This window comes from Pseudopodoces humilis, chromosome 8, assembly GCF_049639895.1.
Source record: "Pseudopodoces humilis isolate 2021_Gansu_Grassland_sample_001 chromosome 8, ASM4963989v1, whole genome shotgun sequence".
NCBI lineage: Eukaryota > Metazoa > Chordata > Aves > Passeriformes > Paridae > Pseudopodoces > Pseudopodoces humilis.
The window spans coordinates 11,987,660-12,050,459 of record NC_142207.1 but is presented as its reverse complement, the minus strand read 5'-3'; the positions used below and the strand labels follow the sequence as shown (position 1 = coordinate 12,050,459).

At 39.3% G+C, this 62,800-nt stretch overlaps 1 protein-coding gene across 2 annotated transcripts; it reads left to right on the top strand.

Moving 5' to 3' along the window:
- The first annotated feature begins 14,291 nt into the window (after positions 1-14,291).
- Positions 14,292-59,962, top strand: RALB (RAS like proto-oncogene B). 2 transcript variants are annotated; one of them, XM_014249466.2, is made up of 6 exons: positions 14,292-14,380; positions 15,791-15,873; positions 49,311-49,467; positions 50,581-50,789; positions 53,375-53,552; positions 55,511-59,962. In XM_014249466.2, exons 3-6 carry the CDS (start codon positions 49,354-49,356, stop codon positions 55,628-55,630), a joined length of 621 nt encoding a protein of 206 aa, XP_014104941.1. In that variant the 5' UTR covers positions 14,292-14,380; positions 15,791-15,873; positions 49,311-49,353; the 3' UTR covers positions 55,631-59,962. The 2 variants fall into 2 exon arrangements, with proteins under 2 accessions (XP_014104941.1, XP_005519723.1); XM_005519666.3 differs by lacking the exons at positions 14,292-14,380; positions 15,791-15,873 and adding an exon at positions 35,220-35,368.
- The last annotated feature ends 2,838 nt before the right edge of the window (positions 59,963-62,800 follow it).

Sequence of the window (62,800 nt, the reverse complement as noted above, 5' to 3'; positions counted from 1 at the left end):
GAGGTGGAGGCTACTGCTTTCCCCTTAGTATTGTTCCTAAAAAAGAGAAAGAGCATAATTACTTTTTAGGTAGCTGCAAGTGAAGGCCAACAGATAGATCCAATCTGTAGTAATGCAAAGCATATGGTCTGGACTATATAAATTATACAAATACATTTGATTTTAATATATAATGTATAATATACCTGACTGTAGTAGTGATGTGTGCTTCTGAATTTTTTCATTCTAAAACTCAGGTGTTACTGAGAGGCCAGTCCAGAGCTACAGTGCAGCACTTTCTCCAGCCTTAATTGTGTTCTCCTAGGGATTAAAAAAAAACCAGCAACAACCCAACAACAAAACCCAAACCCCAAAACAAACCCACACACATTTCATAAAAAGAACTCTGAGATCATTAGCTAACATTTGGAAGTCCCTCAAATTAACATGCAGGAAGGACTGTGGCCAAACTCCCACTGGCTCCCATAAAAGCAGTAATCAGTCCTTCAAGTAAGATTCTCCACAAAATAACACCCAGAAGCCCCTGCAGAAAGGATTGCCAATCTCACCATCTGACTAGATTAAAAACAGCAGTAACAATGTGATAATTGACAGAAGAAACTTCCCTGACAAGGAATGAATCAGTGTTTATTTTTAGCCTTTCCCCCAAAACGCTTTATTTAAATCAAAGATTAGCTAATTATTTCCGTCATTGTATTGTCCGCACTAGAAACAGGAGGTGGCAGATCTGCACTTGTCTTTGGCTCTTCCTTTGAGGTCTGCACCCTGAAAGGATGAGATTTTGCCAGTTGTCTTTTCATCACTAGTCTGATCAAATACGAACAGTATGAAAGTTTCACTAAATTTAGACACCCCGCAATCAATTATTTTTTTTCCTGAGTAGAAAGCCCCAGCAAAGGTGTCAGAAAATGTAAATTGTGATTGTGCCTGTATCCCACCTTTGCTCCAAAGCTTCTCTTGCCAGCAAGTTATTAATCCTGTTGCTGAAACTGCCCACTGCAGCCTTTTGCTCTGACAGAGCACTTGTATTACAAGAAGATAATTTCTTTTCCCTGTGCACAGGAGCCATCAGTAAAATTTTATCTTGGAGAAAGCAGCTTGTCTAAGAAAAGACAGGCAAAATGTTTGTTCCATTTTATTGGACAAATGTGAGGAAATGGTATCAATCCTGCAGACACCAAGTAGTATCTGTGATTCTGATAATAAGCATTTGGGTTCTGCTTTTTTTTGAAGGGAGGACTTATGTTTTCTGAATTTTTTTTCTTCTTACATTTTTTTTCTGATTTTTTAAAAATTTTTGAATGAATTGTGGATTGCAGCATGGGTTTCATAAGTAGAACATGAATCAAACTGCTCTGAAAATGTCTGAGGATACTTTTTTCCTTGTTGTTGATTTACCTGCTATGGAACTAAGACACATAAATTACTCATTGTTTCATTCCACCACATATCTATAATATGACAATTGCTACAAAGCACACGAAGAGCTGATTTACCAGTCTCTCACTTTCCTCCTCTCAAAGCACCACACTAAATTCATAAGCCAAATCACATTAATTTTAGTCCTGGAAAAGGAGCCTCATTTTCAGCATTTGAGTCTATTCTTCAATGCAAAATGTGTATATTTTCTTTTCCACACTTGTTAATATTTAATTCAATATTGAATATGATTACTTCGGCTAGACCAATTCTAGGTAAAAACGGTTTATTTGTACTAATTTAGTGCATACTTTGTCATTCTTGAGCAGAGTGAAATGTGATGTAGAAGTAAATGATCATAAAAATAATGTGAAATTTTCAGTTTTATGTGCTGTTTTTATATGATCTCTTTCAGAAGTTAGAGGGAGAAACTCCACCGTTGCTTTGCTCTTAGGAGCAGCTTGAACCTTCAGCATCTCATTTCACATGCTACTATAAAAGATGTATCAAAATGGAATTTTATCTAGAAAGAAAAGTATTGTTTTTCCTGTTTCTGCATCTCCTAAAGAGACCTGGCAGAAATAGCTGCTCACTGAGATGAGCTCTGCTGTGCAAGTTTTAATGGCAATGGTGCCTCCACAACCCCAGATAACTTAATTCCTGTTTAGAAGTAAGATGCCTGTAATGCTAATGGGAACATTGTATGAAATTATTTAATCTGTGGGCAATCAGGCCAAACAAATTCATGAATCATTCATAATCATTCCTACACATCTGCATTGCAAAAGATACAGTTAAGTACAAAGAAAAACATTACAGATGGGGGTAAGGCGAAAGAGAGAATAAGGTAGATTGGTACAACTGGCATAAAATACATGGGGTTTTAACCAGAATTTATTTTATTGACTACAGGTCAAGTCCAAAAAATGGGTGTTTAGAGCAGAATTTGAGTTCCTAAGTCTAAACCAGATATGGTAGAAAAACCCCAGTGAGCTGTGTCTGACCTTGCATCATGCCTAGATTCCCAAACCACATTTCCTGTTTATACAGAAGCTATATTCTGCTGTGTAGAGCCTCTCTGTGTGCCTAGATCTGTACCAGTTCAACAGGGCTAAGCAGCTTGGCACTCTTTCATATCTCAGCTCAATCAGGAACTAAAAGCTTTGTGTTGCTTTATTCAGTTCCCCAGAGAGGCTCAGTTCAAGAGGTAATCCTCAAACTCCTCTAACGGATGCCAGTCAGGCCAAGTACTCACAACTGCAGCTGTACCTGTTCCCTCTAAAAGATATTTCTGTGGCCTACTAGAGGAGGTAAAGCATTTATCCAGGAAGTGGAAGGTCTGAGTTCAGGGCCTGTTCTTTGCAGATCAGAGATACCAGTAGCCATATTGATGTCTGGGTGTTTTAAGTATTCAGATGAAACCAGCCTCAAAGCTTGATCACTCACAGCTTCAACCGCATCCCCTGCACAGGGCGCTCCAGAGCAGGTGGTGAAGCTCTGTACAATGATACTCAAATGAGCACTGATGTGTTCCTCTCAGATCTGACCAATGCCATACCAGCAGAGAGGGCTGAAAAGTAGCTGAGATGCAGTGTTGGGATGGTGGCAGTACCTCTGAATATAGCTGTGCCAGGGTCCTCCCCCTTCAGCATGCTCCCGCTTTAAGGAAGCAAAAATCTACATTCATTGTCTAAACTATTTCAATATGGAAAGCTGATTTTTTTTTTTTTTAAGAGATAAGTTATCAATTTTTAACAGAAATGTTCCTCTCAGCCTAGCAATAGCTACTCAGGAGTTTGAATTTGTAGCTAACAGATTGGTAGGTATAAGCAGCACTGGCTGCTGGTCAAGTCTCCGAGAATGCCTTCAGCGAATTCAGGTTTGGAACTTACCACTGGATGGCAATCTTGTGCCACAGAGGCTGTAACCACGTGTGATTGTATTTGGCTGCAAACACAGACATTTTTTAAAGACTGAGAACCAAGCCCACTTCTTCCAAGTACCATCATAAATTTAGAGTTACTCCATGTAAGGCATTTAGTTTAATTTAGAGTTGTACCAGCATAGCTTGGGACACGAATATGAACCAGATGTTGAGAAATGATATTTTGACTATTAATTCAATTGATAAAATTTTGAGCAATTTATGAGATGTAAGTACAAGAAGCCAGAATAAAGGCTCTGGCCATGAAAGACCAACAGCACCCAGTGTCAGTTCTTCTGTGTTGTTAAAATTTACATTAATTTTTAATCACTCCCCTTTTAATGCCTTTTTACAAGACAGCAGTTTCAGCCTTAACACTGCTGTATTATACACAGTATTCTTTAAAGAATAACATAGTACTTAGTTTATAGAATAACATAGTCGAAAGTTCTATTATGGCTGGATTAAAACAAGAAGTTATCTTAGTTCTGAAAGTCAACATTTGAAGTCTTTGGTTTAAGGTTTCCAGTCTATGTATTTAAAACGTTTGGAGAGTGTTTCAATAATTTCTAATCACAAATATTATGCTTTTATTTTGAAATATTTGAATTATGGCTTTTTTTTTCACACAGAATAATCATTCTGTTAAAGTCAATATTTTTCTCAGAAAGTATTTAGGTTTTTTGAAAAGGAATCAATTTTGGACTAAATCTCCATTGTTAGAGTGGTGATTTTTTCAGCTTTCTAGAGGAATAGAATCCTATTCACAATAACTCTTCAGTAAAGATAACCCATTTGGTTTCATGTTCTCTATACTTACTGTGTATCAATGGGGTGTATGGGAGAACACCAAGAAATTTCTGCAAGTACATTTGAACCTCTGGGAAATACCTTCCTTAAATTTGTACTTCTGCTCCTTTTCTTTTGGCACAGATGGTGACACCTCTCTCCCATTAAGAGCTTCAGTTCCCCAACCCCAAGCTGCACAGTACTCTAAACATCAGGAATATCTGACAAGTTCAAGAACTCATTCAGTAAAGTCATCTTCTCTACCTTCACTTTCACCAAAACTATCACAAGAGCTGGTAACCAATTTAAGCTGAGGTGTTTTCTATTTTGGGGCTGGTAGCATATCTCTTGTTTCAGGCAGGGAAGGAAGTGCTCAGAGTGTTTTATCACAGCCAGCTCTTGTGATTTACTTGGCATAACTGGAAGAATGAAACTGTGTAAATATGGGCTAAAGCTTGTTCTTGGGAAATGCACAGTTCCATGGACTTGGGATCTTTAATGTATATTTTTGGTTATTCCTTGCTGTCACTTCAGTTCTCTATTTGTAGTATGAGAATAATAACCCGCAAATTCTGTGATGCTTGACAAAAGAGTTCCTTCCATAGGCTAAACATACTCTGAGGCAAACCTTACAGGCTCAGGATAAGAATGTTTCAGGACACCTTTCCTTTCCTCCCTGGTTTTTAATTCTAACTTAAGAATTTATTGTAATGGCTGAATAACGTAGCAACTTGAATCTATTCAGATAATGGGCTGGAAACTATTGTCTTCTCACATTTCTGCCCTTCCATCTTTACACTTGATGCAGGGACTTAGAGCATTCCTAGTTGACAGGATAGTCTGCAATTCCCTGATAAAGAACCTGTGTTCCCTCCCACTTTGGTTTATGACCCTTGCCGTTCACTGAATAGCTGATAGTTAATTTAGTTTTTAAAATCTATTCTATGGCAATGCCCCAGGGCTATGTTCTTGTTTGTGGTTTCTATCTACTAGTTATTGTAGATATTGGTAGTTGAGAGAGATGCTCTCAAGGAAGAGTTAAAACCTCTAGGTAGCACAAGTGGAGAACTGAGATCCAGGGAAATCAAGTGATTTGTCCAAGGTCACGTGCAAGTTTTGTGGCAATGTGAAATCTACCTGATCTGATTATCTAAGGCATGTAGGCACCAATGCATATTTAGCTGCATGTATCTGCCACAAGAATGCTAAACTGGAGAAGTTAGTTTGGGAAAATAAAGGAGGGGAAAAAAAAAGAATAAAAGGCATGCTTGGCACTACTTGAAGACTTAGCAAGAAATTTCTACTTTCCCATTCTTTGAATACTTTGGAAATACATAAACTCCTGAGATCTGCATTTTAAAATGTTGTTTCAAGCTGGAATAGCATCTGTTAAATGGAGTTAAGAAACATCTGTTTTTCCATTCCTGTAGTCCTGAGCTGAGACAGCCGTTTTCCTGTCAGCTCTGCTGTGGAGCAAAATTGGTTCAATAGGTCATTCTGTTCTCTCCATTTCTTAGTTCTCAGTTTCCTATTAAAAAGATGGCAAATAACATGAGTAAGCAGGAGGGGAAAGGAGATTCTGTGTAATGTGTGTATTGGCCTGTGAAAAAAAATCCATTTAGCTTCAGACTAGGTTAGATAACTGGTGAGACCAGAGCTATTAAGCATTGGAAACAGCACCAGGGATTATGTGGAACTGTAAGATTTATTAGCCCCCAAACAGTTTATCTTTCATCAGTGGAAATAACAATCTGATACAAATCCCACTGAAAATAAAGCAACATTACTCTTTGATGGCCACTGGGCTCTGGATTTGACCCTCTCTGATATTGCTGATAGATGGCCTGGTGGAAATTGGTCACCAGTACACAATATATTGGCTGCAAGTGTTGTTAGCTCTGATCTGAACAGCTCCAGACTGGGTGCAGCAATTGGAGGGCCAGCAATGGTTGTATATAACCATTTTTTCAACCATCCCTCACTCCAGTGGAGTCAATCTGAGAACTGCTGGGAGGGAGAATCAGAAGAAGAGTTCAAAGGCCTCCCGTAGAGAAGACCAAAAGCATATTGTGTAGGTTTAAGTTCTTACATTCCCAGCTCTTTGTGCTTTGACAATGCCTTGGACAAACAAATACATTGTTGAGAACTATGTATTTTTTCCCCTTCTTTTAAGAATAGGATCAAGACTCATAAAGCATTTAGCTACTCCTGAAATAACTATGCATTAAAAACATGAATAACATTGAGATTGTGCACCATGTTCTGATATTTAATTAGCAATGGAAATCTGTATCATTCAGTTAGTGGCATTATGATAAAATAGGTAACAAGTGCAGTGAGTTGGCAAAACCCTCTATATCTGACCTTACTGAAAAATGACAGCATCCCTGCTTTGAAAACAACTGGAAAAGGACATATTGTGACCTTCTGTCATGAACATTTTGGTGACATAAAAAATCCAACAGGCCATTGGAATCCTACTGCTTATATGGATATAATTTGGCATCACACACATGACTTGAAAAGCAAAACTAATCCAGAGGAAGGGTTTCTTCTTTTTTTCCTTAGATGCGACCTTTCCCTTCCACTTTGTGAATTTAAAATACCGAGGAAGTGAGTCCTAATCTGAGGAAGAGTTTCCAAAACAGAATTGGAGATGCAGCACTTTCTGTGGCAGGGTCTTGCAAAGTGCTGTTGGTATAAATTAACTGATGAGGGTCAGGAAACTTGCGAAAGGCAGATAGTGTGCAGGAAGGGAAAAGGGAGTTGTACAACTTGTGGGCAGTTGCAAGCAGCTTCCTGACACTATTTACTTGGTGAAACATTTTGTTTCCTCCAGAGCAGTGTTTGACTTTGCTTTCATCATTGCCAGTGTAAGTCAAATGCTGTTATTTGTGTCATGTTTGGCTTTCATTGCCCAGCATTCACAGTCTGATACTGACGTGACCATTCCCCGGCTAGACTGGAGTTATCTAAATCTACGTGGTGATATGGAACTTCCAAACCCCAACTAGACTACAGACAAATGTGTGCTTTCATTAAATAAGATCTAGTCTGACTGCCAAGAAAGACTATGCCATTTTACTTCCTGAATGGCAAAAAAATAGTAATGTGTGCATATGGAAAATGCTGTTGTCAGTGTGTATTTTGGAATGAAATTATGCAGTTTATTCTGTGATGCCTGGGTTTCTAGTCTATTTCCCTCAATTCTATCTTCATATGCTTTCTTCAGTCTCATCTGATTTTTGTATTTGCCATATATGCACTTCCTTATGCAAGGGGAGGCTCAGATGGAATATTAGGAATTTCTTTGCTGAATGAGTTGTTAAGTTGGAGCAGTGTGTCCAGGGAAGTGATGGAGTCACCATCCCTGGAAGTGTTCAAAAAATAGGTAGGTGCAGCACTTTTCAATGTGGTTGAGTGGGCATGGTCATACTTTTTTGAAGTCTGCATTTGATGATCTTGGAGGCCTTTTCCAACCTTGATGATTCTTGATTTTGTAATTTGTCTGAACACAGTTACTGTTGTTGTCTGTTTGGAACACCAATATCTGGAACTGCTGTGACTTACAGAATCACATTCAGTGGTGTGATTCAAAAGACCAGCACCTGTTACAGAAAACTCCTTCATGATGTGAAGGAACACAAACGTGCTTCTGGGCTGCTTGAGTTCTCCTTAGACCCGCTCTTCCTCATGGATTGTCTCCTACCTGGAGCTTTACGTAGGAACGAGGGACATCTAGTGGCTCAGTAGAATGTAGCAAAAGAAGATGTTCTACCCCAAAAGGTACATTGTTGTGTAAAGTAGACAGTTCGGTGAAAATTAAGCTAAAGACTGTCTCAGTGGCTGAAACATAATTTTCATATATGTAACTGCTTTAGCTAAGAGTCATCTGTGATGAATTTTATTTTTGTGTTTATATCTTCTTTGAAAAGGTGGGCTGGCTTTGAAACTTATATGGGTTAAATGTGTTCGGTACCTAATTTCAAGATGACAGAACATCCTCTTGCATTAGGAGAAGATAAGATACAGGATATGTGGATAAGAAACAGAAGGAAATCACACAACACAGCCTTATATATTTTTTGATCCCCCAAATGAACAAATTTATTTTATGCATAGCAATTCAGGATGTGATTAATTAGACTAGGTGATACCTGATAGCTTTCAATGACAAGAAATAAATGTGAAGAGCAGTTAAATGGAACCTTTTCGTTCTCTGCAATGTGTTTCCTATTTTAATATTTAAATAATGAGTTTCTTTAACAAGTAACCCACTCTGAGTCATGTTTTCCTCTCTCCCTTTTGTTCTTATCCTAACCAGTAACTGCTTGTCATTCCAATAGCTTTTATTACAAGAGATGAAGTGCACTTAAGAGAAGCAAAATTATCTGCATTGAATTATACACTGGTTTTGTATTGTGAGTTCATTAGTGATAGGTTTGCCATTCTGTCTTTTTCTAGTCTGTACTAAAAATCTGGATGAAGTCTATTATGATGCTTAGACCAGGGCAACATTTGATCTCTCAACCCGCAACTAAAACTGAGAGACCAATGTCAGGCAGTTAAGGGTGTAATCTCTGAATGTGTCTTGTTCCCATCCTAACCCCACCAAAAAACCAAATTCAATTGATGCAGACAGAGCTGGAGTATCTTGGCTGGGGCATATGGCTAAAAAAGGCAGCCTACATATAAAGAGAGAGGCTTCTCTGAAAATGAGAGCAAATCATTGCCAAATATTAAGACAGATAATCTGCAGAGAGCAACAGGAGGCATTCTGTCTCACCTGAAATGCTGATAAAACCTGGAAGCCATGGGAGTGAGAGTAGACTGAGAAAAGACAAATGACTTGTTATTTTGCAAATATGTCTAACTTGGGAACTTTTTCTAAAGAGTGAGGACCAATGATAAGGAAAATCCTTTGCTAACCAAGAGGATTTTGTCATCCCTTTTCCCTCTAAACAGACTAAACTAGAAGCTTGTAGGCCTTGGTAGTTCAGCTCAGGAAGTAATGAATAAGGAAGCAAAGGGCTCTCCCAGCCCAGCTCCATGTGGACCCCCTCTGAAGACCCTTTGTTAGGGGTCAAGGAGGGATTCTCAGTCTATGTGTGTGCCATTAAAACAATACAGGAACAGTTATTTTAAAGTTGCTTAGATTGCATTAGGAGCTTGGAACACAGAAACTGGGTCCAGTGGTTTGGGCTGGTGTTGCTGGGAGTTGTTTTTGGTTATTGTTTCATCAAGATACACTGGAAGCAGGAACTTTATTAATGTCCTACAATTAATGAGTAATGAAAATAATATGGCAGCAGAAAGTTATGTTGTTCAGGTCCCATTTATCTCCAGATTTATTTCAACAATAGTTCATTGTGGAGAGATGTTGCCATGAAGACAGCTTTGAAAGTTTCTGTTTGGATCTCTAGTGAAGGCTACATTTGAAGGATGTGAACATGGATGTACCATGTTGCTGGCGACATTCAAACCAGTATCAGGAAAATGTGAGCTGGATTTAGTTTAGCTGGCAAAAAATTCTTTCTGTTTCAGAAACTTCTGGGAAAGAATGGCAAAGCCAAGGTACACCTTACTATATATATGAACTATCCTGATGCAGGTGTGGTCAATGACCAGAATGAAGAAAAAGAAGCAGACTGGCTTTTTAGCGTATGTTTATTAAATGACAATGTCTTCAATCTCTACTTATCTTTACCACTGTGAAATTCTGGTTACCACATTAGCACTTTACTTTTAGGGCAGTACAAACTGAATCTAGGGTTACATGAGTTTTAGAGTGAATAATTTTCCATGTGAAAAGAGCTAGGAAAAATTAACATTCCTGCACTGACCCCAGATGAGGTGAAAAGAGCATGTTTTGGGGAAAGGTTGGAGTATGCCTTGGACATATTGTGAGCAGAAAGGGTAAGTGGGAGATCTGAGACTCAGCACCTGACATTTTTCACATGTTAGATCTGTTATAATGCTGGAAATCAGCCTAGGACTCCTCTGCTCTTACTTTTGTTGATGCTGGAGTGCCAACAGCAAAAAAGCTGTGACTCCTCCACTCAGGCTTCCACTCCCACTGCCCTGGTGGTTTGCCCCTGGCTATGTGCGGGGATGGGTACATATTTACTGACTAATACAGGCACACAGAAATTTCCATTGACTAATCTTCTTCTGGCAGGGTGAGTCATCATATGGGAAAGGTTAGTTCTGCTTGTTCTTTGTTTGGATTGAATCCAGTCAGAGCTCCAAAAAGGCCAGGCCAGAACCTTCAACACCTATGACCATCTCTGCTCTCCCACGGTAACGGAAGGAAGCTTTGAGAGATGTCTGTAGCTTCAAGATTTCTGAAGGGAAAGATCTTCCTTGGAAACTACTTTGAAAGGAGCTGGCAAAGCTCCTGGTAAGAACTTAGCCTTTTCTCCATCTGTCAAAACAAGGCATAATCCTTCCCTGCTTCACAACAGTCTTGGGAGGAATCATCAGTTAGCACGTTTACATCACTAAAAGTGATTTCCTATTATAAATCACTTAGGCTTCGGTTCTTAAGAACACAAACTCATCTCACCCTTCTTAAAGGTCTTCTCCCTCTTTTCACACATCTACATTCTTCTTTGCACTCTGCTATTGCAAAGTGCAATTGCTGCTAGCATTGCTTTTATACACCTGAGAGCAATTTTAACAATCACACTGTATTTTTCTGAACAATTAAATAATCAGAAAAAGAAAATAATTCTTCTTCAATTTCTGCTCTCCTTTTTATCAGTATTGGAAAGTGTTTTCTACCTCATACTGCTGATTACTAAAATTTCTCATCACTGCTCCAACTCCTTGGTGTTGTTATGAAGAAGAATATCTGCATATATTTATAAAGCATTTTTTAGTCCAGCGGTATTTAAGAGAATTAACTGTGATTCAAACTGGAGTTATCTATAAACAGTGGCCTGTATAAATATTTTGTGTTGCCAATGTTTGCATGATGCAAGACCTGTAGCTCCTTCTTCAAAAAGGCAACTTTCTCTGGAACAGAAGAGCAGCACACCAAAAGATCAGGAATGTTTTAAATGTGAAGTGTACTATCCAACTGGAATTGCACAGGGAGCCAAGAGAGCAAAATGCTCAGGAAGCTCCTGCAATCAACTTCATGCCAGAACTGGCAAGATATTTTTAGCTATGACACACTCTTGAAGATTTATTTAGGGTTGTAAGAGGTACCCAAATCTGGGGGTGGTGACCACTTCAGTTATGGTCCTGCCTTGTCATCATCCAAGTTCTCCTCCCACACACAACCTTGCCTGACCTGTGAAACAGCTCCCTCTCTGCCATGATTCCTTTTAGTCCTGCTCATCACTGTCTTTCCTACTATAAATGTAAAATATTGGCTTTCCCTCATTTCCCCATTATATAAATCCCTTCTACCTCTTTCCCAAGCTCTAAACTACTTCCCTGTCCAGGTTTTCTACCAGATGCTGTATGTTAGTGTAAGGAAAACTCCCAGCCTTATATATGGACAGAGGAACATGAGTTACACCTCATATGGACTTCACAGTGAGGGTATTCAAACCCTTAAACAGAATGCCCAGGGAGGGTGGAATGATCACCTTTGGATATACTCACACCTGACCAGTGCTAAGCAGCCTGACCTAACTTTGAAGCTCTGTTTTGAGTGGGTAAAGGATGAGGTTATCTCCAGTGATTCCTTTTAATAAAAATTATTTCAGAATTCTAATTAAGTCTTGAAAAAAAAGAGGAAGAGCGAGAACACACAAGAAATTAAGAAAAATATGCTTTTCTGGCAAGAAGCAAAAGGAGGACAACAAAACAAAACAGAGCTGTGCAGTTATCCTGCTTCTCATGCTCACACTGAAGTAACTCAGGATGCAATCAGAGAGATATTAAAATCTGCAGAGAACCAAGAAGAGAATGAACACCAACGTGTCTGTGGTTAACCAAGGCTTTCTTCATCTGTCAGACCTCAAAGCCTGGTTAGAAATGTGTGTATTGTCTTCAGAATATTCTCCTCTGGAATATTCCAAGGCACATCTGTTTTATTTGCTGCAGATTCAGAGTAGGAGCATGATACAGGCAGTACCCACCTCCTCAGAACTTGGGCTGAGCAATCACCCAAGTGCTGCAGCCAGATGTTCACTGGAGATTAACCCTCTTGGGCCCACAGAGGAGTAGGAGCACACCAGAGATGCCCCTGCCCCCTTCATGGCAAGCAGCAGTTCTAGCTCCCTCATCTTATGAACACATAAAAAGTATGGTTTTCAGTCCAGTGTGTGAATACATGAAATGTTCAAGTCAAATCCAGAGCTGTGACAAGTCTTTGCTCTTTTAGGAAATCTTCTCAAATCAAGGTGATAACCTATAAAGGTTTTATAGTACTATTAAAAATCAAGGTGAGAGCAGAGAAACAAAAATATACATATAAACTCTATCACAGTTGTTTTAAGAAGGACTTCCCAAATTCTACAAAACTTAATGTATTAATGATCTTAAATCACAGTCCTCCAACTCATAAACAATTTGAGAAGTCATTGCCCCCAGATCCTTCATTCCAGAGTACAAGTAGTGGAAAAGTCCCCAGAATCTTTATGAAGAAAATGGTTTAGTGCTCTGGTTTATTTTACTAGTGCTGCTGGTTTATTTGGGAGATGCATCACCACCGGATAAATGAGCATTGATACTACCAGCATCTGTTTAATAAATAATGTATTATAAAGTATTGTTCATCCCCTATCCTCTTAAATAGAACAAGTTCCTGAAATTGAAAATCCACTAACAAAAGGCACAAACAGAACAAGAAATCTGGCAGCAAAATATTATTTAACAATTCAGCTGCAAGAGCAACACCCTGTTGTGCAGCTCAGTAGAAGGGTACTGACAAATACTGAAACATAAAATGCCTGATCTTTAAACTGATTTAATATGATAAGGGTTCTCCAAATCCAGCCATTAAACTAAAAGCCAATACAGGAGCTCAAAAATTATGATAAATGATAATATATCACTCATGGGTGGCCTTGATGTTGAGTCTGGGATGAGTTGCATGAACAAAATCACTGGAAATTTTTAATACAAAAAGAAGAAACTTAAAAGGCTACTACAGTGACTTCCATAACAGAGAATGCAGCAATTCCTAACACAGCATTAATGTTGCTTGCTTGAAATCTGGGTTAAATTTTCCTATGAGTGTATTTTATGGGATTATAACAGAAATAAAATTATCCTGAAAACTTGAAAGAAAAATGAGTGGCTTAGTAGGTGAATTCTTAAAGCTGAAAAGGACAGAGAGGCTTCCAGGCATGCAAATGCTGCTTTGGATCTTAAATAAAAAAAGAAAACTTCAAACTAAATCCAGGTAAAGAACAATTGTGCTGAGTTAGAACATCTGCTTGGCTTTAAATGTTTATTAATTTCTTTTTTAAAAGCTGTAGACAATGACTAGTAAATAAATCTATAGTAATATATCTCTGCAAATGGATTATTATTTCTGAAGCAGACTTGCAATTAGGAAAGGGTCTAAAGAGCAAAACTTAACCCCGCAAATCTGCACAAAATCAAATTGACTTTCCATGCAATTTAAAAACCTGTTTGCTTACATTGCTTTAGAAAATATTAATTGGATTCCTGAATCACTTAGATGCTTTAGAAGATTTTACTTTTGCTGAGAAAAGCAATAAATAAGTCAGGATACTGCCAAGGAGCGGATACACGTGGGTCCCTTTTGCTGACACAGACCCAGCTGTGGCTGCAGACCCAGCTGTGTTGGGGCTGGCTACATTTGCCTGAGCAGAGCTGGTAACACACTTGAAGCTTGAGCTCTGACACAGGCAGCAGCAAGCATTGCTCTGAGGTGGCTCAGTTGTAATAGGTCTCTTAGGCTAGTCCTCCTAATGATGCAAATTCTAAGTTTGTGATTTTTATTTATGGAAACTTTTCACTGGAAAGTGTAGGAAAGATTAATTAGAAAAGTAATATTCTATTATTGGCTATTGAGGATTTTTAAGCTGTTACTTTTTAAATTATCTACAACAGTTTCCTTGTTTTTAGAATGAGTGCATGATATCATATCCTGAGCCCTTCCCTTTTCTTGTAACTTTCTGAGGCACTAGGAGGAGTCCAGCTACAGTCATCATGTGGATTGGCCTGTAAAACTGTAGTGGAGCTCTTTCTTCCATCTCCTGCCTGCCTAATTCATACTCCTTAAGAAGCTGCTGCTCTAGGACGAACTGCCCTTTAAGCACAGTGAGTATCAGCTAAAAGGCAACCAATTATCTAGCTTGTAAAGTTGCATCAGAGAATGATCACTGTTCTGTGTTGTATTTACATTTACGTGCGGTTTGGGACACCAAAGTAAAAGGAAAACTTGCTGTCAGTATTTTACACTGAAGTAGAGAAGGCAGTTCCCTGGCCCAGCTGGGGTGAGAAAAGGAACAGCAGCAACATGGGAGGCTCAGGGTGCAGAGATCAGATTAAAGGTGTGGGCTAGGTGTAAAAAAGATACATGTATCACGCCAGGCAACATACCTGTAGATGGACAGACAGGAAAAAACCAGCTTCTAAAATGCATATACAAGCAGCTGTGCCCAAGCACATGGTACTGTATTAATGCTGGATGACAAGCACCTCTTGTTTATTCTTAATGTGGTTTCATATAAGGAATATGTAGTAGTACTAGCTAGTAATAAGAAAAATAAAAGCAGAATAAAAGAAATAGTTGTATTCAATAATCTTCAGTCATCCCTAAAGCATGCAGGCCAAGTAAACATTCACAGTGAGTCATTGACTCTTTTTAGTATAACTATAACCTGTGGTGCTGTTACTGCTTCATTTTTCCATCTTGGTCCATAGCTCTGAAATGCAGAGCTAAAGGCTCTGCTACCATTGGTGGAGGGCCTAAGGTTTTGTCTAGATGTCTCTGACATGCTAATTTAGTGGAAACTAGGTAAATATATCAATAATATAGTTATGATTATGATTTATGATTATATTTAATATATGTATAAGGTAGTATGATCCATGTTTCACAGCATAAAAATGTTATAATGAAAGGAAATAAATCACATGCATTTATATCTACCAAATGAACTTGTAGAACTTATTAATTAATCTAGAAAATTGCTTTTAAAAGGACAGAATTTTCCTGTGTCTGTTGTCCTTGTAGAATACCAAATACGGGCTTCATTCCAAGGTTGTAAAGGACTTAGGACCATGCTTTACATAAAGGCCTCTGTCTAGGATTAGATGGAAACAACAGAAAGGAGCCATGCTATTTTTGTGAATACTTAAGATAACTGTAACTGTCTTCAAAAATTCCTTGATGATGTGAGCAACTATACAGGAAACATATAACCTTTGCTTACGTTGATCACATTACTTCATGTTTTTAATTTGCCCACTGTGGTTTTGATCAGCTCCTTCATGGGGTCACAGCACAGTGTTAGTAAAAGGCATTGCTTTTTGTTGTCTGCTAAACTGCACTGTGAGGTTAAAAAATTGCTGATGTAGTTAGTCTTATGATAGAACAAAGTTGACATTTTCTATAACATGGCTATGATAAGAGTAGCAGGATGCTAAAGATGTGCTGTGTGCTGCTCAGCCTCAGCAGCACGGAGATTGCTGCACCAGAGGTGACCATTCGAATACCTCCTCCAGGGTTCTGCCTTCCTGTGACCTGTACCGGGTGCTTCTGATCCAGCTGCAGTCCAGAGACATCAGCTGTCAAATAGGCTTCACAGGTAATGTTTTCACATGCCTACCAATTAGTACTTTTACATCTCTACCAGTTAATTGGCTTGTACTATGCAACGTGAGGGATTTGTAACTCTTTCATTTAATAGAATATCACAGCAGATGTTCAGGTTTCCATAGAAATGTTTGTTTCTTGAATTCACTGAGATCTTGATCCAACAAAGCTGTGTGGCCATGAGTTAAGTAAAAATTCTGGTTTAGAAAACCATTACTTCCTTTCTCTGGATTTAAATTGCTGCCATTTATTTCCATTAAATGTAAACTTGCTTATAAATCATGGGAAAAAGTCACCTTAGTATTTCAATTGTATGATCTACTGAAGAATAATGATGTATTTTTATTCCTACTTATAGTTTGGTCTATCTACTTTGTGGCAATGATTTTTTTTCAACTTATAAACTTATTTCAAGGACTTCACTCACAGTTTTAGAATTCTAGAATACATGATGTAGTCAGGCCACTAGGTTGGCTACTTGGCCTAGATAATGCCACACTGAGTATCTCTAATCTCCTCCCTGTCCCACATGTCTTTTCCTGATTTATTACACCCTAGGTATTGAGAGCTCTTGTACTCTATGGAAAATGTCTAGGTCTGCCAGCTCTGTTCTGCTCCTTTTTCTCTGAGGGCAGTTTATTGGGGGGGTCCTTTTGCTGCCTCCTTAAAGAGCTGGAATTTTGCTTTACTAGAATTCAGGGACCTGACTTTACTCTTCATTTAACCCATATCTCTGGGGACTGCAAACTCCACCAGTGTGTGATCACAGCAGCCCAGGCTGCTGCCAATATTGATGTCACCAATTAACTCACTCATGTTGCTGACCAACAGGTCCTGTAGTTAATTAGTTTGTTGTCATGCTTTAGAAATCCAAAGGAAAGAATGAATCAAATGAAAGAGATGTGTATTTTCCGTTATAGAAATGACCTGATTCTGCTTTTGTAACTTGTTTATATATGTCTTCAAAAATAAAATTTCCAGCACTTTGCATTAAAGAAATGTTAGGTGCATAGGAAATGTTTAATTAAGTAATCCCACATAGCACTTGTGAGGCAGGCTCCCTCATTTTACAGGTGAGACAGAGAGTGAGGAAGTAAATTGACTTCCTTAATATCACACAGTGAGTCAGTGCTAATGCTCAAAATAGACTTTATGTCTTCTGGTTCTTTTCCCTGTATTTTAATCATCAAAGTAGACTTGACTCTAAAGTTGAATGAACCCCTTAGTCTATTAAAATAATTGTTCTCAATTTCATGTTGGAGTATTATGTTTTAATCACCTAAGCAATACTGAAATATTTACAAAAGTTTTCCTTTGTTAGGACCTTTTTGTCTTGTTCAGATATTGCTTCAGGGTATCAGCTCAATTGGTTTTGTTTACAGTGATCCTGAACTTCAAAAATAGAATCTAGCAGATCTCCACCAAAAAACCAACCAACCAACCAAAACAACAACAACAACAGCACTTTAAAAATACCCTTGAAACTCAATTTTTTTTTTATACTCTCATGAGTATAGGGCCGTTCCACTTAGTAATACCCATAGCTTTAATTAATGGAGCACACTAAAGTTATTGGCCCACAGAAAGCGAAAGATAGTCTGCTGGTTATGACTGCTGTCATGACTAAATGAAAATGCATCCTGAAGCACAAAAGAGCAACAGCATGTTAAGAAACATGTGCTTAGAAGTGCAGTACTGAACCACATGCTGGGTCATCTCTGAATAAACTGGTAGAGAAAGAGATCCAATCCTTGCACACCTGTTTAAATGAATAGTTCCCGTGTTCAGGTTAATTAAATGCTCCAGCAGCTTTGGCGCTTTCCTGAGTACAGTCCACAGATTTGTTTTTGCTGATAGGAAATACATAAATTTTTCCAATCCTTGCCATGTTACCTGTTTAATAGTGTTCTTCAGCATAGGATAGAATAAATGGCCCACAGAATATGTATGTAGGCATAAGACTTAAAAGAGCCTCAGGAAAAAGGAATGAAGAAATCGTATTACCATGGCTTGCTCCTTTTTAAACCTGAGTACAGACACAGCTGTCTGTTACACAGCCTTATACAACACTTTGTATCATACAGTATTTTTAGTGTGGGTGAAACAAGCAGCAAAGGCTGTGGTCAGCTCCTAGATTTTTAGAAGACTTTTTTGCCACATGTAATGAATAGGGCATTGCGGTATAGGCAGCCTTACAACTTAATTGAACTTTAACAACAAAATACCTTAAAGATTCAACTGCTTCATTGCTGAATGCAAATAAAGCTCCTAGGTGGCAGAATCAGTCAGTAAGTATTAGCATGCTATATTTATAGAAACAACTCTAAAGTAATTTAAGGTGTTGTACTTGTAAAGAACATTGTCACATCTTGCCTACTGAATTACAGGCTAGACAGAATGTTTAAGGTAAGATGACAAGGAGAGATGTTCCAAGAAGGACATTTTGCTTCTTTGGGATCAATACTTCTAGTTTACCATGTAGTTTTTCTTTGGAGTTTATCTTTTTCTTAAAAGGTTTACTATGACCATATCTTGCACTTTGCCACTAGGGCTATGTCAGCAGTGATGAGCTGTCCAAGACCCATCAGAATACCACTCCAACTTTGCTTTCTGTTTTTGCTAGAGACTAAGAGGTTTTTCTCAGATACCTCAGAAAATATCCTGATGCCAAGTGATGTGCAGTTTTTAAGACAGCACTTTCTGTGTACCACTATCAGGGACAAAGATGCTTCCTTTCAAAGGGTTTTTGAAAAGCAGGCAGGAGTTGTCTGGTACAAATTGGGCAAAGATGACAATTTTGTGACTTTTATAGATTTTGAAACCAAACCCAAGAAAGCAAGGCAAATAACTGATACTTTTTTAATTTTTTTTTTCTTTTTTGTAGCTCTTCATTTATGTCTCCTTTTATCTGTAGGTCCTATTATTAACCTGTTAAGTGTAATGGTAATAGTGTTTGAGAAGTTGAAAGTTTTAATCAAACATTAGACAATATTTGTGATAAACAGGGTTCAAAATTAGATGCCCAAGTGTTCTCTTCCAGATTGGGAATATGAAAAAATCTGTGGTCTGTGTGTTTGATCAAAACTAGCCAAATAGTAATTTATTAGTAGATGATGTAGAAATTAAATACATGAACATTCAATTAATGGGTAGAGATTCCTTTTCATTAACAATTCCTCTAATAAGTATGAAGAATGAGTCATCTTGAGGAAAGCAGAAATTGCTTGTGGATAATTTGAATGAGAATGGGGGATGCATAGTACACAATCACATTTGAGAAGAGTTCTGACAAAATAGAGGCCTTGACTTTTGGATGCAGAGAGTTACACTTGCTTCATCTGTTACTAAAGAAAATAGACACAAGCCAGATTCTATGATTAAGTAGATACTGTGCTTTTTTACAAAATTAACATTATTTAAGATTCTACTTCCTAAGAAGACCTCAGTGTGTCCTACCTACCTTAAGTAATCGGATTATTGGTCACTGCCCTCTGGCAGGTCTATTGCAGCCTAGTTCTGCTGATTCAGCACAGAAGGAAAACATTTTAAGAATGTCAGTTCTTCAAATAATGGGGATTATAGGCATGGTAACAGTACATGTTTGTGAAAGGTATGTCCTGCCAGACTTCATTCCCTGGGACGGCAAGAGGGAAACTGAGGTACAGCCATAGTGCTACTCTGAAGAGTTCATATAATTGTGTTATTCTTTAGATTTGATTCACAGAATTGACAAAGCATTTGTGGTAATATGGTGCTTATACATAAGAGCTAGAAAATGAAAGGGAAAAGAAAGTGAAAAGAAGTGTATAATGAGGGAGTTGGCCAGTTTATTTCCCTAGCTATTTCACTAAACTAGCTATTTGCCTAAGCACAGTGAAAGGGGCAAAGCTAAGCAATAAAAGTAAAAAAAATAAAAAAAAAATCCAATGAGAGTTACCTTAAACTCTGCTAGTTATAAAATATGGTGTTTGTTAGCAATGCAGACAAAGTAGATTTTTTTCTAACAATCCTTATTATGTGTTAACATGGCACCATAAAGGTCCAAGAATCTTGAATCACACAACTTGCAAAATACCCCTAGAATATTTCTTGCTGGAACTAGGTACAGCAAGACAAGTACAAGCTGAATCTATAAATATGGGGAAAACCTTTTCTGTTCAATAAAACAAGTGGTTTCTGCTGAAACTAGTTTTGCTTGAGGACTAATTTGAAGTTACAAGTATCTTTCAGTGCTGACAGCTGAAGGTAGCTTGGGGCCAGACTGTAATAACGTTCACTCCTTGATCTGATGGGCGGATGTGTTTAATTAACCTTTGTTTCTGCAGAAGCAGACATTCTGGCAAGCTGTAGGAATGCTAAAGAGAAATCTAAACTGCATTGAACCTAGTCATATTCTATATATCTAGTACTAGATATAGAATGTTAATGTAGATAAATACTGTTTCCTAGGAGATAGATAGGTATAAGCAATTTCCATAAAATAAATTTAACATGGATCCCCCTGTAGGAGTACCTGTCATTAATTTCACAAGGTCCAGCTTGTCCTATGTCCCTGGGACACTTGTCTTGTGTCTGACACAGTTCTTCAATAGGTGGTCACAAAAACATGTATTTAAAGTGGAAATATTCTGCTTAGTATTTTTTGGATGAAGTTAGACCTGACAGCCTCATTGCTTGTTCCATGTCCTCCAGTGACTTCTCCAGATACCAGAGCTTGGACTGACCCTTCCCAGAGCTTCCTGTAAAGTGCAGATCTTAAGGTTTATAGCTAATTCTTCAGAAGGCTTATGGAAAGTCTAATGCAAAGCAGATATCCTTTGCATGAAATTGCTGAAGGCACTGTTTTTTGCTTGAAAAACTAAAGCACTATAGATTACAATCATACAAGCACAGCAAACTCCCTGGCCACAATGACCCTAATCTTTCACTAAAAATCATATTTGTATGAGTGTTTTGTAAGAATGTAAATCAGAGCTTATTGTCTCTGACCTTCATCAGCTCTGCTGCCACAATAGCATCATTTCCTCTCTCCTCCCCCTAATAACCAACACCCTCCATTCCTCTCACTTCCTTTCCATCCCAAACCTTTCTGAGAGGCTTTTTAAAGCTCTGATTTGTCATCTGGTTTTGCTACTACTGTGATTTAAATGCCAGACTTCTTCAGTCCTGGTCATCTTAATCTCAGTCAGCCAAGTCTCTGTTTTCACTTAAAAGGCATCTTATGAGGTTGAATGTTGGAAATTCCTTCTACTCCTGTAGTCTAACAAACAAGGTTTATTCCCAGCTGAAGGAAACATTTATGTTGCAGCATTATTCTTACTAAAACTCTGCTGCAGCAACACAATATCAATCACAATCATAAACAGTACTTTTCCCACCTCAGCACTGTGGCACAACTCTTTCCTTCATAATACTATGCAAAAATCTCCACATTTTCACAGTATATAAGCGCTAGTGCTAAGGGTGCAGTTGGATTACTAATTTACTAATCCCATGCTTTGTCCACTGGGTTTCTGTTCCAGAATGAAGTGTTGTGACAACAAATTAGGTAACCAAGGAAAAATCAGACTGGCTACGACTATCAGGATTATGAATTCAATATAATTCTTCAACCTGTTCATACTGGTCTCTGTTTGTTTCTAGTAAGGACTGATGACTCCAAAAGCCACAAACTGCATATGAAGTTCTTGGGTGATGACTATTTCCTTTGTAATATTGCCCAGTGTCTGAGACTATCCTGATAGGGTTGTGCAGCCCTGTTGTGAGCAGTGTCCAATTGCAAAGAGAAGGTTTGCAGAAAGACTGAGGATGGAATGAGTCTTTATGTCCAGAGATAAACGGTGATCTCCAAAAGCTCTTAACACTGACCTAACTCAGAACACAGTCAGTGGATGCAGTCAGGTTAACACAGATGAATTTTGGAGATTCTTGACCAGCATGGTGCAAAATGCAGCCCTCTGGTCCAATCTGGTCTGCAGGATTATCTGTCTTTTCTGAAACACCTCTTCTATGGAAATTCCAATTAGCAAACTGCTGCTTTCTCCCAAAGAGAGGGAAAGGAGTATTATTCTCAGGATGAGCTGCTGCCTCATCCCAAAGAGAAGGAAATGTGGGCAGGGATACACCCTGATACAGAGCAGTTGTTGCTGTGTTTCTGTCTGAATGATTTTGAGTGCTTGGACATATGAAAGAAACACTCCTGGGGATAGTCTGGTACCTTAACTTTTTGCTGAACAGGTAAGAACAGCAGCACCTCTCCACCACTGCTGTTCTCGTTTGCTACTTGTTGGGGGGTGGGGAGGAGGGATGGGACACAGAGTAGGGAGCAAGGGACAGTAATTTCCCCCTGCAGCCTGTTGCTCCACCCAGCCTTCCCCTCAAGCCTGATTCACTGCTGAAGTATGACAGTGTGAATGGCAGGAGGTATGAACTGCTATTGATTGTCATCTCAGTCAAGCTAACAGGGTACCTCTCCAGACTTTGATCAATTAGATTTTTCCTCTTTGGAAGTAGTATAAACTTATTTCTTTTGTAAGCATGTCTGCTAATAGCAGGGGATTTTTCTGAAGGTAATCTTGGAACACACTGGCAGCTCCAGGCACTCTGTAAGAAGCCAAATACAAGGGAAGGGTGGAGTAAAGTTGCTTTTTGATAATAGGAATAGTCTACAAGAAAGTTTCCTTATCTCTCTTAAATGCTTGTTTTTCAGAAGGTAACTGTGATGAAAAGGCAGCATCTATTCTTCTCTGAATGTAAAATCTTTTCTGATAAGGTTTCTGGAAGAGCTATGTTCATTCAAATACTTCCTAAAATGCATTTCTTCCATAATGTGTTTCTATGCTAATCCACTAGGCGTTGCTATTTACATCTTTAAAAGAAACAGAGTACTTAATCTGGACAGATTGTAGATTAAAAATGACTAAATGCATGCAGGTCCCATGGGAAAGCATAGTCTCTGTAAAGAATCTATTGCCTCCTGGCAGTAGTTCTTTATATTGTGGTTTTATTACTTATTGTTGATTATAATCTCCACAAGGAAGGGGCATTTGTCTTTAAGCATCATTTATACCTTTTAAGGCATCATTTATGTCTGTAACTTTCTGAAATCACAGAATCACAGAATATTCTGAGTTGGAAGGGACCCATAAGGATCACTGAGTCCAACTTTGAAGTGAATGGCCCATATGGCATTCATACCAACAACCTTGTTGTTATTAGCATCATACTCTGACTAGCTGAGTTAATAGTGAAGGTCAAGAAGGAAGCAAGAAGTAATTTTAAAATACAAATCAGCTCCATGTTGAATAGCTGTCAAATTCTACTCTGCCATCTCAATGTATATCCAGATTGGTGCTGAAGTCACTAGAATGGAATATGGTCATAGCTCTTGAAACAGAGAGGACTGAAGGGGAGAGGAAGCCAGTAATACTGCATCTAATACATTAATTCCCAGTATCTTAGACTATGCAAACATTAAATAAGGCTTAGTCTGCAGGACAAGCTGAGTCTGTGCTATTTTATGTTATAGGCTGCTAATACACAGCAGAAGTGCACATCTGCTATGTAACAGTGTAAGAAGGTTCCCAAGCCAGGCAGTATTCTAGTGAAGTCACAACTGCATGAAATTACATTTGGTCACGTATTTAGGCTAGTATTTATTTGGACTTGCATTAAATTCTAGCTCTACAATAGCATTTTTTTCAGTGAAAACTTTGGGAAACCTCTGTGATTTACTCTGTGAAAAATTGGATGGAGAGACTATTTCCTCTGAGTCATCACTGGGAAAAATGCATTATTACAGAGGTGAAACATGTAATTGTGACAGCTAGAATTGAAAGAAAATAACTACAACTGTAGGTATTTTGAACATACTCAATTTTTTCTAGGTATACTGAACATACCCAAATCTGCTGATACATCATATTTCAAACACAAAGGTGTCAAAGCTATTGCTTTCCAAAATTGCAATTAATCTATATATCCAAAATTTTACATTTCTATAATAATTATCATAACAAAGTTAATTACAGATTGGTCCTTCACAACCAAAATACTCACTACTAGATAAAACATTATGGTTATTTATACAACAGAGGAGAAGAAAGAAATAAGATTACTGCATCCACCAGAAATGTCTGAACCCTCTATTTTTTAGCATTGTATGGATATCTGTCTGCTCTGTATTCTGGCAAGGAGGCCCTGCCAGAAAAGGCATAGGATGTTGTAGAGGTAGCAAGCTTGGAGCCAGGAAGGAAGGCAATACTTCCTGACACTCGTTAGCAATCACAGAGGAAGGAGAGCATCCTGCCTAGTCATGCTAAATCAGCTAAAGAGTCCCTACCAACACAGCAAATCCCTTACCCATCCTTGTTGAAGCCGAAGGATATTCAGATTTGGTTAGGAAAAAGAAGCCATGATTTTGGATGTGACTGTGCAAAGTACCATTAAACTTTACTCTTCTACACTGTGACTTTCTAATTTGCTCAAGGGAGCTATGAAATGAAGAACCTGAGGGCTTACCTGTCTTTGTCTCCCTTTATCAAGCACACTAGGTCAGTTTTCACCTTTTTGTGCTATGCCTTGGCTTAAATATTTATGCCATGTCCCATTTAAATTCTCAGCTGAGAACTTTCATTCTTTCAGCAGCACAACTACTGCACACCATTTTGTAAGATTCAAATATATTTAGTGTGACTACGTAGCAGAGTTTGAATAACAATGGTTTGTCTTTATACACAGAACTTCCATATCCATTAAGCCAAGGTGAGTCCTCAGAGTTCAGCCTCTTGTGCCCTAACAGTCCTTCACTTCTTTTCTAGCAATTGCCAGTTCCACAGGCAGTTTTTTTTATATTGATGTTTCAAGAACCCACCACAGTTAATTACACAGTTTGTTTTAACTGTTTAGAAGTGGATTTGGTTCTCTTTTTAGACAATTGGTCAGAAATGACAGATTTCTTTCAAATGGCAGAAATATTTTAAATGGCAGATTTAAAGCTGTCAAGCTCATGAGGTGATTCCACAAAAAAATTATTAGCTACATTAAATTCCAAAAATTCTTGTAAAACTTTTGTTAAATAATATAAATTTAAATTGGTATGTGCTCAAACCAGTGTAAATAGCAAGTTATATAGACTAGAATACACTTAAAAAAAAACAACTAACACATAAAAAACCCCCCCCAAAAATCCACAACAGAAACCTTAGGAAAAACACACACAGAAAAGTGATAGTAGGCTAAATTCTCAGACTGTGTTTCATAACTATTACTGCTACCATTTTTCAAGGACTTTCAAGCCAGTTCTGATATTTTGTCCCTTTGAGTTTGTAACTTTGACCATTACATTCTCAACTGTCATGTTCTTATCTAAACTATCCCTCTTAAAAGTTTCTATCTCCGCATTATTTCTGATCAGATTTGAATCAGCAAAGCAGAACATTTCCTGTCCTTGGTGGAATGAATCCACACTGGATATGAGGAGACGGTGTCAGCACTAACAGGATGCAGACCAGGAAGCACTGCATTTTGTTAACAGGAACTAGAACAAGAGTGGCAAAGTTTTGGCAGAATTAGAATGAAATGGCTGTACATGGAACAGAATAAGAGCTGGAACTAAAACATTTTTTATATAACTAAAACAAGGCTGCCAGCAGACTGGTTGGGTAGATTTGGAAAACATCAGGAGCATATGACAGAAAGGTTCAGCTCAAAACCTAGGGTTTGAATGAGAGCTCTGGCTGCCCAAATAACTGGAGCTGTGTCTCCGGCAGGCTGGAAAAGTCTGCTTTAGTGAGTTGAGAATACAAATGAGTTACGTCCTGGAGCAACAAGCCATTGACACTCTCCTGAAAATGAATAGTCAAAAGTTTGGAATTAATATTGGTCAATAAGAATAAAAACTGACTCAAAATCTGCTGGAACACAAAGCATGCTTCTCAGAGCGCTAAAAGTGCACATGGACCAAAATATAAATAGGAAATAGCTCTGTGGTATGGATCTAAAATGAGATCAGGAGTAGCCACAAGTGTTGTGCCTTCTAATGTATCGTAGCTCTGCTGCTCAGCACTTTCTAATCTGGACTAGCAAATTTTCACACCTCTTCTAGCAGCATGTTTAGAGTCTCTCTATGATCCAAACCTCTGACACATTTTTGAAATTTGCTAGATGGAGAAGGAATGAAGTCTCTAAAGGGATAGGTGAGCATGCTCCTGCATTAGCTGTCTGGAAAAGCACAAAAAGTCTTGTCTTTTGTAGCCAAAAGAAACTTATTTTAGCTTGAGGGAGATGGAAACCATCTTTTTAGAGAAGTAAATTTTGCAGCCTTTTTTCATGGTTGATTGTGACTTTGAGATCTGTAAAAACAGGCAGTATCCTCCTTTATGACAGCTGCATTCATAACAACTAACATGGTAAGAGGGCAGCCCTTTTTAATAAAAGCCTTTAGAAGGAAGAAGGTGAAAGTTGCTGATGAAATTGATGCTGTAGATGTGACCACCAAGGACCAATCATGGCAGTCACATCTTGTTTTTACATTTATGGCTTTTGGGAACTGACAGGAAAGATTATTTTTTATTTATATCCATTTCTCAGAAGTAGACCTGATAATTATCAGGTAATTCACCTGTGTCATGCAACAGCCATGTCAAAAGCCAACAGTTAAACTATATGTCATAAGGATCTTGTGTGTGGAGTCATCTCATGAGGACAGCTTTAAACCAAGAAAATTCTGGGGATGAGACAGAGTATTTCCCACACTGTCATCAAGCTGTTGAAAAAAAATCGCATTTGCTTTTAACTAGAATAGACTCCTGTATCTGAGGTCTCCTAAGGCCCTCTGGAATCATATGAGGATGATTTCTGACTTTTAATGCTGATAATCAATTCTTCTAACACAGGTAAACATCCTAAGTGAATCTTTTACTTCTATTTGCAAAATAGTTCCCCATCAGAAGTTTTGATTTTTTTTCATGCTGCAATCTTTAACTGCTTCTACTTTTTAATTGCCTTGTTTGCATGACAAGAACTAAGAAATGAAATTTCCATTAGAGATGTAGAACGTTAATGGCAGAAAATCTAGTATGGCTTAGTGAAAAGGAAAACTTTAGTAAAATCACAGCAGTCTCTAGGCAAGAAATTATAAGAATTGTAAAGATGAGCTCAATTTAATAAAGTATTAAAAATGAGTCCTGAAGTTCAAGAAAATTTTAACTGCAAGCAGAATAGTTCTGCAACTCTTTCTGCCATGATTCAGACTATATTTAGAAATGGTAGCTTAGACCTATCTCCATTAATATACAACAAAGCAAGAAAGTGCAAATCTAAGCTAAGTGGAAAAGGAATTGAGTTTTATCATGTTTTCCTGAATTGAAAGTTTCCCAAGTTATCCCAAGAAAACCCTTGGAGAGGTATAAGAAAAGCCACAAGGAAACTGTTTCTGAGCTGAGAAGTCAAAGAAGCCCAGCTGATCTGAAGAAAGGATTCTTTACATGCTAAAGAGAAGGATTCAGCAGGTGGTCACATTGCTTAGGCTCTGTGAAAGGAAGCTGAAGAGGCAGAACTACATCAAGCTCAATCTAGCATGGACGTGACATGACTGTTGCATTTTGCATGACATGATAGATATCTGCAGCCACAATGGCCAAATCCATGGCACTTTCCAAAGAGCATGAAGGACTGGGTTTTTTTTGGAAAGAACTGAAGGAAGATTACACATTAATTTTGTTGCATTGTGCACTCCTTCCAGAGAATGGAAATATAAGATTATGGGCCACCTCTCCACATTATGTGACCATTTCTCTAGTGATTAAATCTGTATCAATTGTATTAAGCATTTTGCAGATATTTTCACAGACAGAAATTTGTACAGAAGAAAAAAGGCAGGGGAAAAGCAGGCCTTGTACATCTTATGACCTGGTTACTATTCCATTTAAAATATTAGTGAACTATTGTATAGAAAATGGAAAGCCTAAAAAAATGACAAGAGTTATAAAGGGAATAACTGTAGTTATGTGAACCAGATCAAACCAATTCATTTTCTGCTACTGAAAATCTGATCAGGAAATACAGGCTAAAGGTCTATTGTTGCCCTTCAGGAAATCCCGCTTTAAGATGAAATTCATGCCTGAGTGCAGCAAAGCAATTTTGAAAAGTCAAAGTTTGATTAATTGTTCTCTGAAAGGTTGTGTAAAGCTTCTTACTAAAGATCTCAAAGTTACACAAAGGTGTTTTGTATGATTAAAGGCAATCATAGTTCTCAAGGACTTTTGGAAGATGCAGACATGGGTTTATTTTTTACTGTAAATTTTAGGTTTTCATTCTGAATAGATGGAACTTCTTGCATTAATTTGTTCAGCATTTGCATTACAAACACACTGATTCAGCAGTAGTACAGGTGCAGATTTGCAGTAAATGCACATACATAATACACAGATTCTGGTCTCATCTATTAAAATGTTAAAACAAGAAAATAAAATTTGAGACAGCCAAGATATGACACTATTCAATAGATGATATTTTATCAAAAAATGTCCAAAGAAGCCATTCTTTGGCCATTCTGTTCTAGGCAAATCTCTAACACAACTTGCAAGGTCTTAAAACACAGTCCTGCAAAGGAAGGGAAAAGCCAGACTAAATTAAAGGAAATATTCACTGTTTCCCAGTAAACAGCTTCTTTTAGGGTGCAAAATGAGATAAATTTGGGATTTCAACTATTTATTTTGAGATTAGCCAAGGTAGATGTGTGGCTGGATTTGCTTGTGACTACATAATACAGTTCTCTTGTGCTACAAATCCAGTGTAGCTTCAATGAATTTTGGGCACATGCAGTATTTCTGGCCTTTAAACACTATTTTAGTTAGGCACAATCACAAGTTTTAAATTAGAAATGTATATATACCCATATAGATATGCATCTCTCTCTCCCCTCACATATTCCTTGATATTTCCCCTTTACTTGCTCACATTACCCACAGTACCAGAAGTCTCAACTCAGAACTTCCTGGCTCTTGGCAATTTTTTAGTCTTCATTTTACTGCAGTGCTCTTGTTTTATTTTTTATAATATTCCAGGAATACATCATAATGAAATAACAAAACTTGAGGAATGAAGCTTATGCCATGGTTGTGAACTGAGAGAGTCCTGTACTTATATTTTGGCCAAGGTACATTACTTTTGTAGACTGAGGACCCCACAAACCAGCACAGCTCCTCTCAAGCTTTTCCAAAGGAATAGGAGATTTACTGTAAATTGCATCAGAAGACAAAATGTAGTGGGTTTTTTTTATTATTATTATTATTTACAATGTATTTATTAATGAGTTAGCAGATTGAATATTGATTAAACCTATTAATATATCAAATCACAATTTGCTACGAGTAACATAATTAGCTTCTAGCAGATAGGCTTTTCTAAAAAGTTAATCTCTAACTTTTCTGACAGATCCTAAGTATTACTGCTTGCTGAAAAGATGAAAAGCAATTCAAAAGCCCAAATGTTACAAGATACAATGCACACTTATGTTGAAATTGCTTTCCTTAATCCTTTAATGTAAAGCATATTGTACTCTTATTGATTCAACACTGAAAAAAAGGAGGAACTCTTTGTAGACTATATTAGTAGACTTTGGAGACTGTAGACTTATCAACCACAAGCAACATGTCTTTTCTAGACAAGAATGCTGTGTAAACTAACACATGAACACGCAGCTCAGTAGTGAAAATCTCTCAAATGCAGCAATATTACCATTTGACTGTATTATGTGCTTAAAAAGCTCTCTAATTGAGGACAATGAAATGCCATAACAATATGATATTTAAATTAATGTATTCATAGGCACACAAACTTCCTCATAAACTTCACTGGTGGAATAAGTTCCTACAGGTTTACTACCCACTTTACCCACTTCTTTAAGGCTTTCACCTCCATATTTAAATACAAGAACTAACAGTGAAGTGTTATATGGTGTAAATTTAGGGATTAGTATCTGTAGCCAAGTGCAGCTGAAGAGGAATTTTTGTAGACAAAATTTGTAGCCACTCATTTCACCATCCAAAACACTTCATACAGAACTTCCAGAAGAGATTTTCCATTCAGTTCCCATTTAGGCCTTCTTTAATTAGACATTTCCTAGCACAATAGTGCAAAGTTACGTTGTGGGTGCAAAAAAAGTCTGGCATTTTTTAGCTGAGTCATGTCAGAGTTTATTCTAGAAGGAGCGCCATTCTTGAATAGGTGAAATAGTCATAACAAAAACTGTGTTACAAAATTCAGTTGCCAAGATCTCTCTGCTAAGTGGTGAGGTGCTTTAGAAGAAAACAAAAAAATCTACTGCCATTTAAAAGGTGAAGGGGGCATCAGAGCTTCCAAACATTTGCAAAAGATGTTGTGCATAAACATGGAAAAGGGAAAACTGCATTTATGGTAATGAAGATAGTAGACTAAAAATTAAGGGCTTTCATGGTCGGAATATATTTACATAAAAAATTTATCTGGTTTAATTTTCAGAAGGACATTTTAACCTCATTCTAAGTTACATCAACTTAATTAGAGATTGTAGATAGAAGTAAGTACTTGAAAATAATATAATTTTAATTGAAGATTCCTTTTCTTTCTGAAATATTGCTCCCACACTGCTAGAATGCTGGCTGCTATAAAAGCCAATAATTTTCATTATTAATATAATATAGTTGTCAATAATTTAATCTGGAAATTTTGATTTAAAAATAAGGGGGAGAAGACCTGTTAGCATGAATATTTTTTCAAGTATGCTCACATCACCTTCCAACAGCAGCTGTTCAACAAGGTATCACTGTTAGACTCAGGGAGGTAAATCCTCAACTGTGTTAGCTGCTTATTATTCTGAAAAAAATCTCCTGCCTTATCTCTTTTTGTAATAATTCATGTTTTTACCAAATTGGCTTCAATGTGATCTGTAAGACACTGAGGCACACTTTCTACCCTACATTTAACAGGTAAAGCTTTACTTAATGTATCTGCTTCAGCAGTGCACATCAGGAAACATGGGCCAGCTGGAGGGAGTGCAAAGGGGAAGGAAAGTGACTGGCAATTAGGAAACATGACCTACAAAAAAACAACTGCAAAATCAGGTGTTATTTGAAAGATGAAAATAACTGTCAAGAGTGAAAAAGTAATTATTTTTGAATATTTATCATTCAGGTGCAAAAAAAGGGAAAAAAAGATTCATGGCTATGTGCAGTATGCAACTAATTAATATGTTTAATCTGCAGAAAGTGCCAGTTAAGGTAAATGTTGTTGGGTCTTTTCTTATGATAAGGTAGTCCAGTACTTCAAACAAACTGCTATGATAATACCACAATCTTAACTACATTTTAAAAATCGGCATGCCAAAAATTATATATGTGTAACTGATCTTGGCTTTGGGCCATGGAATGACCTCTTCTAACTCTTTGTAAACCCTTTATTTTCTTTTGATTCTTGGCTATCAAGTTATTTTAAATAAACTTAGCTCCTTCTGTAAAAGTTCCAAGATCAGGCCCTAAATCTGTCATGGTGTTGATAATCATGACGATCAGAAGTGTAACACTTGTAAAACTGGAATGTGAAATCCCTTACCTCACAAAATGTCAGTGAGAATCTCCTTAAAATTGACCTTGTGATATGATCCTGACAAATCCCAGCTGTATCTGAAATGGAAAGGTTATTTGACAATGAACTTTATTTTAGTGTGGTGACTTCCGGCTGTTTGTAACAAAAATAAAGTGAATGGTACAGTCAAAACACCATAATCTCCTACAAGACCAAAACCAGAGTCATATTTCATTTACTATTGCTTATTTCAGATATTTTTTAGTTTATTGCTTTATGGTTTTAGAATGCTGAAGTTCATAAATCATGGTGAGGTCAGCTGCATTCTCTTAAGTATACAAATAATAAAATGTAAATGTAAAATGTACTTCTTGTTAGGCTGTCCATGCCCAAACAGAAAATCATCTTTGACTACATTCATTTGGAACAAACTCTGTTTGAGGGCACATTATGTACATCTACCTCTTCTTACAAGTGATCTGAGCCTAGACGAACTCTGGCAGCTCAACTCTGCACATATAAAAAACTGTATTTTGAGAACAAAGGGACATCACAGCATTCTAGATAATACAGTGTGGGGGTGGTGTTTCTGTTCCCCAAGCATTCCTCTGTTTCCCCTATGAATACTATCAAAGAATAAACAGGTGTGCAAATGGTGTAGGAAAAGAGCTAAATATTTGGGATTTACATTTTTCCCATCACCAGTTCCTGGGACAAACTTCAGCTAATTTCTATTTATAACTGCTCAGAAGGGAAGCATGAGTCCTAATCTTTGCAAAGAAAAAATATTTACTGTTCAGTCATCCCACCACACTTACTGTTGTTTATGACTCTGGCAGTGACACACAGTGCCCTGTTACATTCTTAGTGGGTTAGAAACTAAATATATGCATAAAAAATACTGTCCCCATAGCTAGGAATTTGCAGTTTAAAAGACATTATGGCAGGATAAAGCAACAGCTGGAGAAAATTTTTTCCATCTCTACTGGAATTTTACTTGTTAAGAAAGTGTAAGCACATAGAATAAAATACATGTAATAGAAATGACAATGAAAAGGAATTTTCTCCCCTAAATTGTTCTATAGAATTCTTTTCCTAAAGTACTGAAGCAAAAAATATATCTGTAACCATGGAGATTATACCAGGCAACATGCATAATAATTCAAAATGTGGCATCACACAAATGTTCTTTGTCATGAGTGGACTACTACAAAGAGGTAGGTTTCCCCTAAGCAATTTTGAGAAGCAAGGCAGATGGGGTTCATTTCTTGACCCTCTTTTTTTTTGCAAGGGGAAGGGGGAAGTGTCAGCACTGTGGTATGTGCAGGAGAGAACTGTATTGCATTCAGTTTGAAAAGATTCAGCTTCCCAGGTTCCCGGCAGTTTTTAATCATAGATACAATTTGCTGGAAATGTTTAGCTTCTGTGAATCCTCACATCAGAGAATGAATCCACCACAATGCCTGCGTGGCATGAAGGATGGCCATGGAGACCCAGTTACAGGATAAATAGTAAACAGTGCTAATTAATTTTTGCTTGGGTCTTCTTGGGTTTGTTCATTCATTTTTAGGACCATATACAAATGTACAAAATCTATATTAGAAACCATTCCTGTTTAATATTAGAAATACCACATATTTGCTAATTTAAGTGTTAGCGGAAAACAGGATCCCTTCACATTTGGCAATATTTTTTTCTCTGCTTATTCTTTCTCTGCGTGGATGGCATCAAACAGCAAATAGCTCTCAATCTGCCAGCTTCTAGTGCAGGATGAATATTGATGCAGTTCTGATACAATATATAAGGCAGAAGTAAAGAATTTCTGTAATCAGGACCTTTCATATTACCTTAATTTAATAATTTCACTTTTCTTCAGAAGGAGTTAACTAAAATCAGGCGGTTTCCAGTCTGAGTTAGGAAGAGAAATTGATGATGTAAGGATGGTGTAAATCCTGTTTACTTACAAACAGTACAGAAAATGTTGTTTCCTTGAAAAGAGGAAAAATTCAGAAGATACTTCCTTTTTATGCAGTCCTGAAGTACTCAGCTGTTTCACAGAGCCACACAACCACTTTTTTTTTTTTTTCTGCTACAACTTCTTTTTTCCAATTCCTGGCATTTTTTCCCAACTCTGAAATTACAGATTTTAGTAAATCTCTTTCAAATTCCTCCTCCATGTTTTTTAGCTTTGGCAATAGGCCATTGTTTCACCTATCACTTTTTCAAGGATGAATTTTTTTTTTTTGCATTTATTTTAAGTGACAGGCCTTTTTTATGCTCTCCAACTTGAAAATGCAATTTCATCCACCCATCAGTGGATAGAGCTAGAATGTAATTCTTTCCCTTCCTCTTCTGCAGGAGGCCACATAGAAGCCCAATGTGAAAGCAGGAGTTAACACAGTTCCTTAAGGTATTACTTCTGTCCCAGAGGAGCTGAATCCCCAGAGATCAGTGGTAATCATGATTTCCATTGTTTCCCAAAGTGGGTGTTGTCATACAAAGCATGTTTTTCCAGAAGGAATAATTTTACCCAACATATTCACTCTTAAATTTAGTGAGTGGAATTCAAATAGGTCAACCTTGAAGCCTAGAAAAATTAAGCAAATTAAAGCAATGAGAAGAGGTATGTTTTCTTTTGTAACTGGCAAGATAGCTGTGCCTGACCGTGTGATTAGTAACATTAGAGATGGCCAGAGAGAATTTGGATTTGGGAACTGATAAAGACTTGAAGAAATAATCGCAGTAAATACAGTAACAGCCATTATTTTCTTCTGAGCAGTGAAAACTGCTTCGTGCTGCACACACGTGACAGTATTGCAGCTCAATGACTTAATAAAGCACTCAGCACTCCCAGCCCTTATGAGTCAAGTCAGGGACATTTCCATTCCTTTGCATTCTGACTTCATTTCTGCATCCATTGGTAGAATTTGCACTAAAATACGTGATGTATCTAAGACAGAGCCCTTCCTAACTCCTCTTTCCCCTGCACTCAGCGCTGATGAGGCCACACCTCAAATGCTGTGTCCCGTTCTGTCCCTCAGTGCAGGAAGGACACCGAGGTGCTGGAGTGAATCTAGAGAAAGGCAACGAAGCTGGTGAAAGGTCTGGAGTACAGGCACTATGAGGAGCGGCTGAGGGAGCTGGGGATGTTTAGCCTGGAGAAAAGGAGGCTCGGGAGAGACCTTCTCGCTCTCTACAACCCCCTGGCAGGAGGCTGTAGGCAAGTGGGGATCGGGCTCTTCTCTCAGGCAGCCAGGGAAAGGATGAAAGTGCACAGCCTCAAATGCGCCAGGTGAGGTTTGGGTGGGACATCAAGAGGAAATTCTTTACAGAAAGGGTGATTAGACAGTGGAATGGGCTCCCCAGGGAGGTGGTGAACTCACCATCTCTGGACGTGTCTAAGGAAAGACTAAATGTGGTACTCAGTGTCATGGTCCAATTGACATAGTGGTGTTTAGTCATAGATTGGACTCGATAATCCCAGAGGTCTTTTCCCACTTAAATGATTCTGTGATTCTTTTGGGTCACACCGAGCCGGCGGGACTCGGGGGCACGGACAGAGACCCCCGTGGGCTGGGGCGGGCAGTCCCTTCCTGCTGCTCTCCGTTGCTGCGTTGGCGGGACCGGCCCCTCACGCGGCAGGGGCCGCCCCTCACGGCCCTCCCACCGGCCCCGCCCCGCCCCAAACCTGATTGGTTCCTGAGCGCCACGTGACCAGCGGGCGGGCGGGCGCGCGCTCGCGGGGAGCCGGGCCCGGCGGGAGTGGCGAGGGCGGAAGTGCGCGGCGGGGGCGCGCGGGCGGCGGCGCTGCCCCCTCAATGAGAGCTGGGGTGCGGCGGCAGCGGGAGTAGCGGGGCCGGGGGGCACAGCCGAGACGGGAGCCGGGCTGGAGCCGCCGTGCGGAGCCGCGCCTTAGACCCCAGGTAGAGTGAGCAGCGACCTCGGGATCCCTCAACCCCGGGCTTGTGGCGGCCTCAGCCGTCCCGGCCCCGCGCCCTCGGTGAACCAGGCGTGAGTGGCCGAGTCCTGGCCGCAGCCTGGGGGTGTGGCTGAGCCCCCCGGTCTCTGCGTCCTGCGGAGAGGGAGGGACGGAAGGTGCGGGGGTGCCCGATGGTCACTTGCGGTGCGGGGCAGCCCCTCTCTCCGGGGTGCGTGGGGCGAGGAAAGCTCCACAGCTTCTACCCGGGGGTTCCTCGGCTGTGGGAGAGCACCGGGGTAGGCGAGGGGAGAGCGGGGGCAGCCGGTGACCGTCAGGCCTGCGCGGGAGCCGCAGTGGGAGGTGAGAGGCCGCGCTCATGGATTCGGCCGCTCCTGCGGCTCCCGGTGGCGCTGGGCTGAGGTGGAGCCGGGGACCGCTGTGACTCCTGTCTTCAAGTGGGACGTGGGGGAGGGAAAGGGCGAGGAGGAGCTGGCCTTGAGCGTTAGTGCAGGCTGCCCTGCCTTCCCTTGGTGCCCTCGGATAAGTGATAACGTTTCGTCTGTGGGAGATAAGCAGAGGGTTTGGGATGCTGTCGGTCTCAGCTGAGCCAGAAGTTCCTGGGGGATCTTGTTTTGTCTGGATAGCTTCTCACTGTGCCCGTCTTTATCCTCCCTGAGCCTTACCGGTGTAGATCTTGTAGGAAGAGAAGGGTGGTGCCTGAGCGTGACCTTACCTGGAGAAGGGCAGGGAGTGAGGTGAGACAAAGCAGCCCAGTCATGTCTCCTGAACAGCTGGTGGAGGCCTAACTCGGTCTTTCTGCTGGAGCCCTGTTGAATCGATTCTATTCTGAGAACAGGAGACTTAGCCTTGACTATGACTGGGTATTTTCATGGTGGAAGGGAACAAGGAGACTACACCTGCAGTCTGGAACAGCCAAGCAAGGAGCAGTCTTGCCATTTTCAAAGCTGAAGTGTGCAGTCTGAGTAGTTTTGGGTTTTGCCTTTTTTTTTTTTTTTTTAGTTTAAACTGTTCTAATGTTACTTCTCTGTTTCTAAGATCCTTGTTTCTCTTCTGAGGGACAGGGAGGTGCCTTGTCTGTTCTCATCCTCAGGTACATGATTTTCAGGAAAAGCTATTTTTTAAAATGTTTTAAACACTCCCTGCCCCTCCCCCCCCCATTAAAGTTGTCAAAGTGAGTGTAAGAACTAACAACTGGGAACCAGACTTGTGGTTCTTGGAAGTGATTTGTTTGAAGGCTGAAAATTATTTTATTACAGAGAATTTAATAGCAACAGCTCAATCTTACTTGACAATAGCATCTTTGCACTTATTCGCGTATAGCAGACTTGGTAGAATAATTTTAACTACTTGTTGGATTTTTGCTTATGATCAGATGATACCAGTTTACCATGGTGAAATATTTCCTTTATTAGATACTTCATTTAGGAACAGAATAGCCTTTACACTAGGCCTGTAAACAAGTTTCCTATATTAGCCTTTTAGTAGCAAATTGTTTATTTTCACTTCTTTTGGAGTAAGCCAACTTGATTCTGTTTTGCATGCCTTAGAAGAAAGTGAAGCTGACCTGTTTTTGCTAGTGTTATGTATATACTGCAGAGGAATTTCTGTTCTAAAGATTTAACTGGAATGCTTTACAAAAGCTCTTGACTGAAAGCTTAATTTGATCAGACAATATCCTTTCTTGGCCATCCTTTAAAACTCTCAAACTTGTCTCTAATTGTCAGTGCAGTGGTCCTGGAATCTGGGTAGAAGAGCAGTTCAGGCATTTTGATCAAATCAAGTCAGTAAAGATGGAACACTGCCTGGACAACTTGGATGTGTACACTGGAATCCTGGATGGTTTATAGTTTCTGTGATCTAGTGCCTCATTTGGGCTCTAAGATTTTTTTCAGCTGCTTAATTGATTTTGCACCTACTGTTTTTTGGCCAAATGCTGGATAAGACTATCTTCTTCTCTAGGAAGTGTTGGGGCCCAAGCTGCACATGGAACAAAATTGTCCTTTGAACAGAGCAGAAAGGGCCACATGAAACAGCAGAACAAACTCTAGCATCATGATTTGGGAATCTGGTTCATCGTTTGTTCTTGTAAACCTGTTCACTTCCCAGGCAGTGAATAATTGCACGTTAAATCATTTCTTACTAACTAGAATCAAGCTCCATGTGACTGATTAAATGAATTGCTTTCTATTACACAACGAATTAATGTGAATTAATAGCCTCTCTTAGCAGGGGTACTGAAGGAGCCTGTTTCTCATGACAGCTGTGCAGGCACTAAGCACCCATGGGAGCGCAAGTGCGCAGTGGTATCAAGACAAACAGTGCCTGAGGTCAGTAGATGTCTTGTGCCTGTTGCTGTAGCAAGCAACTCAGGATGGCAGTAGTGGTGTCCAGGGGTTTGAGTGAAAGACAGTGTCTGGGGCGGCCACAGAAGCAGATAAATGTCAGCGCTTGCTGCTTTTCACTCCCTGTGTGCCTGACTTCAAGTAACTTTGCATGACTGACTTAGGAGAAGTGCTGATCCCAGTTATCAGCTAGGTTATATAGCAATTTATATTCTTAAATTCATTCAGTCTTGAGTTGGAAATACTATCCTGCTGATAAAAACCTGCAGTTTTTAGGTTTTCTCTCTTCACCTTTGAGCCCCATGTCTCTGCTAACTGTTCTTCATCACTGTCAAGCAGTGGTGATAAGGTTCCATTGCTTATTGCCTGCTATTGCTTGGAGCAGCAAGGTCAGCAAACAGTCTTGGCTATTTCACTCTCCTAGTTGTCAATTTTATGGCTTTTGTTGTATGATACAGTTGATACTTGCTTCTTGATAAGAGGCTAAAGAACATGTATTTAAAAAGTCCTTGTTAACAGCTGCTGAGGAACAATCATTTTGTTGATAGCTCTTTTAGCCCATTAAACAGAACTAACCAACCTTCCTCCGTGCCTGCCCCAGAAATATCAAGTTGTCTTGTCATATAAGCAAGATAAGTCTTTATAACTCATGCTTTATCTCTTCATGTTCTTCCAAATACTGCTGTAATAGTAAAATTAGAGGATCTGTTTTGTTTCTTGTGCTTGAGATGTGCAAATGTGTTTTTCAAGACCTGTCAAAATGAAAGTCATGGAGTCGTGTAAAGTGAGAATGTTACTTAGGCTCATGTGTAAGTAGCTACTTTATTCTTTATAGTAACAAAGTGCTTGCTTAGAACTTCAACTGTTTTCTGTGGAACCTTGAGCCCATAACCTTCCTTGCTGAAGTTGTTGACAAAGGAATAATAGTTGATTACACGAATATGAGACTTAATGGAAATGCAATCCTGACTAGGAGTCTTTGCTGGATCACAAGTCAAGGACCAAAAAAGTCAGTTCTGGGATTTTAAGCATTTGTTAAACTCTTAATCCTGTCAGCTGTTACTTTGTGAATTAGTGTTGCTGTCGGTTGAAGTGATTAGTGTTAAATATTTTGGGCCACTAATAATGCAGCAAAACTGGAGTTTTTAATATGTTCTTAAATTTGGAATGTGTCAAAACTAATATGAAGCATAGAACTGGAAAGCTGAACACATGCTGAGTTAAGCAGATGCTGTGATTTCTCTGGGGTCTAGCTCTTCCTATATATATTTTTACGTATAGTGAAAGATTAATTTTCAGAAGAATATTGGAGACCTAAACTTAGTCCCTATTTTGGGCATAGTAGATGGACATATAAAAGAATGTTTCCAACTTGGATTTAATATCGATGACTTTTTTTTCCCCCAAGCTAGTGGTTTGAATCGCAGGTTTAACAGAGAAAAGAATCCCACTTTATAGACAAGATTGTTATGGAGTACTGGATTACAGGGTTATACTTAACATGACAAAGCACTTTAAAAGATTATTTGTAGGAACTACCTGAACCCTGGACTTCATCCTGCAGAATACACTCTAAAGTGGCTTTTTTTTATTTTTTTTTAAAGTAGATGTTTTATAAGGTTAGTGCTACCCTGCTCCAGAGGACGCTGTCTTGGACACCAGTCTAAAGCAGACATTTAACAAGTGAAGTAGTTTTAGATCAAGTTGCATGCCAGTTGCCTCAGCTTTCCAGAAAAGAGGTGGTTTTGCTAATTAGGGAAGCTGCTCCCTGTTTAAAATGAATTAATTGTAAAGTACGTAGTGATCTGTGATACAGCCTTTCCACTAAACTGCTGCTGCAGTAGGAAACTCCTCTCCGTGACGGTACTCTTCTGCTATTTAGTGTTCTTGGCTTACTGTGAGATCTCATTTTGGGTAGGTAAGGAATTCTCATTAGTGTACTCACCAAGAAGTCTCACTGACTGACTTTTATGGCAGCTTTCTGCTTTTATCTACCATGTCATAAAATAGACAAGCCAAGAAGTTTAATGAAATGGTGTTTCAAAAGACAGCACCAGTTTCAAGCACACATTCCTATCTCTCTTTGCACTCTATCATGTTTCAAAACACAGTTTAGGGATCAATTTAATTTTTTAAACAATTCTGCAGGCATTGGAAATTTACTTTTATGTTTGTCTTATAAGGCAAACTAAATTCACAGTAGGCTTTATTGGTTGAATCTGTTCTGAAGTTTTAGTGGAAGGAAACTAATTAAAATAATTATGAGGCAGACCATTTGTTGGCGATACTGTGCATCTTTATCTTCATTTGGCTTGTAAAACAGCGATCAAGCCGTGTTCTTGTCCAAATCCTTTCCTTAAGTATTTGCAACTGTCTTCTAATATCATCTAGTATAACACGGGCCATAGCAGAACATGAACCTGTTATACTTTTGTAAATAAGTATTAGATAAGGTTTCTAATTAAGTGTTTGTCATGATGAATTGTATTAAGTTTTCCCGCTCTGCTATACTACTTATGCAAGTTGAAAAATGGGCCTTCCCACAGATAAGATTTGTAGCAACTGCATTGCTGGGCACAGACTTGACTTAAAGCTGCTGAGGCTGGAAGGCACTTGTGGAGACTGCCTAGTCCAGTCTTCCTGCTGACTGTGCTACTCCTAACCCATAAACTGGCTCATTATCATCTCTAGGCAGAGCTTTGTGCACTCCAGTGTTTCTTATGGGAAAGACATCATCTCTGTGATCCCAGTGAAGTTCTAACCCCTGCAGCTACATGCAGATCCCCAGCATCTCCAGCTTATTCCCTGTACTGCATGCATTAGTGTATGGAAGCACCCTGTTGTGCTGATTTCCCAGGACAGGCATGAGCTGTGAGATGAGCTGGCTGTGTATCAGAATAGTGGGGTTTTTATTCTGGTTAAGTGCTCTGCAGAGATAGGAAACGTCTCCAGGAGCACACAAGAATAAATGCAGTTTATGTTGTGTACTTGTTCTGTATGTTCATGTGACCCATCATTTGCTAGCTCATAAAGGGAAGTGTCCTGACCTAAACGTGTCCTAATTCTCTGTGTTGAAGTCAAGTGGTTCTGAGTTAATGGTCTGCCATCCAATCCCAGAGCTGCCAAACTTGTTATATTTTGCCACTCTTCATTTTACAGGTGGCTGTGTTGGAGAGCACACATTTGACAGTAAATGTTTTTATAGTGGTAGGCGCAGCACTCCATGAGGGACACCAAAGTTAGCATTTCTCCCATAAGTAAAGCTCTCCACAGCTTTTTAGTCTTCTTAACTGTAGGGATACTGAAATTGTGTAAGACCCCTGTACTGGTGTAAAAATCCAGTTCCCATTTGAAGATAGAAATACTGCTTTTGGCTTTGGTATGAAGTATATGAATATAGCAGTCTGGAAAACTGTCTGTTATTGAAAACATCTGCTCCTAGGCCAGTAGAAAGGCAGCTTCTTGCATGTGCAGAGTACCTTGGTATGTTATTCACTCTACCTGATTGGGGAAACTGGAGTAAAAGTCTATTTAAAGGTGACTTAACACAGCAGCTGAATTAAGGGTACTAAATGTCACTATTGTTGCCTTGAGTGGTGTAAATGCATTGATTGAAAGATGGAGAGAAAGGTTCAGTGCTTGGCACTTGTGTGATGTTGCCTGATTGAGGGAGCTTAGTGACTCACTGTACACATCTGTGAACCCCACAGTGAGGTGCTTAAAATAGTGGAAGTACTTTCATAGACTATAGGAAGATGATCCCTGAATGCTTCTAGGGAGCTGGGATTCTATGGTTAAGAGTGAGTTCAGGATGGGGGATTATTACTTGCCTATATGTATCAAATGTGGTCTCAATAGTGGCTTACATTCCCCAAATGGAGGTGTGAGCATGAGACATTAACTTCAGTTTGTGAGCAAGGATTGTAATTCTGTGGGCAGAGACAGTTGATTCTGCTGGTATTACCTAAATAATGTTTGGACTTGGGATTTATCCCAGACGTCCAGTTCACTAGGGAAACATGATCTAGTGAGATACATCCTTTGGGGGAGCAGCAGTGGCAGCTTGTGGCCTGTCTGCAGTGTTTGGTGCCATGTGTGGGACCAATGGGCTGGGTGTGGCAGCCCCAGGGCTGGGTAACAGTAATGAGAATCCTACAACTGTAGCACACTTCTTGGTTGAACTGGCATTTGTGGGCGTTTGTGAAATCAGTGGTAGTGATAACTTCCTTGTGGATTATATAGTTTCAGGTTTTTCACTGAAGTAACTGAAACCATGTTGTAACTTGGTGCTGAGGTAATATTTTGGTTATTTTGAGCTGTAGTGTGCCACTTGAGACACTGATCGTGCGATCTGAGATGTTTGACTTGGCCACTGTATTTGTTTGGCTCCTGGAGATCCAGTTAAAAGTTGGTATGACATTAGCTATCTGAAGCATGTGACCACTGTCTCTTAGTGGTTTGGTGGATTTTGTGTATGCTGTGTATCAAAGATGGTTATGTTTCTCTATGGGTGAGCTTTCAAAGGAAGTATAGTTGAAATACACTTTCCAAGTCTGTGGGAGGGAGGCTGTAGAACAAGTCTGTTGCCCAAGTGTCACTTTTCTGGTATGAGCCAAATTAAACTAGTGTGAACAGTGGTGTCATAATTCACCCTAAGTAATTAGGTAACTAGACTGTTTTCACCACAGTGACAACTCTTAGCATAGTAATACTGATTAATGGTATTAACTCAGTCTTTGTGCTTGTAGAGGATTTCTGTCATGTTTTCTAGCAAGATCTTGCAGGGCAAGAGCAATGTGGTAGATTCCTCTCTGCCATTGTCTGCAGTATATCTTCTGGGTGTTAATATTAGACTTGGAGGCTTTCTGAAAGTTCTTGGAGAGGTCTGGCTAGATATCTCCCGATAGAAGTGGTTTTATCTGTAATGGCACTACTGTCTTATGACTTTCACTCCAGGTAACACTATCTTGCTGAAATAGCATATTCTGTCTGGTGCTACAATGCTGGTTTAAGCATTAACTGCTGTGACACAGCGAACTTGCTAGTCCTGGTCTTGCTTCATGTGTCTGTTAGTTAGCAGTGTATATGTAGCTCCTGCCAGAGCATATTTGTGACAGCCAGTGTCTGTAAGTGTACACACAATTCTGCGGGGTTAAGATGAGATTAATAACTAGTAATAATTGACTGAAGTTGGTGTAATGTAACCTTCAGTGTATCAAGTAAATGTATTTATTGTGTTTTTCCCTGTGACATTTAGGAACATGATGCCACTTTGATCAAGAATCTACCCTGAAGAGGTTAGATCCCTTCATGTGTACAGAGTAATGTGGTTCCTTGCCTTAAATTCTTACTTTTCATCCTGATACTATAAAGTACTAAGTTTTCAAAATCTGTTTTGAGTTTCCTGGCCAGTGCCCTTATCATGGCAACTGCAGGTCTACTAGTAGATCTTACAGAGAGAAAATGCCCGATTACAAAAAGCAAATCTGAGGCTTGGGTTTCACTCCAGGGCTCAGCCTGGCCACTGCAGCAGGCTCATGGCTGCCCCTTGTTTAAGGAGTGAATCATGAACAGGGTCAGGGAACTGCCCTGTTTCTGCTGCAGTAAAACAAACTGCTTGGCTGCTGTAGTTCCACCTTCTTTGGCCTTAGTTGTACAAACTGTTTTTCTCCCTTCACATCAGCACTGAGGCATGTGTGGCCTTGCAGATGTGACTGGCAGGCCCAGCGGGCTGTGCTGAATAGCTCAGCTGCAGGAGGAGATGGGCTGGAACAACCAGGGGCAAGGAAGAGGGGACTGAGGGACAGGGGATGGTGATGGCAGCATTGGGTGATATAAATGGGAACTGCAAAACTGCCCCAATGTGCTCCATGAGGCATCTCAAGCTGAATGAATTCCTTGATCCAATTAAACATGGCCCAGAAAAATCTATAAGCAGAACTGGGAAGGTAGAAACGTCCAGCATTATATGGGGAAGGATATGAGGCTTCCAAGCAGGAATTTCTACCAAACACATCATGATCTCTGTTTAGCTTGGAAACCATTAATAGGATATATGCCAAGAGGTAAGATACTAGCACAGCAAATAGGACAGAATAGCATTTGTAATTTTTCAGCCTGCATATCCTAAAATTTTCAGTGGCATTAAATATGCCACTTAATCTCAAATGGGTTTTTTTTAGTTGAATTGCCAGTTGAAGCATTTACAGTCTGTTGAAAGCTAATGGCATTTCAGTACTTAAATATTTTCTGGGTAACCTCGGAATGGCTGAGAAGCTCTGACAATTCATAGCTCAGTGAGATTGTTAATTAGTTTTGTGATCCAGGGAATTTCTCTGACTGCATTCTTGTGGGCATATCACAGAACCAAACACTTCAAAGCCTCTAATTTATATTGTGATAAATTTGGATCACTAAAATACTGTTGCAAAACTTTGTTCTTTCTGTGCTTGCTCTTGATGACATCATATTTAAGTCTTTATAATAGGTTGAATACCCAGATTTTCCTTTAAAAGTAGATATCTGAAGGGTCTAACAAAGCTCCTCTGTCAAGCTCTTGGGCTAAGGGTTTCTAGAATCCTGTTTTAAAATCCAAAGAATGGCTGCTTTCAGTGGCAGGATAGCAATGAAAAGAAATGTCCAAAGATATCAGCTGCACAGCAAGAGAACAAGGGCTGATCTCAGCAATTTTGAGTTTAGAGCTTTATTTCAGTTTAAATCTCAAATTGAATGGAAGAACTAACAGCAATTCCAATTAAAGCCTTTGGAGGGTCTCAGATTCTTTTATTACAGCAGCAGAATATTTACTGAAAAACAGGTAGACTTAGTAAAGCTTCTCTTTTTTTTTTTTCCTGCTCTGCTTGGATGAACTGTAGCAAAGTTTCTTTCCTGTGAAGTTACAGGAGCTTTTTCCTTTAAGTGTTCTGCAGCTGTGGTATCTTAATGCATGTGAAAAAAAAAGTGAAAGTGCGGATGTAGTTATTCAGTAATAGTCTTTGACTCTTGGTATTAGGTAAACCAGTTCTGTTTGTAAACTGCGTTCTGAGCAGTTCTACTATTTAGGTTGAGGAGAGGGTGGAGAAAAAGCAGTTTACTAAGCCATTTATAAACAATTGCCTTGAAGTGCTCAGTTTCAAGGGACCAGCCAAGAAAGACACAATATTGTGCAGGGGGCTTTAGTTAAGCTGTAGAAATCGTAATCTAAACAGATAAGACAAGGGAAGGCTGAAATAGCTGGTGAATTTAGTGTTAGATATCCTACCTTGAAGGTGGTATGGTTTGATTAGTTTTGTGGCCAAGTAGACTTCAGAAGTGTAAATCAAAACAGCTGATTAGTAACTCCTATGGTTTAAATTGTAGATTTTGTGCTTCATGTGGGCAGCCTGTGGCTGGTGTAACCTTCCTCTCTTCATCTGAAGAGCATTTTTCACCAGCATCACAAAGCTCCTGTTGTGCTATTATAGAATAAATGCAGTGTTATCAAGTCAGTGGCTTAATCCTTATCTTTCAAAACAGATGAAACAGGTAATTACTTCTATTTTCTTAAAGAGGAAAGATGGCTAGAAAAAGTTTATTCTCTGACATGGGGTCTGTCTAGTGGTTTATTTCAAAGCAGGATGAATGGTAACCAGAAGAAACAATCTCCCCTACCTCACTCCCCCAAATAAACTTTCAGAAGGTTTGGGGTGTGGTTTTTGTTTTCTTGGGGTTTTTTTACAGCTTATGACACTTAGCGTATGAAGTTCAGCATGGTGTCATTAAACCTGAGGGTAAAATGACAGATGGAAATTAAATAGATTGACTGACTGCCCAATGGATTGCTTCTTGTTCTGTCAGAGGAGGGTGAATCTTGCTGGAAAGTAAACTGTGCCCAAACAACAAGAGCAATATGGGAGAGGAGGCATCTTAACACAGTGTCTTGTCTGGACACTACTCAGAGAGAGCTCTTCAGCAGATGCAGTAAGACCCTTTGCCTTAAATCTATGCCCTTAAACTGAAGGGAGTAACAGTAATGAGTAATGAGTATGGAGTAATGTTTTAAAGCAACTGTAGTTGTCACAGGTTCTTCTAGACACTGCTCCGTTGTTGAGAAGTGGTTGGATTTCCCAAGACTTGTTTTATGTGAACAGATGAGTTAATGACAGTGTCTTGACTGCCTCAAGGATGCTTAATGTACAGAGTAGGAAGAAAATTCATCTTCACATACTAGGAGATAACAGAGGACAGAGCTTCCACTTGTTTTAATAGATTTTTTAAAATTTGTTTTTTATACTTTTTTTTAACCTCAATGAGCTGTTAAATGTGAGCTTTGAACCATGTTGTGTAAACTGTTTCTTGGGCTGCAGAGGTGGAGATAAAAATAAACAGTTGGCTCCAATGCCTCTTCTTGTTGTTTTATTAGAATATTCCTATTATAATCTCACCATGCCCTTTTCTGAACCAGTGATGTGCTGTTAGCCCGTTCTGTAAACACTGGTACTTCTGCACTGATACTGACTGTGTTAATCCTATGTCACACTGGTTCAGCCTTGCCTTGTCCTCTGTTCTTGCCTCTGCACTGCCTGGCTATTCTGGGCTGGAGGGGGCCACGCTCCCTCTGGTGCCACCAAAGAAGAGCTGCTTTGTGTGAAGCCTCTGGGACCTCACTGAGCGCACACTGCACAGGGTCTGTGTTGTGAGCATACTGCTGTATTCACAGGCTTCATGTAGTCCTGATCCTCTGAAATATTCAAGTGGCACTTGGAACAGCTCTGCAGGGAGGATCAAGTACCTTGGCCATGAAGAGCTTTAGATACAATCAAACCGTAAATTTTTATGCTATTAGGTGGGTTTTACTTATTATTATACTTTGATTATGAATCAGGTAGTACTGTAAGGCTGACCTTGCAGTTTCTACAGGCCTTTGTTGGGGTGGAATAGAGAAGGAAGGATTTAAATACTCTCCACTTATGTCTATGATGAACTGAATCAAGCTTGTCAGTATTTTTCCTAAAACTCAGTAATTTATTTACCGTGACCATGTAGAGATGTGGTATCTGTATTGACAGGACAGAGAAGTTTTCTCTTGGCTATTAGTAAATTATGCCTTTTTTGCTGTTCCCTATTACGTATTCCTAAGTTTGTAATGCCAAAATAATGTCTAATTTTAAAACTTTGTGTTAGAGAACACAACAGTTAGAACAATGTTAAGATGTCTGATAAAAGAATACTCACAGGTTAAAACCAGTCACAATTATAGTGAAAAGTAGCTAAGGGTCACACTCCAGAAAGCAGCTTATCTACTACTGTGAAAGCCAGATACTCTTGAACAAGGACAAAACAGCATTCTCTACAATTTAAGAGCAAGCTGTGTAATTTCTAGAACACTTAAAGTCCCTGAACTATCTCATTGTGTTGCCAATCTGTAGCTTTTGTTTCTTGGGTGTTTATGCCCAAGTAAGCTGGATTCTAGTTTACTATCTGTAGATAATGTGGCCAATAGGCAAAGCAACAACTTCTGGAGTTCAGATGCTACCTGTTGTGTTTTTTCACATTCCCTTGGCAGGGAAATATTCTCTTCCTCTCTTGCCTCTCTGGTGACTAAGAGTTAAAAATCAGTGTATGTGGCAAAGGCTGAATTCACTGCCCCCAACAAATGTGTGTTTGTGCTGTACAGGGAGAACCTATGGAGAAGCAGGAATTGTCACGCCCCATTTCTGTACTAAGGTGTGTCCTGGATGAGGGAGCTGATGTATAACATAATAGAGAAGATTACCAGAGGAAAATATCTGTCTTCACTTACCAGTATTTATCCCAGGATGAGCACTTAAAGATGATTAATTTGCATTACTGTACTAAATGTATGTAGCAAACAGGTGTGAGTAAAAGACTCTATGGAAAAGTACTGCTGCTCAGATGTTTGAAATTGCTGTCCTGAGGGCACTTCTTGATTGTTGGCATGTTTGTTCTTGTATTCGTGAGTCAATGAGAACTTAGCTTGATTTGTTCCTTTTCAGAACATCAGGTCATGACAAAGGGAAAAAAATAGTCACTGTCAGTGTACTTCAAGGGCAGTTGTCCAGACTGGTCATGGAATTGTCAGTCTCAGAATGCAGGGCACGTAAACTGGATTGCCTAGAGCAAACTGCTTTCAGGGAGAGGTTTGGACTGGACTGTATCCAAAGGTCCCTTTCCAAGCTAAATAATCCTATGGCTTGCTTGTAGGCTGATGATCCCTTAGTCTCTTGTTCATTTTGTTTAGGGCAACTGGTTGTGCTGGAGCTTTTTCCAATATACTACTCAGTAACTTCACTGTCAGCCTTTTGTTTCCATACAGCAGCATGATGATGTGGCAGTTGCAGTGTTTTTCTAGAGTAATTGTGTCCAGGTAAATTTGAGACTCCTTGGAAGGTCCATTGCTTCTGGAGTAAAGTGCGCTGCTATAAATCAATGCAGCCACTTCCTGTAGTAGTGTTTTCTGAATGGTCTGCTGGTCTCCTTACAGCTCTCTGCCAGGATATGAAAGCTGGGGTCCTTTGTGGTGCTCTGAGGACACAAGAGTCTCTATCCTACCATCTCCCATATACACATCATGTGTCTGAAATATTCATATTTGGGTTTTTTTCTGTGTGGGAATCCTGACTGCTGACACATCTTTGTTTCACTTATTTCTGCTTTTATCTTCAGTGTGTTGTCCTTAGAGATGCTTCTCTGTGCTAATCAGTGTAGCAGCTGCTGCTTGTGCTTCTGGTACAACTACTGTGTCCGGCTACTCTTAAAAAAAACCCCAACCAACCAAAAGAGAGGCAGTATTATTTTTAAGAAGCCTCCAGCATTTAATTACTAGGCTTGCATAACACACAAACAGAGGCTTGTTAGCTAGGGCTTGTTTATTGAAGCTTACTCCTTTATGGCTTAGCAACATCAGGAGAAGAATAGGAACTGAGATTTTTTTTGCAGTAAAGTGTGATTATTTTTTTTTTTTTCTAAGCAAATTAGATTTGCAGCATCAAAAGGCAGGAAGAGTGTAAAATAAATGCTAATGCCATGTCGTAAGACTTTCTGCTAGAAGCTTTTGCAACTTGTTTCTGCCAATTTACTGTGTATCTCTGCTGTTCTCTTAGCCTACGTAGAGAGAAGATCAAAAGCCAGATTTCTGCCTATGAGCAGATCTAAGGTATAGCTGTATCAACATTAAAGAAATATTTTAGAAAGGTGTAATGTTTTACAACAAGAACAATAAAAACCACTTAATTTCATGTCATTTGAGAAAGAGTGGGTTGTTCTTTAGAAACTGTTCTAGACAGCAGTCTTCTAGGCTGAGTTTACAAATAAGAGTAACTTGTTAGAAGCCTTTGGCACTTGAATTATTAATATTAATATATTATTTATACTGTTGTCACAAATAGAAGGTATTTGTTTTAATACCATGTCCCATTCTGATTTTAGGCACGGTTTGTATGCCAGTGCATTGGAATGGCCCATTCTTTAGGCTTGCAGGGCAGGATTAAAACCTGGTCTTTTGGCACTTGTGAGACACAAATCTCATGTTACCCTGATGTCACCAATGTCATGGATGGGTGACTGTACTGCTTTTCTCTACAGATCTGATTGGTTGCCTGGCACTTTGTCTGTGACAAGCAGGACAATGGCTGCCAGCAAGAGCAAGAACCAGAGTTCCTTGGCCCTCCATAAAGTTATTATGGTTGGCAGTGGAGGTGTGGGAAAATCTGCACTCACACTTCAGTTTATGTATGATGAGGTAAGTAACTTCGGCTCAGCTTCTCTAAACCATGAATTCATGTGGCTTGCTAAGTTGTTTTTTACGTAGGGGACAAGGGAACTAAATGTGGTGAGCAAAAGACCTGATAACCCAAATGCGGGCAGGAGCAGGATGTAGAAAGCTGGATGATATGCCCTCTGGGAACATCTCTGGCTAAAGGTGACAAGATTGATGCTTATTTGTGAAAGAACAGTCTTCAGAGATCATGCATAATATGGTGCTTGTGTACAGAAGCTGTTACTACTTGGAGCTGAACTTTAATTTTGTGATTTAGGTCAGTTAAGGCTGAAGTCAGAAGTAAACATTGAAGTTCATTCTGTGCCAGGTGATGAAGTGGGCATGTTCATAGCATGAATTCTTCCATACTGATATACAGAAAGCTAGATTAGGCAGCCAACACTAGTATGTGAAGGAATAGAATACATGATGCTGTAATTCAAACATTAACTTCTATCTATAGGGTGTCCACACATACTGTAGTAGTGTAAGTATCTGAACAGGTGATGTAGTCATTAATGAAAGCCAGCCAGCTTAATTTGGCTTAATTGTTGTGTTCTGAGGCTGAGAGGCTCTTTACCTCTCTACTTCTCTGCTGGATGTGTGCTGCTGGACTAAATTGAACTGACAGTGGCTTTGTGCATCTGATTAGTACTGAATGGACTGAAGTATGTGCCTGTGTAATTATTGCTTTCATGTTCAGCAGCTGGATGCTCTAATCTACACCTGTAAAATCTCAGATACCTGTTCCTGAAGTATATTCAGATGCATTTTCTTAAAGTGGGAGATCTAGATAATGCCAGCAGATTGCTGTTAACTTATACTGCAACTCTGTTCTTAAATTGTACTGAAGTTCCTGAACAGAGTTTTGTGTAGCAAAACTTGCCTAGGCAAATTGGCTCTTTGATGTATTAAGGTTTTAAATAATGTGCTTTTAATAGTAAAACTGAAAAAAAAAGGTGGAGGAACTTAGTAGCTGACTGAAGTATGAGAAGGTTTTGGGGAATTTAAATGTCACTGTAGTGAAAGAAGGAAGATGGACAAATACTGAAACTGTTTGACAGTAATTCTAAGCACCAATCTCTTTCTTGTCAGTTTGTAGAAGACTATGAACCTACCAAGGCTGACAGCTACAGAAAGAAAGTAGTTCTGGATGGTGAAGAAGTTCAGATAGATATTCTGGACACAGCAGGACAGGAGGATTATGCAGCTATCAGAGATAACTATTTCCGCAGTGGGGAAGGATTTCTTCTTGTCTTTTCAATAACAGAACATGAATCCTTCACAGCAACAGCAGAGTTTCGGTGAGTAGTTTCTCTCCTGGGCAGGGGAAGTTGTCCAGTTCCTGTGTTGTTCTGACAACTCTGCCTAAAAGCTACAGCTTTTTATTCTTTGTCTTTGTTACCATTTGGTCAATAAAAGTGACACCTGACCACTTTGCTCTCAGTAACCGATAACCTAAACCACAGCCTCTGTCTTTAGTTGTCTTCATGCCTGCAACTTAGGAGTACATCGTGCCAGCAGCAACTTCAGGCAAGTAACGGATTCTTGGACTCTTAAAACAGGCATATTCGAGCCAATTTTCAGTCTTCATGGATATGAAGTTTAATTATCTTAGAGCAGTACTTCTGGAATTAAATCTGTCTTTTGGCCAGGTTTCAGACACAGTACTGCTTGCTGCTAGAAGCAGGTGCTCTAAGGAAGGGAAGGATTAGCCTCCACTCTCAGGTATGGATTGATGCCAAGCAAGGGTTGGCAGCCAAGCATTGCTATTGTATTCCTAGAAAGATACACGGTAGTAGTAAGCACTTCCATTTTTCTTCTTGGGATTAGCATTTCTGATGTAAAAATTGGCACCAGATTGACCACAGAAACTGCTTGTGTAGTGTGGGGGGTAAATAGAAAAGAATTTAAACCACTGTTCTGGTTTTAGAATCCATGTAGCCACATTCTTCAGGGCAAGTGTTCTAACTCTCTCTGATAATACTTGTTGCCTCAGTAGAAGGTAAACTGTAGATTGCCTGGAACAGCTGTATAAGTTGAAGGAAAACTTCCCAAAGCATAGGGAAAGTTTAGGAGTTCCTTATGCTTGTCAGAATAAAAGCTCTTTATCAGTCTGCCTTATTGTTCCCTTTGCTTCAGTGGTACAAGGTTAAACAAATACTAACTGGTAATGGATGCCTGTGAGGACACTTATTTTTAGGTTTTTCTTAAAGCTAAGGCAAACTCCCCTTGCATTGTGTAATTGGTCCAGGTTCTTAACATACTGTTCTTAACATACTGTTTCAACAGTAGTGGAAGACCACAAAGTCTTTTATGAGGTATAAAAATACCATTCCTTCATCACGTAATACTTATGTGACTTCGTTCTGCTTCAGAAGGCTGGCAGTCATGGGACACACAAGCAGAACTCAGTTTTTTGCTCTAACTAGAGCTCTGAAAGGAGCCAACAGTTCAACTGTTACAGGGCTGCAAATCTGAGTACTAGGACTCTTCCTAATGTAAGATGGAGGAAAAGGTCAGGTAACACTCAGAGAATACAAAGAAGATGAGAAAAGTGCAAGCACTTGGTTTTGGCTTATGTGCCTAAGTGAAATATAATGTTAAACCCAAGGTTTAAGGCTTTGAATGAAAAAGAGTAGGAGTATTTATCTTGGCAGTTTGGTTTTTTTTGTCAGACTTCTCTAACTAGGTTAGCGGTGTGTTGGTTCGAGATTCCAGCACAGCAAAACAATGAAAAAGCAGTACTAGCCCTGCAGATTGGTATATTGGTACTATTGATCTTTTAGGTTCCAGAATTCTAACACTATGAAAAAGTTGCATACTGAACAAGCTATAAGCTTGTCTTTAAACCCTAGCTCTTCTGCTGATGCTATGCATTCAGTGTTTGCTTTCAGTGCCTCTGTAATCTGAAAATGTGTGAAAGTGCAGTTAAATGCAACAGCAGATTGTCTGCTTCAGTGTTAATGCTATTTTAGAGTCTCATGTACTCTCCATACATTGTTATTTTGTAGATGGAAAATGCAGGCATCTGAAGTAGTGTGGTAATTCAGTGAGATGAGAGGGTGTAGAACTGTGCTCATGCCTTGTTTAGCTCTTCTTCATTACAAAATGAAGCAATCTAAAAATAGTTTAGAGTGGTAGAATTCTTCCAGCATTCTAGAATGGACAGCAGACTGTGTCAGTCTGGTTTCAACTTGTGTTTTACCCCAGTAACAGCACAGACTGAGTCTGGTGTGCAGCATCACTCCATCTCCTTTCCTGGATGCCAGTACATCCTCTTAGCATTACAGGTTAATGCTGACAGTTCGAATATCTTCCTGGAGTCTTTGAAGGAGGAAGGTTGCTAGCATTTTAGTTCAGAATCACGTAATAACTCTCTCCTTTGTGTAAAGTTTAGGTAGCCATTAGGAATGATATCTGCCAGCTACTCAGGCTGTTTGCAACCTACTTTCTTGGCAAAGATTTGATGCTGCCCAGACCTATATTGAGATGTGATGCAGACTGTGAATTAAAGATGGTGACTGAATGCCAAGGTGGAACTTGGCAAACATGGCACTTGTACTGTTTTCCTCATTCAAATGTGAACTCCTGCTGCCAGTTGCTCTTCTGCCATACTCTTTTTCTTTCCTAGAGCTTGATTACTCACTAACTAAATGATAAAATGCCTTCCTGGAAGTGTGAGGCTTTCAGTAGTGTAAAGCCTATAGTATTACTGTGCTAATCTTGTAATAATTTTAAAGTGTGTGTCCAACTGTTGGGAAATACCCAGTTGTAATAATATAACATACTAATAATGTGCAGACACTGGATCCACTCCACATAAGTGTGGGAGTTTTGTTGCTACTACTAACACAGATATTTTTATTTTGAATACCTAATGCATTAGCGAACAGATCCTGCGTGTGAAGGCTGAAGAGGATAAAATCCCTTTACTGGTAGTGGGAAACAAATCTGACCTGGAGGAGCGCAGACAAGTGCCTGTAGAAGAGGCTCGAAGTAAGGCAGAAGAATGGGGGGTGCAGTATGTAGAAACCTCTGCCAAAACTAGAGCAAATGTAGATAAGGTAAGATAAATGACATCTGCTCAATTAGATCATTGCTACTTGTTTAGTAGCTGAGTCTTGCTGGGACAAAAGTCCAGAGTTTGGCTTCTGAAAGCCTAGTTTACTTAAAAAAATCCAAAAAACAACTTACTGGAAGGTGTACACTTAAGCACACACCTAATTCAGGGGAACCTGAGATCTGGAACAAGTTAATGCTATTGTCTTGTTTTAACTATTTGTTAAAACAATTGTTAAACTGTTTGTTAAAACTATTGTTAAACCAATAGTTTTGCAATAGTGCTTTAGGTAAATGGTTCTAAGGATTCCCTAAGTATGTTATTTTGTTTGTAGGGTGCGTCATTCTTGTAACACCAATAAATAACAAGCTATGGACCCTTAAAAATTGTTCCCCCTTCCCTATAAAGCTACGTGTAGTGTGGTTAATATGAAAAATTTTATTATTTTCTGCCAAGACTACTTTGAATTGTGAGAAGAACTTTTTGCTGTGTCACTGTCCTGTTTTGACTTGTCCTTGGTGGTATAGGATAGTTACTCTCATGTTATTCTGCTGCTGGTTTCTTGCATAAACAGTGGCGATGGGATATTCTAGAAGAGAAACGAATTATGAGTGTTTGCCCTGTATAAAGAACACTTGCAGATAGCTGAGCTCTTAAGTTCTTCTAGACAGCTTCCTGTTCTTTAATATTAGTTCACTAGTGGAAATTCTGTTGGTACACAAGTTACTGGCAGGAACTCCTCCTCTCATTAAAACTACACTATATGAAACTTCTGAATTGAGACCTTTTGGTTTAAAGGACGTGGCATAATTTCAGTTTGGTAAAGAACCATTCTGACTTGCAGAATGTTACTAGCAAATCACCATCAGTTGCATAAACTGGGTGATGTAGTGAAACATGAATATTTAGACTTGATTTATTGTATAATCATCTGATATTGCTAATGAATGGCTAGCCTGTTTTATATTTAGACTAGTTTTCTGATCAGTTTGGATTAACAGCAGTGGAGCATCTACTGTGCTAGCATGGTGATCTAGATTTGCTGTTACAGGTATCACTGGCTAGCTCATGTGGCATGCTGGTTATCCTCTGTATAAGCACTGTTTGATGTATTGTATGACAGGATATTTCTTTGTGGTGACTGTGTGCTACTACTGTGGCAGAATAAAAAGAAAATTTAAGAGGGTTTTGAATTATAAACTAATCTACTTTTGATCAGTAGCATGGTCTTGTTTCCAAGTATCAAAGGCTTCAGAGTTTCCCATTTGGAAAAAAACACACTCTAGTTCTACAGATGCTGAAGTCTTGTACTGTAATCTTAAAAATAAATTTAAATAATAAAATAAAAATATTTTAAAATAATCCTAAAAATAAATACCCAATAACTGTACAGCAAAACAGCCCTTGCATCCTAAGTGGTATGTACCTAGACATCAGGAATACAGGGGTGAAATTGCTTAAATTTTGAACAAGAGAAATAGAGAGATAAGAAAGGAAACATGACTTTCTCTGAAGTTTTCTTATAACATAGTTTAGGGAATTTTTTGTGCTGTGTCACTTGAATGCTGCACCTTTTTAATTATACACCAAGCAGAGTAGTAACTACATGGAAAGGACTGGACTGTTTTCCATAGTTAACAGCATTGGAAATGTTTGCTAGGCACAGACAAATATTCTCATGAGCTCTGAATGCTGCTTTTGTGCAAGAATGGTATTCAATAAAAAGCTCTTGAAACAGGGCTGTTGAATTATTTTGATAGCCAGGTAAGATTGTGCAGCTTTTTGTCACTGCTTGACACACTACATAATTCTGATGTTGTCTCGGGAGTCTTTATCTAGACTTACTTCTGCTGTGTAGAGTACAGTGTGGTTCTGCGTCTTTATTTGTTGTTGAATACAGTAGTTTTTATCTGCTTTCTCGTGGCTGATTTTGTTTATTCTTTCTTTATTTTTCCCTCCTAGGTATTCTTTGATTTAATGAGAGAAATAAGAGCAAAGAAAATGTCAGAAAACAAAGACAAGAATGGCAAGAAAAGCAGCAAGAACAAGAAAAGCTTTAAAGAAAGATGTTGCTTACTGTGATGCTTTGGAACTGTAAATATCTACCTACAGGTGGCGTGGATAAAATACCACTAAGGATATAGGGCTGGATTCATGAAAGGAAGTCTGTATTGACTCCCTTATCTTTTGCTTTGCATATCACACCTTCGAAATGTGAAAACAACTTTGAAACCATTTCCAGTATCCAACAAAACCTTTGCCTCCTTAAACTGAAATGGGCTTCATCTTCCAACTTTCAGAACTAGAAATAGTTTCAGAACTACAATCCTTCTGCTTGGTTACACAATGTACTTTTGTATTAACTTCCTTCTAATGTTTCTCTGTTTCTCTTGAACCTCTATTGGCCTTAACAAGCACAGCTGTTCAGGTTCAAACACTTTTCCTGCTGTTGCTGCCCTCCTTGATGGTGCAAACCGCAGAAAGTCTAGATGACACCTAGTAAAGGGTTTGAGTCTCCATCTTCTCTTAGTTGTCACTGATATTTCTTACACTGAAATCTACTGACTTCCTCCCCACACTCCATGTAAGAAATAGCAACTGACAGTTGAGAGTCAACTCAAAACAAACTTCCTTCTGTGTTCTGTTTAGTCAATACAGCATTCATGAATCAAGCCTATGGACTCAATTCAAACTTATTAAGGCAATGCAAAAATTGATATTTAAATACAGGCTAGATGCATTCCTTGCCGGGGTCTGTCTTCTCATCCTTAAATTAGTGGTATGGGGTGAGAAATTGACTGTAAGCCTCTCTTCAAATGGAATAGTATCACCATCTCCCTGAAATGCTGTCCTGGGTTTCTTCCATGTATTGTGTCTCGACTCAGTTACACTCTACATCTCTCATCCTTCCCTTCCCTTGTACTGGAATAGTGGAAATAGGTGTTGATTTAATCAGTTATGTTTATATTGGAACACTTGTGATGATAATGTTGGAATGTGAGAACATCTGCATCTGTCTCCTGTCTTGCTGAAGATGAAAACCTTCAGTAAGTGTGGGTCCCATCACATAATCATGACCTGGAATAGGTGAGGCGTATATGCTACCTCTCGATGATTAGCTGGCTAGTGAGCTGTACGGTGTCAAAAAGCAAATGAAGTTAAGCAGTTGCCACGTCTATTATTCAGTGTTCATTTTATATGTACTGTTTCTGATGCACAGCAACCTAGCATGTGATGAATTTTGCTGTCAGTTATGCAGTGGTGGTCATGTCTGTTCAACAAAAACAGTCTAGGAGTAGAAAAGTCAGTACTTTGCAGGTTCTGTTGTCAGCTGAATGAAATGAACTTTCTGATGCAGTTTAAATTAAGTGCAGTTGCCAAAAATCACTTCTGTCACTGTGCAAAAGAACTCTATTCTGGTTGTGGAGTTTGTCAATGAATTATGGCTATCTTCTGCCTCCAAGGAGTAGCAAAACTTGAAGAGTAACTATCTTGCTCGTAACTGGATGCTTAAAACACAGTTGCTTGGTGAAAGCAATCTAAATGGTTGTTCAATGAAGTTCACTGCAGCACTAAATTAACTGATGGTGTTTCTTCCTGAGATGGAGTAGTGAATACTGTTCAGTACTTAGTGTTGTAATTTGAGGTTGAAAAATATTTTTTCACATGTAGTAGATTGCTTTTGTGCATTCCATCTCTGAACATTGAAAATAGTAAGTTGTGATCTGTATCAGAACCTCTGTTGACCTGAGGTTTCACAGGGACTTATAACAAACTCATTGTCTTCCATAACTAGTTCATCTTGTCAGGCAACTCATTGGATTGGGGAAACTGTACTAAATAAAAGGTGCTGTAATCTTCATTATTGTTAAATTAAATTTCTTCTTCGTTACTCTTACCTTGTATGGGCAGAAAGAATGGTTAACCAGCTATGGAAATTCTTCTCTGTGAACAGTGTAATTAATTGTGATATTGGCTTTGTAATACCCAATAGTGTTTTGAAGCAGAAGCTGGAAGCCTGCTGTCTTACAGAACTTGTCATTTGAGTTGTGTCACCTGTGTCTAAAGCCTAAGCATCCAATAGGACACTCGGAGCAGTAATACATCTAAAAAAGTTTCCTCTTGAACTTCTATGGATAAAAGTTCATTTCTGACTGTATATTGTGCATACAGCATATTAATGTCCTCTTTTGGAGGAAGGCAACTCATTTAAGTTTGGTTTTAGTTGAGACTTAAAGGTCAAGTCCTTAATTAACCTAAGGGATAAACAATAGTTGAGCTCACGTTACAAGCTTATCTAGGTCAAGCCCATCTGAGGTGGGTTGTAAAATGTGTTGAACAAAACTGAACAAACTGTCCTTGCTGTATGAATAATGAATTCAGCAAAGTTCACAATGAGCAGCTGAGCTGTATTCGCTCAAGAGACCTGCATGACTTGACTTTTGATTTCTAGTCTTAAAGTACCTGACAGTATTTGATAGGACAGATAAATTTCTTCTCAGAACAGTGAGTCTGACTGGTGTTCTTACAGTCCATGTGCTGTTTTCACTCAGGTTATTTTTTTTTTCTCCAACTGATAAAGCACGCCACTGAGGTGGACTTAACTCGGAAGAAGGTGCTTGCTGCTTCATGGCTTGATGCTGCATCTCTTCAGTGTTCTGTTCTTGTCACCTGCTCCAGAAAGACTAGGCCTGGAGACTAAATAAAGCAGCTTTTCAGTGTTGCCGAAAAATTCAGTTTAACTTGCCACTTACAGCTGAAAACACAATAAACAAAGCAGCTACCTTGCCTACTTTGGAACAGTGGGCAGCAAGCTTTCTGACTTGTACCAGGAAGGCAATAAAACTGGTCCCCTGGACTGGAATCCTGTTGCCTCCACCTCATGCTGGAAGTGCCTGAATGTATGCCCTTCTGAATAGAGGCAGTATGATTTGGGGATGCTTGAATGGCTTCCAGGTGTGCTTCACTGGTCATCAATGGACATCAGCATCAGGTGGGTTGAGTGAATATAACATGGCACAGCATCCTGTGAGCAGTGTGACTGGAGCTTTGAGTAACTGGGGATCAGGTACATCAAATAAGGGATGATTTTGGCAGCAGGGAGTGTGTGGCTGCCTGCTGCCCCTGCTGTGTAGCTGAGGAGACTGAAGGCTGAATTGAAGCTGACATATTTTATCGGCTTTTGCATGTTGGGTAATCAAAAATCAAGACTTCTCTTTGTTGGTATAATGTGCTCTTAAATCATTCTGGAGCATGGCTGTAGGCAGGTAACTGAATATTTGCAGCTGGAGGTCATGCAAGACTTGACTATGCACTTGCACTTAAGCATTCAAGTATTACTGCGCAGTGGCTTAACATGAAGTCAGGGAACTGTTTACTGCTATGTGCAATCCTCCATATGTGGCTTAGCTTCAAGTGCTGCAGTTTTCCTTCTGGTTTGAGCAGAGCAAACAAGCCCCTGTTATAACAAGGGTTAAGTCATTATGTGGAAAAAACAGCTTAAACTCCAGGACTGCGAAGGCAGACTTGACTCTTGTAGAGGAGCATCTCTCCAGGTGGGAGTACAGATGCAGCATGAAGTGTGTTTTCAATGACTTGTGCCATATGTGTTCTTATACAGACTGATACACCTCTACTGCAATTTCTAGGGGAACATTTGGCTTGATGAGGAGAAGGATGTATGCATACATTTACTGGGCATTAAACTTCAGTAAGATGTTAATAACCATCTGAAGTTCCAGTTGAGTCCTATCTGGCTTAAGTATAATGCTCAAGAATGTTTCAGGTCTAAGGTACAGAATTACAATCTGGAATGTAGTAAGAGGTATGTAGGGGGGAAATGCATCTAATTAAATGCTCACCCAGTGCTTTTTTTAAAGCTTTCCGAAGCATTAACCCAGTTCTTAGCCCTCTCTGGTCTATCAATTCTTGCTCAAAAAAGAGGATACTGTTATCAGTTCAGCTCAGAGCTTATGTAGACAGAAGCTTTCCTTAATTGCTATAAGCATATGTTGCAGTGTTCACCTCCTGTTGACTTTATAGTTGGGAGAAGGAGGGAAGAGGAACAAAAAAAAAAAAAAGCTATGACTTTCACCGTAATCTCCACACTTCATAGTGTGCCATAGAAATGGCAGGTGTTCCTCTTGGGAGGGGAAGGTGTTATCTCTAACACCAAGTGAGAGATTTAGTGTAGAGGAAGTGATTGTGATTGCAAGACTTAATGAAACTGCCTCTAAACTATGTATGCTATACTATACAATGTAAATTCTTATTTTTTTCCTTACTTAGCTTCAGAGCTTTGTCTCTAACTTTCACAAACATTTTTAATGTCTGTAAAACTGGTCACTTTTCATTATCATGCTAATACAACTGATTTGTATTACTATTGATAATAAAAAGAAAAAATGATCTTCATATTTGTTTGTTATTGATTTTTACAGCATTCTAAAAGCATCCCTAATCCCCAGATTCTTGAATGAGCCAGCCACTGATTTTCAGTGTCTGGAGCTAGCCTTTATATTAAATATGTAACAAGATTATATTGCAGACTAAGGGAGGGGAGGAAGAGGTGACTGAGACACTCATCATTGGCTTTCTGGAAATGGTGTACATGTTTTTCAGGACTGAATTGACATAGTAGTTTGGTTCATTCAGTTAATTTTCCAGAATTTAGTTGGATCAGGTAGCTTGTATCAACTATATAAATGACAGAGTTGCTTTGTCTTTCCTTCAGACAGTCTTCTGCCTTTGAATAACAGAATAAGCAACACTGTGGAAAAACTAGTCCTTAGTCTTTTGAGTGTGCCAGACTCCATTCTCTGTGTAGGTTGGTGGTGAATGAACTGCAGGAGAGAAGTTGAGATGCTTCTGAGGCAGGATGGCTCAGGTCAGATTCACTGCTCTCTAACGCCACTTAATTTGGCATGGCAGAGCAATGGGATTCACAGTAAAATTCCAAGCAGTTTCTGCCACCGCTGCTGTACAAGTTGGAAGTGGAACATTCTCTAGCTGATGACTTCTGGCCAAGGACTACAGCAATTTACATAATCTCATTTACATGGTGTTTGCCCTGTGTTTCTGATTGCCACGGTGGTTTATGTTGCTCTCCTTCCCAGTGAAGTAACTTTTAAAATATTCTGTGTCACAGAAAGGGTAGCATGGAAAGTGTTGTGTAGGATGCTGGAGAGGGTTCTGAGCACAGCTGTGTTACACAGCTGTATCCAAAGCCCAGATTGGCATCTTTTCCTTCCCATATTCTGCAGATGCTTATGAGGAACAGGCTTGCCTTTGGTTGCAGCAGGATGAAACGGGAGGATGATGACTCGTACATAGTTTGGCTTCTGCCTTTGTGTTTGCCTGTATTCCGCCCCAGCCAGAACATTTTAGTGTGGTTCTGTGAGCTAAGTGCTGACAATTCCTGGGATGGTACAGGCACCTCTTCCTGAGAACTGCTGGCTCCATCTTGTGGATTTAGGAGTTAGAAGCTCTGCCATGAAGAGGGGCTGTGCTCAGATGAGCAGACAAGTTGCTATTTATCTGCCACCTGAATTACATGTAGAAATCCACATGAGCTAGATTCTTCTGGTTTTGTTGCTTGGCTGTATTATTCTCTCATGCGGTATGAGACTTTGTTCTAAAATTAAATTTTCCTTTTGCATGCAAATGCTAATGTTAAATCTTGCCTAAACATTCTTCTGTGCAGCAGAACAACCAGTTTCTCATGAGGATGGTGGATTTACGTTTTCTCTGGCATTAAACCAGTTTGCCTTGCAAGTGTAAGTTTGTTCTGCTTGCTGAGCACCGATTTGCATGCCTGAAAGAATACTTATTGTTCCCTGAGACTGTGCAGTACTTCACTAAACGTTTTGTTTCCAAGGGTGACTAAAGATGCTGGGCTTTCTTTGAAATATAAAGCCTTAATTTGGGGGTGGGGCAGAGAATATCCTATTTAATTTTTTTTTTTTTCCTGGCCCTTCCTCCCCCAAACTATTCAGTGTCTGTTCTGAGAATAGGATTTACCAGGGTTATAGCAGCAAACGGCCCCTTAGGCATTGTTACTCCAAAGGGGGTTGGAACTAAAATGTTGAGGTGAGACTGGGATCACATGCTCTGCACTTTCGTTCCTGATAGACTTGATTAATCTCCAGAGTTTACAGTAAGTTCCCTTCAGTGAGCTTTGTTACTTGGCTTTGAGGCAGAATCATGTTTTTGATATAATCAGAGTTTATAGAGTTTGTTTTTAAAGCCTAGCATTTGGAGTATCAGAGGCTTTATGCATGTTGGCTTCATAGGCCAAATACCAGAATTCAAGGACAAACTTGTGCACACATGTAGCATTGAAAGACAAGGAAAGTTACTCCCTACTGTTTAATAGTGCTCTGTTTTTATTTTAAAAAGGAAAACACATACAACAAACTGAACCTGCTGTTTGGATGAGTGTTTCAACCTGTGGTCTGTAAGAGTGCTCTGTAACATGATTACTCTCCCCACAAAATGATGGCATTACAATTCTATACCTGTAAACACGGAAAACAACTGTGGACTGTGGGAAGGAGTAATTATCTGAAAAAATAGCCAAATTCTGCCTTGCTTCTAAATGGAAACCATCATGGCAACATTGCCCAAGATACCCTGCAGTCTTACTCCTAGAAATTTGGCTCTTCAGTTTTAAAAAGACTGATGAGAACCGGTGAGAGATGGACCTGGGCAGACATAGACTTCCCTGACAGAAGTGTCGTCTCCCAGAATGACAGACTTCAGAAATCAGAAATTAAAACTGTTTCTTGCTTGGCAGCTGGTGCTATGAAAACCCAAATGTATTAGGTTGCTGAAAAAATGCCTGCAGGATGGACCAGGTGTTTGGTTTTGATTTTCTAGTTTGTGCCCTGGTCATGGGAGTGGAAGAACCTCTTTCACTCAGGGGTCTCTGTTTTCATTTCTCTATAGCCTGCTTGAGGTGTTCAGAGGGTTTCCTAGGTCTGCTTCAGTTCAGATAGCTTAATAAAACATGAGCCCTTCTTTTCCTTTCACTCCTGGTGACTGCAAACCAATTAGGTGCTGAGCAGTGCCACTCTGTGACAGGTACTTGCATCCCCACCTATGGTTGGCTGCCTCATTCCAGCTCTGAAGACGGCAGGACAAAAGAATTAATCACACTATGGGAAGAAAAACTACTCACAGAAGTATTATGAGCGCTAGGAGAGCTGGACGCTTCAGACTTTGCAAATGAAAGCTGCTTCCAAGCTGTTTCCT

Coding starts and splice junctions, on each gene's coding strand:
- RALB (XM_014249466.2), top strand. CDS start 49,354: ATGGCTGCCAGCAAGAGCAAGAACCAGAGTTCCTTGGCCCTCCATAAA. Junction 49,468..50,580: donor TTCAGTTTATGTATGATGAG/GTAAGTAACTTC, acceptor CTTTCTTGTCAG/TTTGTAGAAGACTATGAACC. Junction 50,790..53,374: donor ACAGCAACAGCAGAGTTTCG/GTGAGTAGTTTC, acceptor CTAATGCATTAG/CGAACAGATCCTGCGTGTGA.